Source organism: Ovis aries, chromosome 20, assembly GCF_016772045.2.
Source record: "Ovis aries strain OAR_USU_Benz2616 breed Rambouillet chromosome 20, ARS-UI_Ramb_v3.0, whole genome shotgun sequence".
NCBI classification, from domain to species: domain Eukaryota; kingdom Metazoa; phylum Chordata; class Mammalia; order Artiodactyla; family Bovidae; genus Ovis; species Ovis aries.
In genome coordinates this window covers 23,019,120-23,091,208 of record NC_056073.1, presented here as the reverse complement: position 1 = coordinate 23,091,208, position 72,089 = coordinate 23,019,120, and the positions used below count along the sequence as shown (strand labels likewise).

The 72,089-nt window shown below is 42.5% G+C and overlaps 1 protein-coding gene across 12 annotated transcripts; it reads right to left on the bottom strand.

The window, feature by feature from the left end:
- Nucleotides 1–19,645: 19,645 nt before the first annotated feature.
- On the bottom strand, nucleotides 19,646–48,499 carry TFAP2B (transcription factor AP-2 beta). 12 transcript variants are annotated; one of them, XM_060403699.1, is made up of 9 exons: nucleotides 48,370–48,456; nucleotides 45,301–45,327; nucleotides 43,649–44,364; nucleotides 38,812–38,872; nucleotides 30,923–31,142; nucleotides 29,256–29,374; nucleotides 27,049–27,190; nucleotides 23,917–24,176; nucleotides 19,646–22,869 (listed from the first exon to the last, which is right to left on the bottom strand). In XM_060403699.1, the coding sequence occupies exons 3-9, from the start codon at nucleotides 44,267–44,269 to the stop codon at nucleotides 22,808–22,810; spliced, it is 1,485 nt and encodes a 494-aa protein (XP_060259682.1). In that variant the 5' UTR covers nucleotides 44,270–44,364; nucleotides 45,301–45,327; nucleotides 48,370–48,456; the 3' UTR covers nucleotides 19,646–22,807. The 12 variants fall into 12 exon arrangements, 11 of the variants coding, with proteins under 11 accessions (XP_060259682.1, XP_042092762.1, XP_060259686.1 ...); XM_042236828.2 differs by having other exon boundaries at nucleotides 43,649–44,107; XM_060403703.1 differs by lacking the exon at nucleotides 45,301–45,327 and having other exon boundaries at nucleotides 19,646–21,595; nucleotides 43,649–44,107; nucleotides 48,370–48,499.
- Between the last annotated feature and the right edge of the window lie 23,590 nt (nucleotides 48,500–72,089).

Sequence of the window (72,089 nt, the reverse complement as noted above, 5' to 3'; positions counted from 1 at the left end):
ACCACATCAAACCCCTACCCAGAGGACCGTGTTTAAAAAGAGGAAACAAGAAACATAAAATTTAAAAAGAAATGGTACCAATATAATTCTATAGATATTATAGTTTGTATATTGTTTTATGTATTTATAGTTATGAATATAAAAGTTAAAGACTAATAAAATCTTTAATTAAACAAGTTAGACAACAGAGTGAAGTTTAAATGCAGAAAAAGTACAAAAAAGGTTATAGTTTAGTGGGTAGTGGGTTCTATGTTAACCCTCCAAACCATTCATTGGAGGCCACTTGGAAAGAGTAACCTTGCTGTATAACCAACAAGAGTTGAGTTAGTTTACACTCAGAACAGAGATCTGTGGCCTGAGTAGGCAAAGTAGAAGAGGCAGGTGCTAATAAGAAACAGAAAAGGTGGGAGACATTAGGGGCCCTGCCCATGAAGTTGGGAGTACCACACTTCAGAGCCAAATACAGCTGCATTGCTTACACACTACTAGAGTCAAGTATTGTAGAGGGAATACAATTCTGTTCATGTGAGTACAGTTCTTACTCAGGGGGAAGGAGGGATTGGAGTAGGGGGAACTTGCTAAACTACCAATGATTTGAATTCTGTAATCTGCCAGGCATTGTGCCGAGTGATTTATGCTGCCTACTCACTAAACTGTTCAGAATGTTTCTATTAAGTAAATACTATAAACCCATTTTGCAGATGAGAAAGCTGAAGCATGCGTTTTATGTACTTTTCTCCAAGATCTAACAATTAGTAAGTGGTGGAGCCAGACACGCCTCTCTGACTCCAGGGTCACTGTTCTTTTACACTACCCAATGCTGCTCATCTTTCTTTTTGTGTGAGTCAGAACAAATTATTGCCAAACTTTTAATCTACAGTTTTCATTTCCGGAGAAGGACAGCTTTTTCATACTTCATGGGCCTGTCCATTTAGGGCTCCAACCAACCAACAGGCCAAGAAAGATGCCTTAAGTGTTATATGTAACATCTAGCTAGCTTAGGAACAGAAGAACAATTCTTGTCGGTTCCAGTACTGACACCTACGTTAAGAAATGTAGGCTGTCTTTCAGAATTGAATTACACAGAAATTGTCTATAATAGGCCTGACTTCTTGACTTTTGAATATAAAAAAATTTGAAATTAAAGAATTACAATTTTTAATTTTATAAATTAAAGAAACTCTTTGAAGAGAAATTAATAGCCAGGGCTGAAATCTTTCCTTGAAAAGAGAAAAAGCAAACACAGAAAAAAGAAAGGCCACTTCCAGAGAGAAACTAAGCAGCGAAGGATGTATAAGTGCCAAGTCTTCAACACTTCTGACTCTGAGACCACTCTCCAGAGGATAATATGGAGAACTCTGGCCACATCTCTTCTGAGACCACTCTGCATCTTACTGCTCAGCTGCTTCCCTTTATAAAAATGTCTCAGCTTGTCTTTCAAATACATGACATTAAGATGCTATTCTGCCTTTTCTCTGAACAGCAGTCCATAATTACTCCCTCTACCACCACCCATAAACCCCTAGAATGTCTGCATGTATAATATATCCTGCATGTGTTCAACAGAACATGGTTTTTCTACAGAGAGAAAGTCTTGGAAATCTGACAAAGTCTTCAAGTTTCTATAACAGAATTTTAAGCACAGTATCTTTTTTTCTACATTTAACATTGACCCCAGGCATCCTTCTGTGGCTTTAAAGTCTACAAAATTATTATTCAATTTACATTCTTCGAGTTACATGAACACAGTTCCTTGCAGGCATTGTGGTTGGCTTGTCCTGAGATACTCGAATTGCTTTATCCCATTTCTCTTGCAAACTTCGTCAAGATTTTAAAAGTCATTTTGATTAGAATTGGGGATGTCATATTTCATGGAGTGCTTCATCCATGGTCTGGAGTTTTAAAGAATATGCACCATCACCTGCATCACTGACAGAAGCTACTCTGCTTAGGGTATTGACCACTTGGGAAAGCTCTAGGTAGAGAAGAATTTGTCACAATAGTAATACAGTATGAAACGCAAAAAGTAAAGGTCTTAGTCTCTCAGTGATGTCTGATTCTTTGTGACCCCATGGATGGTGACCCACCAGGCTCCTCTGTCCATGAAATTTTCCAGGCAAGAATACTGGAATGGGTAGCCATTCTCTTCCTCAGGGTCTTCCTGACCCAGGGATCAAACCTGGGTCTCCTGCATTGCAGGTAGATTCTTTACCACCTGAACCATCAGGGAATATAGCATGAAGTTATTTGCAAAACAACATATTACCAGATAAATAACCACCGTGGCTTTCAGGGTGGATTAGCACTATATGTCATTTAAAGAAAGAAAACCACTTTGTAATAGGAAAATTATTTTTATATCTCCAATCTCACCTGCTGCATTTCCCTTCCATTCTGCTGATAATTTCATACACTTTTATGAAGAGCAATTCCAGACTCCATTATTGTTTCAAGCTCTGACAGTCTTGTAGAAAATGAAAAACTGCCATAACCTTCCCGCCTGCTCATAAAGACCTCGAAGAGGTGGATCAGACCAGAGAATCTTCTGACTTAGGGTAAATTTTTTATTCTTTTACATAAATCCCCCAGGCAGGAATAAGGAAGAAGTATTTCAAACCCAATTCCAAATATTTCACTTGGAATCACTCCCTGAGAAGAATGGAGCAGCTGCCAATTAGCATATCTGTAGATCTTCTGAACAAACTCAGTAATATTTTCATTAATAAGCTGACAGAACAGAGCCCCCAGCTGTCACCTGGGTACATACCCCAACAGGGGAACTAAAAAGTTAAATAAAATAAAGAAGGTCAGATGATTATTATTTCTTAAAATGCCTTTGTAAGGTATAGAGAGGCAGGGTGCACAGTCCAACTGGTCAAACCCAGCTCTCTCATTTTATAGGTGAAGAAACTAAGGCCTGAGGAAGTTAGTAGAGCTTTACCAGGTCAAGTAGCTACTTAGTGACAGAGCCAGCACTGATGCCCAAGTATCCTGACCACTAGTCTAGTGTTCTTCTCATACTGACAAAAATCTCTAATGTGCTGTTTACCTATTTTCATAGCTTAGAGAGATAACACAGCAATTTGTTCTGGCTTTTTCGAAAGCTTAATTATATCTAGTAATCACATATCATGGTTCTTTCTGATGTTCACTGAAACAACTGTTATGTTGTGCTCAGTGTGTGTACCCAGTTGTGTCTGACTCTTTGCAACCCTGTGGACTCTAGCCCACCACATTCCTCTGTTCATGGAATTTTCCAGACAAGAATACTGGAGTAGGTTGCCATTTCCAACTCCAGGGGATCTTTCCAACCCAGAGATCGAACCTCGGTCTGCTGTGTCTCCTGCATTGGCAGGCAGATTCTATATCACTGTGCCACTAAGCCCCCATAAAATAAACATGTTTTGGTTCCATTTCCTTTTTCATTTTTGTCCAAAATATGTTATTAGGATGGTTTTCTACTGATGTGATTCAGGGTACTTTCCGTGTTTTTTACCTTAACTAGTCATAAAATGGTCCTCTCTGGAGCTGCCCAGGGCACAGTGAGTGGCCACAGCTCCCTTACTTCCAGAATACCCATGACAACAGGGAGAAACCAACAAACCAGAGTATTCACCTGGCTCTTCCAGGTACCCTCAAAAATAGTACCAGCTTTAAACTCTGGTATTCCTAGGACATCTGAAACTTGGGTTGAGATCAAAACAAGCCAGTAGCCAGGGGTAGGCTTTCTGAGCCCCTTACATGAGCCAGGGAGTTAGGCACAAGCTGGTGAGATACAATGTCTGAGGTATAATTTACCCATATTAGAAGGAAACATTGATTCAGGCCCAGGTTAAAAAGTAAAGGGATTTCTCAGAGAGTGTCTTAGCTCAGTCAGCTACAGCCAAAAATATCATAGACTGTATGGCTTTATAAACAACAGAAATTTAGTCCTGGAGGCTAGAAATCCAAATTGGATGCCAGCATGGTCAGGTTCTGGTGAGATTCTTTTTTATGTTTCAGACTCCCGGCTTCTCCTTATATTCTCAGAGAGTAGAGAGGGGAAGCATGTTCTCTCTCATCACACATATAAAGGCACTAATTCCATTCATAAGGTCTCTACCCTCACAATCCCATGTAATCCCAATACCTGTCAAAGACTTCACTTCCTAATAATATCATTGGGGGTGTGGATAGATTTCCAATATATGAATCTGGGAAGCGGAGATACACAAATGCTCAGTCCATAGAGGGAATGTTCACTCAGTTATGCATAATACAATATGAAAGTTAAAATGCTTCTCATGAACTTCACCTTATTAGTTACTTAAGTTCTTTCGGGGAAAAGGAAAATCTCAGGAATTAAATTATCCATTTCAGGAAAAGAATGTAGTATTCCTTTGGGTTTCAGTAGATTTCTGTTTGCCCTCTGCACTTCAGTTTTAAAACATGGCCAGATATCATTCTTAGCAACTTCAATCATATGAAATTGTCCATCATCTGCTCCAATTTTAAATGCTCTTACATGTCAGCATAGACCGAACTTTTTATCAATAGAAGTTTTCCTTTCTTTTTTAAAATGCATTTGCACCTCTAGGACAGAATCTCTAACATATTCTATGAATCCCATAGAAATTAAAATATGATGTGGCCATTACCAAAATCTAGAGAAAGGAAATAACATTCCACAAAATTTCAACCATTTGACCATGATATATATTTTCAGATTAAAAAAAAATTGTATCTGTGAATTCTAATAGTTTCCAAATTACCCTTTGATGACAGGCTTCAGAGACTGAATCAATTGGGTTTTAGTAGGAGTAGGTACTGAGAAGCTGTGTTAACAGGAACAGTAAAGTGGTCCCTTCTTTTAACAACATCCTCTCCTTTTAACTTAGTGCCAAATAAACACAACTCCTGGAATGAAGATTTATTAGGGGAAAAAAAGGGAAAATTTCTCAACAAATAATAGCAGCAGCACTTAAAGCACATGAGGAATTAAGATACATCTCTGCCACCAGATTAGTAATGAATAAATAGGGCCCACTAATTTTTACTGTGCTTGCAGTAAAACAGACCACACAGGCCTTCTCTTCTGGAATCTGTAAGTAGTGCTTTAAAATCCTTATATGACTTCAGCACCTGTAATGACTTAGGATGTTCAGGGATGTCTAAAGGAAAAGGTACTCAGCATTTTCTTACACACACACACACACACACACACACACATACACACAGTTAAAAAAATAATTTCCTGACTGTTAGCTACTGTGACTCAGAGGACAACTTTAGGCCCAAACATCAGGGGCATTATTTTCTACTCACCTATTATCTATATCGGCCCCCCTATTTTTTTTAATGTGACTCATCAATTACCCAAGTATAAACTCATCCTCCAGCCCTAATGATTGATATAAATGCTCCCCATCCATGAAAACATAATTGACAGTACTAGCTCCTTTCATCTATGATTCTACATAGGTTTTTGACTGGTACTAAGATCCCACATCACTTTAATTTTTCATATTGAATTCATTTCAAGAGCCGCACCCCGGGAACCCCTCACATGACATCTCATTTTCAGGATAATATATAAACACTTTGACAATCTGTAAGCCAACCTGATAGCAGGCTATGTTTATAGAGACCCCAAGGACCTGCTGCTGCTGAAGGAAGAATCGCTCTCACTGTGTTGCTGCCCCCACATTTGTGACAGTTCCTGCTAATGGTGACTGATGCTGGCACAGAGCTAACTCAGAGATAGCAGAAACTGCTCAGGTGGAAGCTTCAATAGTTGTACCCCCATTAGTTGTCTGAGAGCAAGGCAGGGCTCAGAATATTTATGGAGAGGCAGAAACATTCCACATTCCTCCTTTCTAATCCCCAAATTCCCATGTCATTGTACTACCTGGATGCACCCTTAGTTATGGCGGAAATTTGACAGTAAAAAAATTTCAGGAAAGCCCCATGGATTCTGTGCGTTTGCCACGTTTTATTTCTTATAGCTCAATTCTAAACCTGCTAGTTTTAAAAACAGGCCTGTCTTTAAAGATTAAGACTTCAATCTAGAACCTATGCTGTCGGAAACCTCATTGAGAGCACTTGGAAGTGTGGGTATATGACATTTTCAAGTGGGCATGAAACAGTTAAATAGTAAAAGCCTGTCAAGGGAGCCAGTGAACAGCTTTTAACCAAAGGCTGCTGATGTCATGGGGGGTCGTTGATAGCAAAACACAGGAAGTAACAATAAAGTAAATGACTTCTGAGTAGTGGGGGAGACTTTTTTTTAAATAGTGCTCAGCCTGAAGTTTGTTCCGTTTCCCACTCTTACATCCAAGAGAATTTTTAAAACTTTTCCATTACTATTGCAAAGAAAACACATTTATTTCCAGTCAGCTATAGAATAACTAAATAAATACCAAATGAGAGGCTAATCATATGTCCAGGATTTACATGAATCCGTACAGTAGGAGATGGGCTTCCCTTGTGGCTCAGCTGGTAACGAATCCTCCTGCAATGCGGAAAACATGGGTTTAATCCCTGGGTTGGGAAGAGCCTCCGGAGAAGGGAAAGGCTACCCACGCCAGTATTCTGGCCTGGAGAACTCCATGGACTGTATAGTCCATGGGGTTGCAAAGAGTCGGATACGACTGAATGACTTTCACTTTCACTATATAGTAGGAGATAGGAAGCAAACAGCTAAAGCCATGAAATCAGTAGATGAGGAGTTTGCACTTCAAACGCTCAAGTTTGTTGTGGAGGAGCTAAGAATTCTCCATAATTCATGTATCATTTCTGACACAAATAAGTGGCTATGTCTATATGGGCCACTGTAATATGGAATGCATTAAGATGGGGCATGGATCAATGTGACACCAGGTGATAACAGAAAAAACAACTAGTGACCAGACTTGAACCAGGGCAGTTTGGTGTTTTTCAGGAGTACAGACCACTTCTCATGCATATTATCCTTAGATTTGGGTTTATCTGATGTTTCCTCGTGATCAAAATCAGATTATGCATTTTTTGCAAGATATCACAGTCCACAGTAACAATATGTCATTTTCTTCTTTTCAGGGTATCACAATAGGAGACTCATGCCCCCTGATTAAGACAGTTAAGGCTAGGTTTCTCCGCTGATGTATTAAGAGGCTCCCTGATTTCCTCCACTCATTTTCAGTTCAATAGCAACTCCATTCCATTGTCAAAGGCAGAAAGGATATTTATAAATATTGGGTTAGCCAAAAAGTTTGTTCACATTTTTCCATAAGACATTACAGAAGATCCCAGAGAACTTTTTGGCCAAACCAATGCTCCTGTTATATCCAAACAGGAAATAAGTTGAAATCATCCTTTATACTTTGACTGAAAATCATCCATACTATATACTCTTTTACCTGTACATTGTCATTTAAATTTTTAAATTTGTAGTAGAGAATTGAAAAACTGTCTGATGGGAAGGAAATTTCTGGCATCCAAAACCAAGTAAAAGAGATCTTAAAAGGGGAGGAGTCTTTTCTTTTCTCAAAGTCTTATTAAATGTCTGGCCAACTCTAATTTAAACATAATATTTTAGTAATCTAAATATCAGGCTTTCCATGAGAAAGAACAGTGGTATTATTACCATCTCACTAGCCCATTCCTGAATCCAGTCTTTCCTTTTTTTCTTTTTTCTGTCCTGACATCTTGCTTTTCTTTTTTATCCTTATATTCCCTTAAATTCTTCTCTCTGTGGATAATCATTTAATCTACCTTTTGTCCTCCTGTGCACAAAGCCCTGATAATTAGAGGCCAGAAAGCACAGATACTTCTCAAAAATCAGAGCCCTCTCTTTCTCTTTGTAGCACTGCCCTTGACCTGGACATCTCTCTCCTTAGGAACTAGACGATTGGAAACACAGACATACACACTGAAAATTCACCTAATTCATTCTTTCATTATTCACTTATATTACTGTAGTTGAACTGATAAGTGATTTTCTGTTGTAATTTAAAGGACTCTGGTGTAGCAGTCTCAAAGAAGACTACCAGAGAATCAGCTGAAAATCTCTTCATTTCTTGTCACTGGACGAAGCCTATTCACTCTCACCGACTTCCCTTTACTCAGCCAACTCTGTGCAGTTTGTAATATTCCAGACAACTTGCTGTGGAAAGTTAAATGAAACACAACATAAACTGTAAAAACCTAAATAAATAAAAACTACCACTTTCATTATACTTTTCCACAAAAAGCTTTCCTTTGAATTTAAGTCACCAGTCTAACACATGTGTTATGCAATGGTTTTAAGGATACCAGTTAGAAGAAAAAGACATAGTCTCTCAACTGGAATGGTAAAACCTCAAGACAGAAAAGAACATGAGATTTCCCCTACATATATCCTGAGAGTCCTATATCTGAAAATGAAGACTTGGTTGTGAAGACTCAGTGATCTAGTCAAGGGAGAAGAGGAAGAAGGAAAAGAAGATCATTTGGTACTTCTATATTTATGTCTATTTGAGATGAGGAAATAAAGAGCAAGAGAGGAAAAGAGAAAGAGGGAGATTGAAAGAGAGAAAGAGTGAAGATCTAGCCTTCACTTATCAAAAGAAAGAAAAGAAAAGAAGAAGGAAAAGGAAGAACACCATGAAACAGAATATCCCTGAATCTGGCAGGTCTGACTAAACACTCTGAGGATTTCTCACTGGGGGACCTGATTCTAATGCTACTTCTACAGGATGCCTGATGACCAGTGTCTACTGATGAAGGTTAATTGTTGAATTGCTTTTTCTTCCCTAAACAAAGAGGCAAATGCATTGCCTGTGCTGTGCTCTCCTTAATACCACTCTTGTGCGGGTATTTTCTCAGCAAGCAAGAGAAATGGCTTGTGGATATTGAATACAAAGAGACAGTAGGTTCCAAACACAGCCTCCAAAAGACAAGACCGTCCTTGCACCCTGCATGGGATGGAATGAAACTGTGTTTCGTCCAAAATTAAAAAGCCTGACCTGCGGGTCCTCAAAAGAGAAAAAGATTTCCTATGAAGGTGACATCTGGACTCCCTCCTTGCTTCTACTACTACCACTGTTTTTACCACCATTTTCTATATTCCCATTTCTTTGCTGCAACTGTCAAAAGTTAAGTTTGAAAGTATTTTATGCAGCCCTCTTATACTAAATTCAGGTGAGGAGGGAAGTTTATGATTTCTCCAGTGGATATATTTTAAAAGGGTTTAAAGGCTCCACCATTTCTTCCAGAAATTTTAATAAGCATATAGAAATAGCCAGCTGGCTAATCCTGGGAATATCCCTTCTCCCTGTTCATTTTATAGAAAGATCCTGTGGTCAGGAAATATAAAGCTTTCAACACATTGACCACAGCTAGGATTATAGCCTCATATGGTAGACCTTTTTCCTACTGTCTTTTTCTGGGTGTTGGCAATATCCAGCCATTCTTTCATGGGTGTCGAAGCCACCTTCACCCTTCACTCACCAGGGAGAACTTCAAGATTGACTGCACTAATGAGGGAGTCTGGAATTGAGACATTGCATGTAAATCCATCAGTGTGATTAAACTTAGCATGCACACTGTGTATGCTCGGTATTTTCAAAGAGCCTGGCTATTAAATGGCTTCATATTTTTATACCTTTTGGCACCCTCATAAAAGGACTTAAGGAAACAGAATTTTTCCTCCACTGCCACAGATGGACTAAGGCAAATCTATGCTAAGAAGCTATAAAATAATTTGAAACGTCTCAGGTTCATTGGTAAATCAAGTTGGTAGCTCTGCAGAATATTTTTACATGTATAAAAATACATATATTAATAAAGTTATAAGTGTATATAAAAGCAGATATATGGTGCAAAACTTGTTAAGTTGCAAGTAAAGTAAAACCTCATTAATTCATATTCACTTAAATCAGAATTTCTGGCCTGACAAAGGTCTGGCTGAGCAGAAGTTTTCTTTACCATATCAATAGAGAAAAGACGTGCTGAACAAATGGCCAGTGTAAACTACAGATTACAGGGAGACTACATAAAGTGTGTAAGCGAATACACTCTCTTCAGTGCTCTTGAGCACTTGAGGATACCCATTTGTATACAAATAATTGATAGTACAGTTATAAAGCTATCTTATGCATTAATCAGTACTCTAAGAATTTCTAAAATGATTCTTTAATTATTGCAGGTCCACTTTTTCTGTATACTTGAAAGAGGTAAAGCTGCATCCTTTTAAAATATTCTATAGTTCAAACCTCTTACAAATAAATGCAGCTCTTTGTTCAGTCGATATAAACTAGCCTGTGTTGAAATATATATCATGCTATTATACATTAATATGCTAGCCTTGTTGTTTTTGCATTTCAAGAACTGTAACAAAACAGTATTTGCATATTTCTGTGGTTCCTGCAGATACATCATCACATTAAGCATGGCAGTATGGAATAATAGAAAGAGCATGGATCTTATCTATTCTCTGATTACCTGTAAGGAGAGCTTCAGTCTCAATCTGAGCCTAGGTTTCTCACCTGGTAGAATCAAAAGAAGTGCCTCTGCATCCATTTTACATCTCAGATTTGTTGCAAGAATCAAATTAAATGATGTTACTTCAGTCAATGAAAATACTTCAGAAGGTAAAATGCAAATGTTACAACTATTTAAGCTATATAAACGATACTTTGATTTAGAAGGAAATGTTGATGAGGCGTACCATATTAAGATATCCAGATATAAACTTCAAATTCATTATTACCTGAAAAATAGACTATGTCCTAGCTTCAGGTGAAGCCAGAGTAAAGGAAACTGGAACAATCTATAAATACATGGGCTTTGCTGGTGGCTCAGCTGGTAAAGAGTCTGCCTGCCAAAGCGGGAGATGCAAGAGACTCTGGTTTGATCCCTGGGTCAGGAAGATCCCCTAGAGAAGGAAATGACAACCCACTCCAGTATTCTTGCCTGGAAAATCTCATGCACAGGGGTGTCTGGTAGGCTACAGGCCATGGGGTCGCAGAGCTGGACAGAATCGAGCATGTGCATGCAGGCATAAACACTCGTTCTATTTACCATCTTGCTTGCTGGCTCACCATCTAGAGCGCATCAACAGGGATTGAAACCACAAGCTATTTTAGCAAGGCATCATCTTTCTCTGTCATGAGCTTCAATCACATTCACACTGAGTTATGTTAACTTATTGGCTCACAGGTAAAGAATCCTCCAGACAATGCGGGAGATGTAGGTTCAGTCCCTGGGTCAGGAAGATCCCCTGGAGAAGGAAATGACTACCCAATCCAGTATTCTTGCTTGGAGAATCCTATGGATAGAGAAGCCTGGCAGGCTACAGTCCATGGGGTCACAAAAGAGTCGGACACAGCCTAACAACTAAATAACAACAGAAACACTCACTCTTATTTAAAATAAGTGAGCATCCTGGTCTACCATGTTAGGAGGGGAAAACTATGGAGTTCTTTATCTGATGATCCTGACCCTCCAATCCCAACTACTAGGTTGGAGAAACAAATTTCACCCTCTTTTTGAAACTAATACAAAAAATTGTAATGCCAGAAGAGTATCTATTCTAAGGGATCTACTTTTAAAATACTGTACTTCAGTCGTATGGGATCAGAATTTGTTAAGGCCTCTTCTTCAAAACTACTGAAAGATATGTAGAAAAACAATTTGATGCTGTTATCTAAACTAAAAACCAAAGTCCTAAGAACTTCTATAGAGGAAAGGGCACTTTGGAACTAAAGTTCTAATGGCAGTTCTGCCAGGAGCTACATGCATGAAACAGAACAAGCCGTTCTCTAAGCATCTATAAAATGAAGTGGTCAGGCTGATGACGTTAAAAGAAATGTTAACATGTTAACATTCTGTCTTTCTTTAAATTCAACATATTAGCAATAGTTTCCAAATGCATCCAAGTCAGGCAAGAGAATATCCTGAGGTAAGAAAAGGTCAAGTCTCCCCTAGTGCTTTCAACATTTGTTTACAGATTTTGACATTAAAAATCATTTAAGGTTTGATCTCACCACCCCATTTGCACAGGTTTTTTATGTGGACAGGTTTATACTTAAGTGGACAGGTTTGTCACTTAAGTATCTTAATACCAAGGCAGTTCTACCCTGACCAAGTTCTGAAAAATCCTGGAGATGATATCTATATTACTTTCATGAGTATAAGCAGCCCATATGGACTTCATTGGTCCTTAGAAACTGCTTCCTACACAGCAATTGTTCATCTAAATGAAAGAGTCACAGCTCATGTGCTTTATTTCCCTATGGAAAGTAGGCTATTCGGGCAGAAGAAGGCAACATACAAGAAGTACTGTTAACATTACTGTTTTCTGTCTCATCATACTTACTCAGGGACTATAATGCAGTGAATAAAAAAGATGCATGAACAGAGTGACAGGATGGGTCAGTTCTGAAGACAGTCATATGCTCCAATAAAAATTTAAAAAAAATTTTAAAAAGACAGTCATACTTTCAGACCCACCACCAACGAATCCAACAAGTATATTCAATACAACTGTTCATTTAAAAGTCTCACAGAGCTAGAAAAAATTCATGACCTCCCTTGCCTGTGTAAACTCAAAAAAGGTGTTTCTGGGGAACATAAACTTTCCCTTCACATCCGTATATTTCATAGACCTTTCTCTCATATTAATGAGGTTTTAGATATTACCTACAGGATCTCTAAAACCCTTGCTATATGTACTTTTGTGGCCAGATGCTTATAGAGCCAAAATCTTGTGAAGAAACCAACTGGACAGAAAGGAAACTCAACATGCATTTGATCAGCATCATGAATTATCTTATTAAACCAACCCAGGGTATGAATGATGGCAGGTCCAAAGAAGAATTAAAATCACCCACCTCTTCCCTATAGCTGAGAAGGGCCACAAAGGACCTAACTGATTATGAGGTTAGAAATTATGTTTTCAAGTTCCCATCTGGAGGCATGTTTGTTTCTTGCTGTGTGAGTTTGCTCCTCAGTTCTTCAATGGTCTGTTTTAAAAGGGTGAGACTGACTGAAACAAATGCCTCTGTCTTCAGGACTTTAAAAAAAAAAAAAAATCATTGAAAACAATGTAGGGATATAAATGTCTGTGCCCACAGCCAAGATAAAAAATGCAAAGTCTGGGCCACCTTGCCTTTAATTTTCTAACTGCTGTTTTGTAAGGCTGTGTCATGCTTCTCAGTTCAAACACGCTTTGGCTCTTTATTATTCATGGACCTTTTTCCCAGTCAGTGGTGTTGAATAATAAAACAGCCCAGGATCAAATGGGCCAATTCTCCACGCCTGACACCAACTGCTACTGTTCGCTGGGCTCTGCCAAGCGTTGCCTCTGATAATGAGTGGGATTTGGTTAAACAGTAAATTAATGAATAATGAAATATCCAGGTTGATCAGTTAGAGAGCACGCTTGCTTTGCCCTGGGCTAAACGCTTGGGGCAGAAATTACTCTCAAACGGCATTTGCCTGGCTGCTGGTCTGGATAACTATTTTACAGCCTATTGCTTGACAGAATGCTGGGGAGGGGGAACCAGTGGGGGAGAGGAAAGGAAGAAGGACAGAGTTATTAAGAGCAAAAAAAGGGGGAGAGAGAGAGGAAGAATAACCTAGTTATCACCTTGTAGGTTTCTAAACTGCATGTGTGAGAACAAAGTCACAAATATGATCTGGAGAAGTCTGAGCTCCAAAATTCCCAACACATGTTTAACATCAAGGAGAAATGATGAATGAAAACAGTCTTCTGTGTGTGCCTGTGCACATATGAGATTAAATGCAGAATGATTCCACTGAAGATGCACGTTCCTGTGTACATGTTAGAGTGAGGACATGCAGAGAAGGCGTTCAGTGTCTACTTGACAAAAAAAAACTCTACCCTTATTTTAAGGTTTCATGCTCTGATTCTTAGACGTACCCCCTTGTACGAATTTTAGAATATTAAAAATAGGGCTTTTCCAAAGAACTCCCTTAGGAAAAAAGTTTCACTTCAACTGAGCTTTCATATCCGTGTGTGTGTGTGTGTGTGTGTGTGTGTGTAGTTTATCACTTTTCAACTTTAACTTCACCCAAGAGTCTTAAATTGTTATGTAGTTTTATGCATGCATGAGTAATAGGTTTTTCTCATTCAAGATCAGCTATTTGTCCTTTATAAGGAACAAACTTTGGATCACAAAAAACCCACAGCAGAGTGCCACGAGGATACCATGGACTAAGAAAATGTGTGATTTCACTAGACATTTGTTCTGGAGATAACTTCCTCTAATTGATCATCTCTGGAATATCTTCTTCTTTCAGAACTTGAGCCCCTTTCAAATGGCCTCAAGATGGGTGGACTTTGAAGTTTTACACAGTAGAAGCTGAAATACTTTTCAACAAACTGATTAACATGTGGTGGGTGTTGGTGTTTTGTCAAGTCGTTTGGGTTGGGCTTTGATTTAGTTTGTTCTTAGGCATAAGAGAGAGAGGGGCCTTCACAAGAGTAGGGGGGAGGTGAGGATGTGTTCAGGAACCTCATTAACCGTTGTCAGTGCTGGAAGCAAACTCAGAGCAAGGCTAGGGAGAGAGAGGTGGACATTGTCTTCTTCTGGTGCATAGGTGACAAATGATGGGACTGTAAGGAAAGACTGCGTCATCAAGAAAGGAGCAGTATGAAGTACCTATAGCTTCAGTGTACATCATTACTACACTCAACTCCTCAGGGCCTACAAAGCAGCAAGGCCAAGTGACTGCTGCTTCCCTAGTTTCATCCCTAGAGCAGTATCATGAGCAAAGTTTTTACCTCTCTATGCCAACACCCAAACCCCTCTCCCTCAAGGAAAAATAAAATGCTCTAATTGTCTTTATTACTTTCAGACACTGGCCACCAAACACAGATGTTCACTATTGAGAATTAAAGGAAGGGCAAAGGTCACAGGGACTCAGATCAACTTGATCCCTCTTTGGATTATTTGACCCCATTGTCTGAAATGGCCCTTATCTTTGAAGAAGAAAAGAATATTTAGATTGCACATAAAAGCAAATGAAATCATTCAGTGGGTCTATTTTGTTGATATGGCTCCGGCCTGTGCTCTCCTCTCTTCCTAAAAACAGCAAAAGGGAAAATGTGTGAAAACAACCCAAGCCAGAGTCAACTGTGCTTCTGCCTCAAATCTTGGTAGTTTCCTATCTTTAGGAATCTCTAGCCACAAGAAGTCTCTTAAAAGTCCCTAAAACCTAAAAAAACAAAAGCTAACAAAAACCGCTAAAAAAAACCCCACAAATCTTTTCTGGGTTCCCTTAACTCATGGGACTCCAGTGCAAGAGAAAATTCACATTGGTAAATGCTCTTTCGTTGTGACTGTTTTTGTAGTCCTACTATTAGGGGAATTTCCATATTGTGATATTGTGTGTATGCAGCAGTAGGGTATGGGTGTGTGTGTGTGTGTGTGTATGTGTGTGTAACTACAACTCTCCCCCTACCCAGGTCTCACATGTTGTTTCTAGTAGAATTATTTATCAATGAAGATAATGTATACAGAAAATTCAAACTGGTCCAAGATTGATTCTTCGTTCTCAAAATTAGCACTACCACCTTTTGACACAGGGGTGGTAAGGAGGAGTTGGCTAGTGGAGCACAAGATTTGGTTTTACACTTGTTTTCTTCACATTGACTGGCATTTTCTCAGTCATTCTGTTCAACCTCTCTCCTCTTCCGCCCAACCCTACATGGGTGGTCAGTCTAGCAGTAAAATCCACTGCTGTGCAGAAGCTATCTAGAATCCCATTTTCTTTCGATTCTCAGATTATAGTCGCACTCACTTTGCCCACCTGAACAGCCGGCTCACCAGGTTTTTCCAAGTTGCCTGGCCTCAACTGGCACTTCTAGACGCCAGGTTCTGGCATTCAGGACCTGGTGGTTCACACAGGGAGTGCTAGAACTCATTGGGTTGACTCGATCAGGTCCTCCACCTCATTCTATGTAGTGTCTGATTTGGGTCCGAGTTTTTCCCCCAAAGTCTTGCAGGCACTCCTTCCACACCCCCGTACCCCACTGCTCATGTGCCAGCTTCTTTTCTCCAGTCATTTGATAAAAGTCTGCACAGGAAGGGACATGTGACTGTTACAGAGGGTAGACTCTGCCCTCCCCAGAATATTCTACGCATACACGCCATGGTCGTACCCTCCTTCCAGTAAAACGTGTGGGCTAATGACATTTGACAGCCACATCCTTTAAACGTTTGCAAATACGTCCGCGAACAGGCACGTTTCCGACGTTAACTGGTGGTCCAGTCACAGATGACTGCCAAGCCTGCCCTCCGTGTGGCCCGAGCAAGTCACTCTGTGCCAAGTCCATTGGCTATTATGCGGCTTTTTAAATTTTTTAAAGAAGCATCTTTATGCAGAGGCCTCTCCTGGCAGCAAGTGTGACCCCCTATTTGGGTCTGGACGCCTCTCTCTCGAGTCAGCTCCAGAAGGCAGCAGCCCTTCTGAGAGAAGAGAAAAGGCGAAAAGCAGCACGGTGGGCAGGAACAAATAGGTTCCGTACAAGGCCAGAAATCGCGACCTGATCTTGCTAGTTTGGAAACAGCCTAAAATGTGTTGAACTTGTGTGACAAAACGGCCCCCTCAATCTCAACATAAATAGTCTGAAAAAAGAAAGAAGGGTTGCCAACACTGCGGCTGTTCGCGAACTTGACCCCAAGGACGCGCAGCAGAAAGCCTGACGGTCAGACTGTGCCCTGGGCAGTAGTTGGGCCACGAGATACGCGCGCTGGGGGGAGGGCCGCAGCGCGTGCGTGCGCGCGCGTGCGTAGGCGTCCGCGCGTGCGTGCTCGTTGACGCTCGGCCCTGGCACTGGTAGAGCGTGCCTAGACGCGGGCCGCGGCGCCGCGTGCTTGCGCTCAACTTGGGCAGCGGCGGCGCACGCGCGGTACGTGCACACGCTGACTGGGCCCCGGGTGTGAATATCGGAGCACGGGCGCCCAGTTTCCGCATTGGTGTCTGCGGCTGTGTCCTGGGAATGTGGGATAAAGGCGGTGGGAGAGCGCCGGCGTGTGACCTGGGGGAGGGGCACGGAGGGACCCGAGCCAAGAAAGTGGACCCGGGGAGGCGATTGACTGACCTCCTCTTCTGGAAGCACTGAGATTATTTACGAGGCCTGATTTAAAAGTAGTGGCTGCCAGAGAAGTGAAAAAGGAGCTCACCCCAAGCTATAAGAGAAGTTATAGTCGCGAGAATGCTGTTTATGACAGTATAAATCAATGTGGAGCTTGTGATGGGAAATATGGAGAACGTGAGTTTGGGATAGACTCAATGAAACAAAGTCAAGAAGGAAAAATGAGTTTTCTCCCTCCGTGTTCTGCTCCCGCGCAATTCCTTTCCAAGGAGCCCAGGATTCCTGCCGGGAAGCTGGGGCGGGGAGATCCCACTCCATGGCCAAGTGGCTTCCCCAGCTGAAACGAGGCTCGTTGGAGGACGAGAGAATACATGTAAATAAACAACGTAGAAGATTTATGGGAAGGCGTTCAATTTTATAGGACTGTATTTATAGAGCCAGCGCTGGCTCACTTATAAATAGATTAATGGGAAGCTAAAATTAATGGACTTCTGAGCCGCACGTTTAATTTCTGAGGCTTCGTCGTGACAGGTAACCGCCTTCGAAGTCCAGGCGTGGAAGGCAGCCTTCGTTGGGAGTCATGAGCGCCCCCAAGAAGATTACACGTCCCATCCGTGATGGCTTTAAGCGCTGGTGCCTGCGGTCCCTGGGGAAGGACCCCCATGGGACTTTTTTGCAAATGAAGAGAAAGAACGTGGCCGCATTAAAAAAAAATAATCGGTTCTTCTTCCTCCTAGCATTATTTTTAATAGGCCCATAAGCCTTTAATGCGGGCGGGCGAGCAGGCTGACTTCGGGGGCACTGGAAGCCTCGCACCCGGGATGGCTGCCTCCAGGCAGGCTGGGGGCGGCAGAGACACCTCCTTCAAGGTCACCCAGGACCCCCGCAGGGCCCGTGATCAGGGTCCACGGCCTAGCGATTCCAGTTTCCCTTCTTTCCTTACTACTTCCGCGGCCTGGTTAAGGCAGTAACAAAAGCACGGGAGGAGGAGCTGTAACTAGCCGCCCAGGGCCATATTTGTTAGGCAAGGCTCTTTGGCTGCCTACCTCTTCCCTTTCTTCCAGTTCTTTCCACACATTCAGGCCCCTCAGGACTTTGAGTTTTGCCTAGTAAAGGTGATTGTCTTATGGTGGGGGGAAGAGAGGATGATTTGGAATTTACCTATGGAATAATAGATGGCCGATCTGTTTCTCCAGAGCTGGTGTTAACCCTTCAATAGGTAAGTTTGCCGTAGGATATGGAAATTACTCATCACTGCCTTTGTGAATTCCCAGTAGTAACCAACCCTTCGCTGGCCAAGAAAGCAAAAGAAAACGAAACTCAGTATACCTGAGGCAGAGACAAAGGCATATACCTATTTTCTTTCTAGATAAATGCATTGCAGGCCCTCTTAATCACGCTTTTTAAAAAAATTCCTTCTACTTTCCTTCTCTTTCTTGATTCAGTCATTTATAGTTCTAGCCATGATAATCCCCCTTTTTTAATTAGTAAGGAAGCCAAGAAGTGGAAAATCTCACAGAAAGCAGATTCCATTGTCCCTTCTGTCTTTCCCTATAGGGAAGTCCAAGTGGGAATGAGTCATCTGAAAAACAGAAAATTGATATAGAAGGCATATTATTAATTACCTGAGTACCAACTAAATGCGAAGCACTGTCCTAATCTGGGTTTACCAGTTACCTAGGTTTAACTTTGCTAGTTACCCTTAAATATATATACATGTTGTTGTTCCTGCTGTCTATAATTAAACCTAGACAATGTTGGAAAGGAACTTTACAGATAGAGACTTTGAGGTCGAGAGAGAAACAGTGACTGGTCCAAAGTGTGCAACAGCTTGGACAAATTTACTTTCCTAGCCTGAGGGAAGACACTAAGCCTTGGGATGAAATACAGATTGAGAAGATGTTTGATTACTGCAGCCCATTAACCCAAATGAGAAATGCTCTGGCTTCTCTGGTCATCCTCTGAGCCTAAGGTAGGAACCCTGTTTCCTCCTCTGGTCAAGGGAGCTTTTCCTCACTTATTTACGGAGCGCCTGGCACTGCTGGTGAGGTCAGGGTGGGGTTCAGTCCTGACATGAGCCAGTTAACCTCCCCAGATCCCAAGGTGTAAGGCACAGGAGCTCTGGTCTGGTGGGCTACTTTCTTACACCATCTCCTTCAAAGAACATCATGCCAGAATGCCATCTCACTAGCAACAAGAGGGGAACACCTTCTTTGACTTGGACCCAGAGATCCATAGTGCCTGGGACATAGAGTCTGTTATCTAGAAAGTAAATAATTTGACAACTTGATTTTTTTAAAGGGCAAAATAAGCCAAGAGATGCAACTAACAAGAGTTTTTATTGCAAATTCGGTGAAAAATAGAGAATAGTGTCAATTTGGAATTTTAAAAAGTCAAAAACACCTTCTAGTGAAAACAAAAGTGTCCATTTTTCTGAGAAGCAAAATTTATTGTATTTATTGTAAGAAAAACGCTGCCTGTGTTTATATGATAGAGTGGGGGACAAAAAGGAAACCTTGGCTATACTCTTTCTGTCTGTAGAATTAAACAGTATGTTCAAGAAACTGAAGATGAAAACACAACAAAAACACAACAATCTTTTATTTATGTAAATCAGATCAACACTGGACAATAAACCAATTTCTACCCATTACCATAACAGCTTGTCTATAAAGAACAGAAAAATTCAGAGAGGATTCTACCTAGGGTCAAGCGGTTTTTTTTTTTTTTTTTAACCACCCATTCACAGAGGTATAGATTCACAGATAAATAATCCCAAACTACTTGCTCGCCATATTTACACATTCCCGTTAAATTAAGCATAAATAAATATATACAAACTTAACATGGATACCCTCCAGAGCTCTTCTCCTGAAGAGTCAATAGATTGATATTTCTCGATTGTGTGTCAAAAACGTTAGTGAGTGAGAGACCAACTCAACAGAGGAGTCAATTTTGGCATTTCAAGAATGGTGTTCATTCTACTTTTTAAAAGGAAACAAAACGAATTTTGTTATTTTTTTTAACCCTATAATTTAACATACATCGGCACAGGAGGGGGGGAACACTGTTTGGGCTCTTGAGGCAACATCAGATGGTTTAAGTTTATTTCCTTTCCACATAATGTATTATGCATACAGAATATCAGATGTGATGACAAGTTGTCTATAAACACGCTAAGTAGGAATGAATTGCCCTTTTAGGTAAGGCTTTGTACCGGAGGAACAGCGTGTAGATAAGTTGGGGGTTTCAGGATTTCCATTCGAACAAAGTTTTCATAGGATCTAAAATAATTGCTTGAGAGAAAGTGGTTTCCTTGGCCAAAGAAAATAAAACAGCCATGTCTTTGAAACTTTGAAAGTGGAGAAAGCTAAGGATGCGGTGTCAGAGAGAAGGAAAAGAAAATGCAAGCTAACTTCGAGGGAGAAAATTACCTTCCCAGTTTGGGAGAGAAGTTAACGATCACTTGGATGATGAAATCCTCACTCAAAACAGCCCTTCTTTTCTCTCTCTCTCTCTCTCCCCTTCTCCCAGGAGAGCCACCATACATATAAGAGGAGGCAGGATTGGACAGACGTGGTCAGAAAACCTTTAGAACTTCCAAAGGAACTTACAGAGTGGAAAGTGTGAAGGCAGCGCTGCCATATCCTGACTCTTCCTTCCTACCTTTAGCTCTTACTTTGGGACAGGGCACTTAAGAGGTTTGGATACAGTGTCTTAAGAGGGCAGGGGTGCAGGGGAGAGCTGCGACTCACCTGTTTAGTTTGAAAACAAGGCTCAAAGGGGCTTGTTTTAAACGTTTCCCTTGACTTAAAAGACAAAGCCTTGCGTTAATCCCACTGTTTATTGATTTATGGGCCCAAGGAAACCAAATCTTTTAATAACTCAATTATCAGATAAACGTAGCAGGCCTAACGAAAGCAAGGAGGCGGGAGTCATACATGAAAGGAGAAATGAGGGAGGGAAAGGGGGCAGTGGGCTCTATCCACGTGTGTGTGGGGTGGGGTGGGGAGTTGCAGGGAAGGGATGCCAAGGGCTCTGTTCAGCCCGGGCGGGAGGAACGCGCACTGAGAGGGGCGAAGGGGCGACGAAGGAGGCTGCGCAGCCCAGTAAGACAATTCCTACCCATGACCCGCCTTTAGGAGCCTGAGGGTGGAGAGTTTTCATCCTGGCAAAGGCGGGGGAAGCTTCCAATCCCCTGGACATTTCTAGGCCACTTGCCCTCGGGGAGCAGGCGCCCCGGGCAGCCGCTGGCAGTTAGGGGCTCGAGCAGCACTGAGACCCCTCTAGCCTGCAGCCCTCGGGGCGCCGCCCCATTACCTACTGGAGCACCGGGCTTTCTCGGTCGCCTTAGCCCTTAGGGTGAGACCGAGAGCGGGAAGGGCCCGCGCGGCCCGCGGCCCCTCCAGCGGCTGATTCTATGTCCTCAACACGACTGGGCGCGAGTGGCCCCCACGCTCTCGGGACCTGCACAGTAAGAGCAAGGCGCATCCATCGCGTCTCTCGCACGTCACACGCGTGGGGCGCGTTGCCCTGCAAGGAAAGGAGACGATGGTTTTCAGTGCAGTTTCTCCTTTCTGCCTTTGGCAATCAGAATACGTCTTATGCAAGCGGCCAGGCCCTCGGACAAAGGCGCAGGCTTCTAAGCTAGGAAGAGATGGAGCATCTATCTACACGCTCCATGAAGTCTAGCTCCCGACCTTTGTACTCGTATCAACTCATCTATGTCTGGGCCCTGCACATCCAGAAGTCCTCAAAGGAGCTGACAGTGGATGGACTGCGGTCTGACATCAACCGTTGCTTGGGTCCTGATGACCTAAAACCAGGTCCCTAACTCCCTCCCCCATAAACATGTCAGCGCAAAACTTTCATCAGGTTCCTAAGTCCCACCCTTCAACCTTCCCCCTCCCCAGGCCAAGGCCCCAGGGGTGCCGGCCTAAGAGTCCCAGTGGGTCCTAACTGTAAATTCTGCAGAACAGACCTCTGGAGCTTTATCTTCAAGAGATGCTGCAAAGCTCCTAATGCCTACTTTGGTTAAAGAGATGCGTTCATTCACATTCTATTTTAGAGATCTCACCCACTTATACCCCTGGGGATTTCCCACTGCTTTGGGGATGGTGGGAACAATGGATTTCAGATTTTATTTCATGATAATGCTCAGGTAAAGCCCAAGAAAGGAGCTGGGCTGCCAGAAATGAGAGATATTAAGTGCATGAGACTTTATCCACCGGGAATAGCCCCAGTGTATCCAGACGGTAACATTCAAAGCTGAAGTACATCTCCTTTCACTTTATGTTATTTTACCATTATTGTCAAAACAAGTGCATGTCTTGGGGGGGGGGGGTGGCATTATAAAGCATCTTGTAAGAAAGTAATTGCTGCTGAAACACAGGAGCTTGCACCACCCTTCTTCCCAGGACCAACCACCCGCAAAGCTGCTGCTTTTCCCAAAATTGCCAAAGAGCCCAAGGAAATGGAATCCATTTTAAAGGCGAGTCAATAATATTAAAATATTGGGCTCCAAGAACCCTTACTTCTCTCCCCTAAAATTCACTTAGCTGTTCCCCACTCCTCCGGAATTCCATGTTGAAGTATCTGTTAACTACTAGACTCAAAGCTGCTTCAATCTCTTATTGGCCACTTTCTAAATTATTCCCTTTGAGCTTCTTTAAAGAAGTGCACCTGCAGAATTCTGACACACAGGCTTTGATTAAAAAGGGATCGGATTTTTTTTTTCTCTGTACCTTATAGATTGTGTAGGAAGCCCAAGTCCTCTTTGAAGAAGCTCATAAACCATGCGGGCAAAGCTTTGGAAAACAGAAGAGAATGAAATGGTACATACCCCTCCGAAGGAATTACATAAATCAACGTATTCATATTGTGTTTTGCTTTTACTATTGTTCTTAAAATTGGTAGATGACACAAATAGGATAACAAATGCAAGATGCTCTGTAGGCAGATGCCAGCAAGGCTGGGAACTAGTAAGGTTTCTGAAAGCAACTGATGATGAGTCTGAATCAACTTATTGGTCCGGATTTTCCTCGGCCGCGGGAGCCTCCGCTCGGCCGGACGGCCAGCCCCAGACCTGCAGCCACCGCCAGCGACCCCGAGGGCCTCCCGCCCCGCCCGCCCTCGCCCTCCCTAATTATGCAAACGGCCCGGGAGCTGGGGCACCGGTGAGTTAAGGACGCTGGGCGGGGCGGGGGCATCGAGGGGACCGCAATCACCGTGCCTGGGGGCTAACCACACGCCTTTTCATCCCAGAAGATTCCCGTGACAGCCAGAGGGAAGAAGGGCAACGTAGAAAAGGGTGGCTGGGAGAGGGGTGAGGTGAGGTGGAAAGGCGGGGACTGCCAGTTTCCTAAAAATATATTAAAATTTTAAAAAGTTCGTGCGTCTCAGTCAACCAGCTCTCAAAGCACTGACACCGACAAGGTTTCTCCGATTTTCTTCCAATAAGTTAGCGTTTTCTCATGTTTAGTCTTACGTTTATTTTCCAAAGGGAAAAAAAATCATGTTTTTATTATTATTATCAGTATTACTAAGCTCGAAAGAACCGAAGTGGAAAATCCGGACGGTGGTCTCCAAGTGTATCTTGAAATAGACACTGAGAACCGATACTGTTGCTCCGTGGTACGCCTCAGTTTTGTTTGTTTTTTAAGTTATTTAGTTTTGTTTTTTAAAATTTTGATTGTATGTGTATCTACCTAATATAATTCTTCCAAAGCCAATCCAATATTTTTAAAGCTAAAATTAAAATTTGTTTCTGTTTTCCTTTTGTATTTAAAACATTTTTCCTTTTTTTTTAATTTTTCATTTCCTGTGTTTCTCCTCCTTGTCGCCAGTTTTACTACCTGGGCCTTCCCCAGACGTGTGCCTGTTAGTGGTGGTGTTGTTCAAGAACATCTTGTCCATGCCTTTGAGCGCCTCGGTGAGATAGTTCTGCAGGGCCGTGAGCGCGGCGCAAATGGCCGGGGCGCCGAAGCCATGCGTGATGAGGCTGAAGTGCGTGAGGCAACTCTGGATCCCCGGCTCCAGGATGGGGCTGGGCCGGCTGTTCCCGATCGGAGTCCGGTCCTGAGCCAGCAGATCCGTAAATTCTTTACAAAGTTGCCTGTAAATGGGGCGGGAGAGGAACAACAACCACAATAACAAACAAACACACACCACCCTCAGTGTCGTTGTCATTGGCATTAGAAAGGAGACTGCTCACACAAGCACAGAGGCGCCCGGTCACCGGAGAGCCGGGGAGCGAGGCTAATGCGGGCGATTCCGCTCTGTTTCCTTTCCCAGCGCTCGGCCGGCCTTCTCGAGCAGCTGGGACTGGAAGGAAAGCGAGGGTGGGGAGGTGAGGCACCCCTTCCATCCCAAAGCCTGGCCTTTTCGGCAGCCCCCTCCCCTGCCCATTTCCCACCCACCCCGCCACCCCCACCCCTTCATTATGCAGGAAATTGCATAAACCCCGCTTTGGGAAAATCGCTAGGCTTTTAGCATTTGATTTGGAATATTCAGTCATTTTTAGCTCTTACCTGATAGTTCTTTTTAAAGCCCTTTCCCCCTCCTCTCTCCTGCCTCTCCAACCTCTTGGCGATCAGACTCAGAAAGCCCAGAAAGATTTAGAGCCCTAGGCCACAAGCCTGTCCCTCTCACAGAAGCAGATTGCTGGAGCTGTGCATGGCCCAGGGCAAGCAACTGTTTATTCCAGGAGAGAATGCTGATTCCATTCAAAGCAAAAAGCTGTTTACCTGCAGTATTTGTGAAGGGAGGTATTCCCACCACCACCACCTCCCCTTTTTCCCCTTTCTTTTAAAGTGTAGGCTACGGAAGATCTTTGTACAACATTGTTGTCCATATAAAAGGAGTCCCACATTGTTTAAATAAAACTAAAGCTAGATGGTTAAGACTCCAGGGAGGGGAGATTTTTATTTGTTGAAGGTTTTTAATTCCTTAAGGCACCCAAATCTCCCAGCCTTAGAAATCTTGCATGCCTAACTACGGACTGAACTTACTTGAGAAATTTTTAATATAGGAGATGGACAAAAGGATTTTAGCCCTGAAGGCCCAAAGGCTTGATTCGCCGTGGTCAGAGGCGTGGCATCCCAAAGGTCATAGCCTTTCACAGACTGGCAGGCTTCCGTCAGCCTTCCTCCACCTGGTCTCCAGGGTGGTGAGAAAAGAAAAACTAGAGAACTCCAACCCCAGGCCTCCCTGGGATGGTCTGACACTTGGTGACACCTGGCCTGGCCAACAGATGAATAGGGCCAGTGCCTGGAGGCTCATGTGAATGACTCTGGGGCACCTATTCCAAGGGGATTACTCCCAGGAGAAGTAACGGCCAAAGGAGTGGAAAACACCTCCTCCCCCGCCTGCAACAGCCAGAAAAGGCTTCTGGTTTTAAGACTGATGGGTAGAAGACACTACCAGGCATGCTCTCACTGGTTTCTCTGTTCAAAATGCAGGCATACATCATCCCAACCAGGAAGAAACAGGTAACAGTTCTGACCTAAATAGGGCAGTTTCTTAAGTCAGAAGTTCCTCAGAATCACCTGTGGGGTTCAAACAAACACATCCAGGCCTCCACTCCCACCCTCACCCTCCCTGAATGGGTTCCCATTCAGGGAGCCTGGGGCTAGGTCCACGAATAATTATCTTGGAAATGCTCCCCAGACAATTCTGATGCTCACCTCAGGTTAAGAAATGCTGGCCTAAGAGAAGCCACAAGCACTCCTCAGGGAAACCACAGAGTTGTTTGTGGAATCCTGTTATCTAATTTATCCAGTTTGGCTTTAGTTTTTCCCCAAAGTACCTTTACTCTTTTATAAAGCACCAAACAGTTCCCCTGCCGCTAGCCACCAAGGGCAAGGGGTGGGAGGGCAATTTACTGACAAAGATCTATTATATTGCTAGTTAGTACATCAAGGAAAACCTTCTAAAAAGAGGTGGGTGCCAGGTTTTGATCGTTGGAAGGGATGGTTAAAGGCTTTCCTGAAGTTTGTACTCATTACCAATGTGCCAAAAAGGAAATTCTGAACTGCGGAGAACAAATGCTTAGAGTCAAACATTTTAAATCTTCAAAGCCCAAACTGGGGTCTGTAAGCAATTAAAGTTCTGGGACATTAATATTTTTTGACCCTGCGGAAAGGGGCAATCAAATTCCAATCACGTCTCAAAAACATCTGGACAAATTTGAGCAAATGATTTTTCAGCCTTCCATATATTTCTTTAAATTACGCTGTCAACGGAACAAACCGCGTCCTGGAGCACTAAATAAATGAGCGCCGCTGCTTGGGCCGCGCCTGCGAGAGAAACGTGCGGGTGCACGCAGCGCCGCCCACTGAAGGCCTGAGCCGGCCATAAAACACCAGCAATATGACATCGAAGCCAAAGACAGGAGTAAATCAAATAAATAGAAAACCCACTGTAAAAGTTCAAATGAGCTCTAGACCTAAATTTAGCCAGAGATTTACTAGTTTCCCCTCTGGAGTTGTAGTAAATTCTACGTCTGTGGAAGATGCCAAACAGCAACGTTGGAAAGAGAGTAATTAGAGCTGAGGGTAGAGATGGGTACACGTGGGTGACATACAGACACCCTGAGCAAGCACACGTGGCTGTGTGAGGAGGACAGGAAGAGGTGCAACCTGGGCAGAAACAAGCATCCAAGGATGCAGGAAGAACTGGAATAAGGCCCTCACCCTGCAAAGGTCTGCCTGTCACCCCCAGGGCGGGAGATGTGAATTGTTAAAAAGCCTGGATTCCGATTAATAAAGCCATCCTTCCCAAAATCTCAGAAACAGAGAAGACTGACGCGCGCACACACACAGCCCCTAATCAACGCTGAGGGGTGGGCACGCGCAGCGGGGTGGAGCTGGGAGGGCTCCCTACCAGCAATCTGCAGGCTTTCGCCACTGAGCTGGGAGCTCCCACCGTCTCCTCCCAAACGAGGTGGCTACGCAGGATGGGAGTAGGGGCGAGTTTAGGACACTCACTTGGTGGCCAGCAGCATATTCTTCCGGGAGTGCAGGTCACTGGGGTCCGTGTGCTGCCGGTTCAAATATTCAGAAACAGCTTTGGCGGGAAACTCCGTTTCGCAAATATACCCAAAATCCCGAGCTAAATGAACAGCTTCTCCTGAAATGACAGCCGCAGAGGAAATAATCAGCACCCAAGACCTTCCCAAGATCAGGAGGTGTTTCCTGATCTATTGTTATTGTTCACAAAACAGGTCTTGGGGGCAGTAGCAAAGGTGGTACAGACGCCCAGATGAACATGGTTCTCAGGCCATGATTAAAGTTAATGGAACAAACTATTCCTGCTGCTCCTTCCAGCCTCTCCCTGATCACACTTCCAGTCAAATCCTAGCTAGGCATCCCCTGAATAGTTTCGGGTCTCCCATACCCCAGCCCTAAGGGAAAGGTGGGCCACTTTTGGAAGCCACCCTGCAATTGCACCTAGACAGACAGTGCTGAACATTCAAGCCAGATCTGCCCCCCACCCCTTTTTTAAGCATCTAACATGTTAACTCCTGCTTTAAATAAAATTTAAGTCTTCCTAACTTTTGTATCTTCCTATAATTAATACATACAAATATAGATCCCTGTGTGCCTATGTCCACATATATTAAAGAATATGTAAATCATATATGGATCAGTGTCTATCCAGCAATGAAATATTTATTCTCCTTGTCAATTTCCTGCTAGGTAGGTTTCAGGTTTCTCCTCTTCAGAGGTTCCTGCCATCATTCTCCTAGTTAAGGACTTTCTATGGCACAAAGATGACACAGCAGCTATAGAAAACCTGGACAGCTGAGAGACTCCTCAATTTAGTGGAAATCCCTTTCGAATTAAAAACACAGCCTTAGGGGTTCAAGGGAAGATCTTAACATAAAAAAAGAGATGTGCTGAATTATCCCATAGCCACATTATTTGTAAGCGGCATGACTACTTTTAATCATCATTAGCATAGTAACCAAACACTTCCAACTTACAACAACTCATAACACTGAAAACTGCCAATGGAATATTGGCATTTCAGTGGGTTTTCCAGTTCCTTTCCTTTTCCACCCAAATCCCTGTCTTGGGCTGAAATTACCTTGACTGCTTTTCAAAACGAAGATTGTGATTTTAGCAATATGCTAAAGGGCAAAAAGTAAAACCCCCAGGCTGAGAGGCAACCACTAATAAGTGTGGTCTGGAAATTCGGTCACCTCTGCCTCTAGAGGATAAGTTTGGGCCAGGCAACTTTGCCTGAAAGATGGCAAAGTGCAATGCCTGTCAATGTGATGACTTTATGGTTGCTGCCTAAATATTCTAAGATCCTCTGCTCCAAAAACTAACTCCCTGAAGGAATGTCATAATATCGTACCCATAAAAATAGAAGAAAAAACCAAACCTACATGTTAGACTCTAGAGAAGATTCTACAACTTCCTCTATTAGGCCCTTCTGGCTATATTTCCTGTGTCTTCCACAACCCACAAATTCAAATGCAGATCCACTTGTTCTAGATTCTGGAGAAGGTCCTGTTTATTACATACCATAAATATCATCTCTAATCCCAAAATGATGAGCGAGCTAGAATGTGCTTGTTATAAGTATGGGCCTTTAAATTTACAACTGAAGATCATACATGACTCCCCTCCATGTTTCCTAACTGGCCCCTCCCATTCCCCTCATCCCCAACCCATATTTCTCCTAGGTCACTGGTCTTATGAAGCTCTATTTCAATAAATCCCAGGTAATCAGCGGGAGATAGGGGCCCTGGAAGTGACATGAGTTTTAAAATAACCATTAGAGATCATGAATGCAACAATAATTTCACAAATTAACAGTGCGTTTACTACCACTGAGGATTCGGAGGTAAAATTTGGGAAGGAGAGCAATATAGAAGGGATTGCTGGTTACAGTTATTCTTGAGTTTGTTCGAGGTTGTTTCAGGTACCATGTCCTGCACCTGGAGGCACCTGCACTGGCTTGGAGGCCAGACCTGAGCACTCTCCAGAGTGCTTGGCCTCTGGACAATTGCCACTCCCTCTAAGTAAAAAGACCTTTCAACTTTTCAAGCAAACGCTTGACATCCAACTCATAAGGGCACAACAATTGCAATGATTTCCAGTTAATCATGAAACGTGTAAAATGTCAGCTTTCAGCCAACAGTTAAACTCTGCCACTTCGTGAAATGGCCACACGTCTTGCTTACCTTCCACCAGGGAGGTGAGTAACGTGACATTTGCTGCTTTGCGTCTGCCAGCGGGTAAATTCAAACCGATTTTTTCTAGCCTTTCTCGCAAAGATCTCCCTCCATTTTTCGATTTGGCTCTGAAATTGCAAGAATTAACATTCTGATTAACCTCAGAGTGTTCCTGAAACAAAGTTTAGATTTAGCAATCTAAAGCCCAGTGGAGCTTGAAGAGGTTTTAACTTGAGGTTAGCACTTTTTTTTTTTTCTTCCTTTTGGTTATTTGCTGATAGTTTGCTGAGGTTTGCTTAATTTCTGCAATACAGAGCATAAAAAAAAATTGAGTCATTCTTTTATCTCATGAGAATAAAAAAATGACACCAGATGGGAATAATTAGGGTGTAGGTTGTGGGTCCAGAGAAGGTAGAAGTTGCACGTGCACAGGCCCAGCTCTTTCCTGGTCATGGAGCCAGAGAGGTGAGCCAAAGCCGGCCAGTACAACCTTGCCGAAAGATGGGAAGAACTGGGTGGTTCAGAAAGGAGAAGGCTCAGCCTCAAACAGGTGGGCTTTGAGAGTAAGAGGTCAAGAGTCACAATAAAATGGAGTTGGGTTAAAAGGGGAAGGAAGACTGAAACATGAAACTAATGATGATGTTAGCAATCATAATAACAGTAAAACTAGCACCAGAGGGGTTTAGTTGCATGATAAGCACTTTATATTGATCATCTCACTTAATCTCAGAGTAAGTTTCATACACACACCCCCTCAATTCCTAGGGGTGATTGAAAGAAACTTCTACACTGTAGAGCTCAAAGGACTCATGCGAAATTGAACTACAAAGTAGAGCAGAGCAAAAGGACTCAAAGTGAAAAAAGTCTGTGGGTCACACCCTTACTTCTTCCCAGTTGATCCCCCTTTACGTGCTAAAAATACAAGAAAAAACCTACTCTGACTTCTTCTGCTGTGCTGTTCACCCAGCCACTTTTAGGGAAGAAGGGGAGTTTCAACTCCAAAGATAGGCTAACTTGCAAAGTTCATGTCATGCAATGTCACACCTTCTTATCAGAGGCACTAACAGAAGAGTTCAGGTGTTGGCAGGAACTTTTGGGGAGGCTTTGAATCTTTAAGATAAAAGCCAACTCCTCCCCCAGTTCCACAAGGAGTCTATGGACTGTCTTTCTCCATCACTGGGAAGCACATGAAAGGCCCCAAGGAATACCCGTCTATACTTCTAAAATGGTGTCATTGTTATTTTTGGTAGTGGTACTGAGGAAAGGAAGTCACACAAGTCTAGAACAAAGCTTTTCAAACCGCGGGGTACAATGCATTAGTGGGACAGGATCAACTTAGTCGGCGCCAAGTGCACTTTAAAACAAAATAAGATATCGGAGCACACTGCAGGTGAGGAGGGGGTTGCTCCATGATACTCCTATTTTAGGTAAGTGTGTGCAGACTTTGGGTCCCATTCAAGGTAGAGACTGCCCCGAAGTGTCCTGGGAGTGGGAAGAGGGGCGCCGGGTACAGGACGGGGGAAAAGTGGAAGGTCCCCAGGCCCGCAAGGCTGGCGGGAGGGCAAGGCAGCGCGAGCTGGGCGCGGAGCACGCGGCGGCGGCGGCGGCTTTAAGCTACAGAATTCGGTTGCTAGGCAACCGCGCGGCATTAAAACGTGGTTGGGGTGGTGGGTTACCTTCTGAGGACGCCGCCGAGGAGAGACGCATTGAGGCATTCGGGGGGCGACAGCCGTCTCTGAACTTCTCCCACAGTTACTTTGTATTTTGAAGTTGAACTAAGCAGAGACAAACGGCCTGGGACCGAGCAAAACACCTCGCCAGTGTTGACGGACATGCCTCCTAAGAAGCCATCTTTATTCATCATCAGAGAAGTCACAGATTTGGGAGGAACCGGAACTAGAGAGAGAGAAAAAAAATATGCCATAAAGGTGACCGGGTTTCGATCCTAGTGACCGCCGATAGAATGAATGTGTCGCTGCCTGCGCAGGGGGAGGCCACCGGCCAGGCGCCAAGAGGAAAGCTGCAGGAGGAAGTGTTTGTTCCCATGGTTCCGCGGTGCGTTCAGAGCTCTGTGTACAAACAAAATGCAAAAGCCATCACCTCTGGAAACTTACCCCAAGTGTGTGGACATGTGAGAGTGGCTTGCCACAGTCCCGCTCACTACACAAATCAGGAAAAGCACGCAACCCAGAGTTTGGATTGTGCTGTGAAGCCAGACAAATCCAATTCCATCACGTGTTGGCTGTGTGACCTTAGACATCTCACTAAACCTCTCTGAATCTTAATGTCCTCATCTGTCTCCTGATAATCACATTTGGTCCTGAAACCTGAAGGCGATGCTCCCTATCAGTGATATAAAATAGTAACACCAATGGTCTTTATGGGAACCCTTCCCTCCTCTCCTATTTGATACAAATCTATGGTCATCACTGGCAAAGATCAGTCACTCTGCCCAAGAACAGCCAAGTAATAATACCATTAAACTGGGACAGTTGGGCCCAGAAGAGCTGCTCATTTCTCTACAGTGGATCCCATTCTTTGCTATATCCTAACAACAGATTCATTTAGAAATGAACCCAAATGCTCCTCTCCAGTGAAAGCAATTCCGTGGTGACATGAATTTTGTTTACAAATTAACGTAAAGCACCCGACTGGTGATTGTTTGGAGCAGTTATGATTTACAACAGGTGCCCTGATCAATCAACCAATCACTCTAATTCATGTGAGCGGCGGTCTTGCCTTGCCCCAGTTGTTTCATTTCGGCAAGTAATTGATAACAAACCGCACTCAAGGTATGTTTTATGCAGAAGTTAATAAGAGCTGACAGCTGGTTGCCACTGCTACCCAGGCGCATTCAGGCTCTCCAGCCTGTATTTCTGTTTAATTGTGTTTCAGTGTCATCTGCACCTTAGGAAGAGGCGGGGCTTGGTAGAACAAGAGGCTGGGAGCCAGGAACAGTGAACCGTCAGCTTCCTAGTCCCCTGGCAGTCTCCCTCCCTTGGACTTCTACACGGCTGATGCCCATTTTCTTTCTGCAGGCCACTGGGCGGGTGACACTCCCTGCTGGCTTGCCTTAAACCTTAGCTTCTTCCATGGGGACCTCAAGCACCTCTCCAGTGATCACCAGGCCAGGGGACTTATTGAAACATACAATGTTTCTGGCATGAAAAAGAATGCTTCCATTCTTCCTTTTTAATAAAGACTCTGTCTCACTCTATAATCCTGGTAAGAGAAAGATATGCTTTTTCTACTCCCTGGAACCTAGAACCCCACATGTCAAGCAAGTTATATAACCTCCCTTTACTAGAACAAACTAACCACCCTGAGTGTTCTCGAAACAGCTGATTCTCTCTACCACAGATCCCAGCATTCAGACCTTCATGATATTTTAGGGACTCCTAAAAGGTAGGTCTCAAATCTTCTATTTCCTATGAATTGCATTTGGCTCTTTACAAACGCCTGGAGAAAGGGTTTCCTGAAGAAAGTGGACAGGGAGACAAGCATTCCCTTTTTCTACTTCTTAGTAGACATTTTAATTTCTGTTCTGTCTATATAGTCTCTCCCAGGGCTGAATGAATGATGTCAGGTAACCAAGTGAATATTCTGCACTGTCACGGTGGTGGGGCAGTTACAAAGTGGGCTTTCTTCTTTCTGATTCCCTTCATCACAGTGAAGTGCTTCCCATTTGAGGGAAATGTGAGTAAAATATGGATTTAAAGTCACTTAAAAAATAATGATTGGGGTGGGAACACCCTGTCATTTAATTATCTTACACAATATCCACATCTATTTCAATGTCTTTTTTTTCAATACTGTCCTGATTTCTATATTTCAGATTCATATGTAGGCACTATAAACAAATAATGTATGATCATGGTAACCTTGGAAAACTTTTCTGCAAAATACAGATGGCCCTTTGCAGTTTTAATATGGTATGAGCTATAGAAATAAGTTGTATAAAAAGCCTTGTCTTTGATATTCAGCAACATTTAAACATTTAGATTCTACTGTATTTAGAAAGAACATTTTAACAGAACCACCCCCCCCCACACACACACACAACCATCCCCCACGGCCAAGCAACTTGAAAATAGTAAGTTAATTCCTGTTTACCATACTGGATAACCGAATATCTGCTGAGAACTGGAATTCTGCCTGCTTTTCACAGTCCCAGGTGCCAAATCTCTTGAAAAGCCAGGCCTTTCGAGACATTTTATAGCCTGCCCTCAATTTCACTATTGTTAATTGCCTGATTTACCTGACAAGAGCAATTTCCTTTGGGGAATGTCCATAGCTCCCTCTCAAAGGCTGTACTTTTTGCATATACATTATCACCTAAATATCACCCACCCAGGCAGCACTCCTCAGCACTCTGCTGTCTAGGGGGAGAAGGAAGGGGAGAGTGGTGATGTTTTTTCACTCCCCTTCTCTCCCCCCCCCCCCACCTCCCCCCCCCAATCCCCGACAAGACTGTTTGAGCAGAGGCACTTCAGGTTATATTTCTATTTTTGAATGTAAGTATCAATCTTGTTCATACCCTCCACTTTCTCATCCTCAGGTGCTAAATGCTGGCCTTTGAATGGTCTCCTAAACTAGACTCTGCACATGTCTTGCCTCACACTCTTCTAAGTCCAGCCTACTGTTAAAATCTACCTTCCCCTCCACTCACACCTGCCTTCCTCAGCTGATTAACCCCATATTTTATTCTCTTTGTCTTTTCCCTTCTGCTTTCCTCCAGCTTATCAATAAACCCAGGGAGCAACAGGGCCCGGTTGATTTGTTAGTAATTATGAGCACACTGCTCCTGCTCACGGAACCCAGAGATGACTAAGATAGGTTTAAAGCGACAGCAGGAAATGGTAAGGAAATGGAGCATAGCAAAACTCAGCGTGAAGCTTTCAGTTCTTTACATGTTTACAATTTTCTGTGCATACATTAAAACTGGGTGGGATTTTTTTTTCCTCTTCAGTTCTCAGTTGGATAGCGTAGCCAACTTCTGGATGTAACACCCACAAAACTTGCCCCCCTCCCTTTGAACTTGCATTATATGGGGGCAGAAGAACAGAGGTTTAAAAATCGATCAATATTTCATTACAGGGACTGGAGTTTAATTTGAGAGAGTAGAAGGAAAACCGATTGGAGAAAATCTTATTCATTAGTGGACTCTATAGAGCTAAAGTGTTAATAAGGTAGCGTTTCATCTTTACTCTTTACACTTAAGTATGAAATCACAGCTCTGATACCTTTGTGTTTGACTGGAGGCAGGTCTTCTGTGGTTCTGATCTGTTGGTGGGAGAGAAGGAAGAAATGAACCCATCTAATGGACTGAAGCCTAAGTCCCTCTGAAAGGTGCTGGGACTTAAACATGGCAACCTCTCCTATTGGCGGTATCTTTTGGGGCTTCCCTGATGGCTCAGAGGTTAAAGCGTCTGCCTGCAATGCAGGAGACCTGGGTTCGATCCCTCGGTCAGAAAGATCCCCTGGAGAAGGAAATGGCAACCCACTCCAGTATTCTTGCCTGGAGAATCCCATGGATGGAGGAGTCTGTTGGGCTACAGTCCACAGGGTCGCAAAGAGTACGACTGAGTGACTTCACTTTCACTTTCACTTGGTGGAGCATTGCTTGAAATAATTACTTCTCACCAGCAGATCACCCTTTTCCTCATACTTACATTGCTTCTCATCTACCTGAGGGCTAAATGGTATTCTTATATGTATATAAGAGCATGTGTATAATCATGAGCACTGAAATCCTAAAGAAAAAACATAAAAGGATTCTCACAGAGAAAGCCAGAACATAAGAAAACTACAAACATCCATTGTTGGCATCCTTTAGGAGCAAAGCCTAAGAGGCTGGAAACTGGGTTGGATCCCATCATTTAACTCAGTATGTGGGACCTTGAGAAAGTCATTTGTCTTCTCTCCGTCTCAGTTTCCTCACTGGAGGGTGGGGGTGGGAGTTGAAGAGTGTCTAACCTTTCCAGCTTTGAAATTCTATGAACTCTGATTACTCCCTGGGTGGCTGGAATGTAGCTGAGAGTCTCTAGATGAATAAAGGCCGATGGGGACCCAAGTCAGCTCTGAAAACGTGAACCTCTCCCTTTGAGAGGAAACTCATGGCCTTCTCAAAGGTTCTGACAGACTCTGGGTGCTTTGACCTCCTAGGTCAGAAGGCGGAATCTCAACAGAGCCCCTTGTAATTGAAATTGGCAATTTCTCTATCTCCCCTCATACCCAGAGAAAATTCACACCAATCAAAGTTTATGTGGGGAAGGGGCCAGAACTAACGAGAAAAAAGTGGTAGAGAACCAAGAAGCTGAACTGAAACTAACCAAACAGGATATCCCTAAGACCAGTGAAAATGCCCCATAGTCACAACACTTGGACCTTGGACTCCAGCCATGCCAGTCATTCCAAGAAATCCCAGCATCTTTTTCTGCTGTCTAAGATGTCCAGTCGATTGCATATTGGCCTCTAATTGCACCAAAAACTTTTTCTGAAAGCCTAGGTGAGCCTTCTTTAGGCTGGTAGGAGAGTGGCAGTGATCATTTATAGGAGCTGGGCACCACCCCACCCCCTGCCCGGCCCAGATTCCTAATCTTAATGGAACTGAGAGTTAAGAATGATTTTTTAATGTCTCGTTGGATTTTTAGACTGTTAATGTACCGAATCCTTCTCATTATTACTTTATTGATTGCTCATTGACCAGCCCCCTTCAAATCGTATTAACCACCCTCTGCCGGTTTAGATTAGGAGAGTTTAAAAAGCACCTTTCATTACTCCCCCCGCCCCCAACTCCTGCCATGGAGTTGAGACTCGCTGGCTTAATGGGAGCTCTAATGGGGCAGCTAAGAGGAGAGGGGCCCCAGTCCCTGCCGATTGCATTAATAGCTCAAAGGGGGCCAATACAGAAAATTAGCCGTAAACGAGCTCTGGAGATCTTCAAATGAAAGAGCCATTTATCACGTTGGCTACCTTCACTCCACTCGTTTGCTCTCTCTACTGGGAACAACTCATTTCCTCTTAACTAAATTACTTCAGAAATGTCAGCTAAGCCCAGATAGAAAACATAACAAGAGAGCTAGCCTACAATCAATGGGGTGATATCAGCACGGGTGAAAAACTGGACAGGGTTAAATTTTAGGACGGAGACCTTGCATAATTAGAGAGACACGCGCGCGCACACGCACAGAGACATATATCCTTTATGTCTAAGTTTTCTCCCTTAAATACACACAGAGGCGGAGAAACCTAAACCTGGGCGGGTTGCTGACACTTTATTAATAAGGTAGACCTTTAGAAATCTCTCTAAAAGCCCATTAGAAAACAAATAAAGCAACCAGGTCCCTTGCCAGTTGTTGAAATTTAGAATATTTCGTCCAGGAAACGTTCTCACCTCCTCTTTTATGAAATTAATCTCTTCTTCATAAAGGTGGGGGAGGGGCAAAGACGGGAGACCAGAGGGCAGGGAAAGAGCTAATGAATCCATAACCTTATTTTAAGTGGTTCATAGTGATCTAGAAAAGTAAATCAACCATTTATTCCACTTTTGCCCATGGCTCTCTAAAGATAAAAATATATTAGGATCTTTCCGTCATGTAATAAAGCAAATACCTGAAATATTAAATAATGGACTTGACCTCACACTTCATATTCATACCACACTCCTTAAATCAATAGAACGACCGGGGTGCCACTTAGATGTGTTAGGCTGTGCATTTTTAAAACGGTTTGCGGGGGGCATGAAAAGTAGTCCATCTTTCCAAAACCAGAAACGGCCACGTTAGTCAATATTCTCCTTTTCTTATTCCTGGAGATCCTCATATATACATACATATTCACATTTCACTGACAAACATATCCAAGCCCTGAAACCAAAACATCCCACATCTAAGAATATTTTCAGCTCCATTTTGTTAGGCAAGTTAAGTTCCAAATATTTTTATTGGCCTATTAATAATATTTCTAATTGGTCATCAGTTGGGCCTGCCCCACCGCCAGCCCCGATGCTGTTTCAGACCCCATAGAGAACTCTGAGCTAAGGGATTCTAGCTTTCCATGAAAAGGGACAGAAACTAGAAAAGAAACCAAGAAAGCCAATGAAGAAGCGCCTCTCCTCCTCCCCTATATTAACCCCCACCCCCCCATCCCATCAACCAGCAATTAACCAGAAGAGAAGACCCAGGAGGGAATGGTGAAGTGAGCTGTCAGTGCAAAATCAAAACGCAAGCCCAAGTGTCCCAGCAAACCCAAACCCTGGCATTACAAATCCGAAACGATACTATCTAAGGAAGAGTCGGAGACATTTGGAGGAACACTTAAATACTTTTACCCCAAACCCTACTAGTCTTCTTCAGGATATTACATTCAAAAGCCAAATGGCAACATTTCAAGTACAGCCTCCCCTCACCACCTCCCACCTCTCAAAGTGACTTTTTCTGCTTTTCTAAGAACAGAAAATTGAACACACCTCATCTTGCTTGTAATCCTTACTTCACAACCCTCATACTCTACCGGCTTGACTCTGCATTACTTTTCAAACCATCCTTTCCCTTTTAATTGTTTTTGTGAATGTCATCTGGCTCAAATGAATCAGAAGTGACTGCAGCTAGGGACTGTTGACACCAAACAGAAGGACAGGCCTTCTCCAGCATCGATAAAAAAAGGGTTACAGTAGTTAAAATTGTAGCTCCAAATACCGGTTCTTGCGATAATTAAAGATTGCACTGTTTACACATTCAAGCTCCTAAATTTGTGGCATGTGAGTGACATTCGGGCCTTTTGGCAGCCACACTAATCGCCAGGCATTCTCTCAGTGACTGTCAGAGAAGAGGGGGAAAAATTAAGCAGCTGCAATACGCCCGAAATGAGTTATTGTAATTACATTTAATTAGTTTAATTAGTTAATTATTTTGCTTACAGCTGTACAAGAGACTGCAAACATTTGTTAATATCACATGCCCTTTACCAGTATGGGGTGATTCCACAGTCACACTAAATCATGAATGCATATGTAGGAAGATTGAGAAATGTTCAGAGGCCAGCTCAGTTTCTCAGGAAGAGCATATTTAGCGACACATTTGGCACAGTTAAAAAAAAAAATCTGAAGAAACAACTCGTAAAACACAGAGAACTGGGAACAAAATTACCACCCCAAAATACAAAAGCAAGGAGAGAAGGAGCTGCCCCAATGGCATAGGGTTTGGCTCAACAAACTCCAGTTATCAATGAAATAATTACCTCATATTTTTGAAAGCAGTGTTTCCCAACCATACATAATGGTAGTTCAATTATTTATGATGTATCTAGGACGGCTAGCAAATGTACTGTGAGAAAAATGGCAATGGTCTCTGTCTCTCTCATCAGGGTTTCTGCCTTCAGTCCCTACCCCCATCCCTTCCTCCCAACAGGCATTTTCATCCAGATAGCCACTGTCCTATGATTGTGAACAAACACTGGTGTCTTATAAAACAATGAAGTCCTTCAAAGTGAAAACGCATCATAAAGACATGAATGCACAGGAAAACTTTGCTTACTTTGGTGGGGGGCGGAGAAGAATCCATACCTTTTTTTATGACAGACTGGTCCAATAGATTCATGCCGCTGTTATTGGCATCTTCAACTGACTGTGAATATAAAAACATCACTATTCAAATCGACTGGATATTAAAGAATCGCACACATAAATCATGTCATTCCAAACTGGAGTTTCTGTTATTTCCATTTATATTAATTCACAAAGGGAGGTTTTATTATTATTATTATTACCTCCAAATGGACACAGAAATGAAATTCACCCAAATTATAAATTCTTCCAATGGAAGAAGAGGAAAGAAGAAACTGTAGAGGCATCTGGGATGCAGGATTGGTTTAGTGATTATATTAAACATAGATATTACATAGACACATAAACTTATATTATTCGCTCTTATGAATTGTGAAAATTTGGCAGCCGCTGAAAGATTTTCACCAATATTAGTCAGAGCGATGTCTGTTTTCTATGCTATCCCAGTGCATCTTAACCCCAGAGTCATTTTACAAATACATAATAGTTTACATTATAGGATTTTAATTAAAGTCTGAGCAATTTGGAATGGAATGCAAACAGCAACACATAGGAACACGTTTGCAGGCCGTCAGGACCGCACACCCACTGCAGTTCACACACATCTCAGTGCTGTGTGAGCTTCCTGCTGCAGGACAGTCCCTCCGAGGAACCTGACAATCTGCTCGCCCTGCCACTGCTGCTGCCCAGCAAGAAGCACACCTGTTAGGAAGGCAGTAACTACAGACACACACACACACACACACACACACACACACACAGAGGATCTCCCGGTGTGCAGCACCTGGGTCATGGCAAAGAACAGTCACCTTCCTTGCCAGTTGCATTCCAGAGAAGGAAAATTTCAACCCTAGATGTTGGCTGCACTTCAGAGGGGAAATGGCTGTTAGAATGATATTCTTGCTGTCAGGATGCACTAGGCTTCTAGCTGTGCACCCCAGGGCATCCAAAAGTAGTGGATTCCCACCCTCTACTCCCTGGTGAAAATCAGTCTTAGCCTTTCCTGCAATGTCCAGCCGCTTTCCTTGATCCTTACAAACCTAAGCTTGGACCAATCTGTCACCCTCTCTACAGAGCAGTAAAAAGCAAAGGGCTTGAGAGGGAGGTTGTGTTTAGACAGCACCTCCCACCCACTCAAGCTGCATCCCCAGACAGGGTGTGTGTTCATCACAAGGAAGAGATTGTCTACCCCAAACAAGCAGCACATTAGAAACGAGATGATCTAATCACGGAGGGGCATGTTAATTTGTTTCTTTTCGTTTTTAATAGCCACTCCTCTGTTCTCAGAAAGATGAGGAAAATTGTTATTCCCCATAAGAACCATTTTCCATGTTGCAACATGCCATCTCCATCTTAAAGAAATAGTAAAAAGAAAAAGCTTAAAAAAAAAATGCTTCATGTAACTTGTTCGGAACTCCCAGGAGACCCCACCATGCACACCGGGCGCGCACACACAAGATTCACGCCTTCCTGTGCTCACGTGTCTGCAGTGGCGACGTGTCCACGCAGGACAGAAATATTCGCCTGTGTCTGTGGACGGGCAGACCCGCGATCTTACGGGCCGGGACCGTGCGCCCCCACACCTCACCCTCACGTCGGTACGTAAATATGTATATACGCCTCATCAGCGACGTGGGGTAGTTGTGGTAGTTAATGAGAAGGCTCTTGTCTGATTTTCTATCTAATTACGGCCGCCTGCTGGGTTTTTGTACAGGATATTCACGCAGCATGCTGGCGCTTAATCGTCACAGGGAGGATCGTAAAGATTTAATTAGGACTGCATGCGGAAGCTCGGAAAAACAACTCAGACTCGTAATTACTAGACTTCTTTAGTTAAAAGTGATACCAGGGGTTGCTTTAAGACAGTAGGGTGTGTTTGAGTGTGTGTGTGTGTGTCTGTGTGTGTGTGTGTGTGTGTAGGGGCTTTGACTTAACATCCTCATATGTTTACACTCAGGTAGGAGAGGTGATGAGAGGTTAGAGAGTAAAGACCAGAAGAAGGAAAGAGGTGTTCACAGCAACTGAACAAACTCCAAACTAAGTATCATCTCCAGCTCTCTTTCTTTCTGATGCTGTTTTTCTGAGTTTTTAACACTGTCCCCACTCTCTGCGTGCCTGCCCGTGCGCGGGCGCATGCACACACACACACACACACACACACACACACAATGGGTGAAATGTAGCATACCAGAACCCAAACAGTGATTTGCTGGTTTAATAGCCCCTGTGAATAAATTGAAATAGAAATTGACAGGGTTTTATAGTTTCATTTAAAAAATATTAGAAGCATTTGGTTAATTAGCTCCTCTCCTTTGCTTCTCTCACGATCGGGGCGATGGCCCCGCGTGTGTGTCTGGGTCACACAACATCTTGCCCCGACCCTGGGCCAGGTGAGGACCCTTGGCTGTGAGGCCACTCCCCCCTCCTTGGCCTGGCAGCTCCCTGGTATCTGCCGGATCGCAGCTGGGTTGACATAGGTCCCGGACACACACTAGGCCCCTGAGATGGGACAAGTGACTGGGGTTCAGGCTGAGGCACCTCTGGTCCCTTTTTACAGATGGGGGGCGGGGCGCAGCCCACCCATACCGCAGAGGCAGGAAATGGGAAACGCGGAAACTGCCAGCCGCTCCTGCCACATAGTCCCCTGAACTCCTGATCCCTAACTCAGAAGCAGAGCCTCTGGGATGGAACAGAGGAGGCGCAGCCTCTGGATTCAGGGGTCTCATCTTTGGTCCATCTCCTCCCGTGTCTTTCTTTGTCACCTGCCCCGTGTCTTGTCAAGCACACCCGGCGTCAGGAGGCCTGTCATCGCGTGGGAGACAGAGATCCTCCCTTTCTCCTGGGAAGGCTCGGGGTGAATTCCTCCTGACCTCTGACACCGAGGGTCGACCCTGAGAAAGTCTCCCGGGCCTCCCCACCTCACCAGGGGACCTGCTGAGATGCTTCCGGGGGAGGGACGGGGAGAGATGGGGTGGGCGGGGAGCAGCCAGGGTCCTAGGCCTGCGCTTTCTCTGCTCTGGGCTCTCTCCACCTCCCGGGTCTCAGCTCCAGCCGCAACTTCGACAAGGGTATTCTCCCAAACACACACCAACCTGACCTGTTTTTTTCTTGCCTCTTGCATCTGACCAAACCCTCCAAAGTTCTCACAATTCTATCTTTAAAATACAACAAAATGACTAAAAGCAAAGAAATCTGTTCCCTCTTTGGGTGCAGTCTCTGGGTTTAGTAGCCTGACCACCCCGCCTGCAGAGTGGTAGTGACACAGCCAATGTAGCGTTGCCAACAGCAATGCTGATGAGTTGATCCACTTTCATTATCTAGCACTTTGAACCATACCCACAAAGGTTAATTTAAAAACTTTCCCCCCAGACAAGTATTACCCCAATGCATTAAAACACATACACACACACACACACACACACACACACACACACTATTGAATATTTCCTTTCTCATATGATATTCTGAAATGAGCAATACCTCCAAGACAGAAACAGTTAAACTTGGTTAAATCAACAAAACTACCACTTATGACTATGGGTAATCCAGCCACAACTCAGGTGATTCCATTATTTCTGGAAATACTAAATAACTAAATTTCCCTTAAATCAGTAAACCATCACAGACGAGACACAGACAGCATTTAATGCTATCACCACATTTTAACTATTCAAAATACATTTTCTTCAGCAAGGTAAAGAGAAGGGACTGATGCACCCTTTCTCTTTCCCATTTCATGTCCCTTAGCTTTAGAGGTATGTCTATAATGGTGTGTAATACAGACAGCCATGCCAATGAGATTGAAGAATCACTTGAAAACCTTTCAACCATATTTATCTTTTCTAGAGACTATTTAAAGAGCAAAAGGAGATCTGCTCGGAATCACCTAGTTTTCAGAAATCATTTCTTTGATGTTTCTTTGTTTAATTTAACAAAGTATTCTCCACCAAATCAGGCTCCATTGTGTAGGTTGCAGATGGGATAGTGATGGGATGGGGGTGTGTTTGGAGCCTTTTGTTTTAAGAAACAAACATGTGATGCCTCTTCAACTGGTGACACTGGGGAAAGGAGGGTACTAGCAGAAAGAAGGACTGTGGAAGGACGTGGAGAATGTTGTTCCACTGCCGTTTCATGGTCCAAAAGGGGGCAAAAAACCTCCAAAATTGTATGTGTCCTCATGAACCCCCAAACAGAATTATGACTTTCTGGGTCTCTCCCCATAAATCTTCCATTGCTCAGATGCTGCCTCTGGAGCTCAATTCTCTTGGAAAAGGGTTCTACAGCTTATGGGACTTTCAAAGTAAGACCTGGCTTGGACAAAATAACACGTTTTTCTTCCAGTGTGCATTGTCATGCCTAACAGAGTCTTTGCAAATTGAGCAAGAACCTCTGTAGAGGTCCCTGCACCTCCCTGCTGCAGCTCCAGCCTCCAGGCAGCCAGGATTCCACCTGCCACGTCAGGGGGCCAGACCCAGGGGTATAGGTTGCGAGGGCACCCGGCCTGGTTACACAAAGCCAAGAGAACAGGAAGGAGTCCCCTAGCTAAGGCAAGACAAAAACACCTAGCTTTGACTCTGATGATCCCAAACTAGCAAAACACATGCACACTTTTCTCCTTCATTCTTTCATTTCTCACACGTCTAGCTTTCATCACTGAAACCCCAGAAAATGCCACTAGAGTCACACAGGTAATACACAGTTACACACATCGAGTCCAGCTGCCCCTATACAAACTACCTTCCCCTCCACCCCTCCAAAAGACAGAGCTGTCCCTCCCCACCCGTCCCCCATCCCTGGGCATTTGTTACTTGTTTATTGTTTGCTTGTGTGCCATTACCTGGACGTCCTCCATGCCGGGATGGCCGAGGCCGTGCAGCGAGAGGCTGTCCCCCATGCCCGCGTCAAGGCCGTGGTGTGCCGAGTGCAGGAGCACGTCGGGCCGGCGGACCGAGTGGTAGTCCCTCCGGGGGTCGAGGCCCGAGAGCTGGGGCAAGGCGGCCCGAGGCTGGGGCAGGAGAGAACCGGCTTCTGAACCCACTTCTTGCCGCTGCCGTTGCCCCCAGGGATGCTGCTGGGGCTGGTGGAGGGGGTTCAGGGAGTAGGGGTCGTTGACGTGGGAGTAGGGGTCCTGGCTCTGGTGATAGGGAAGCGGCTGGTAGGGGGGCGGGAAGTAGGGCGGCTGGAAATCTGACGACGGGGTGTGCGACAGCGGCGGGGCGCTGGAGTAAGGTCCTTGGGACACCGAGCCCAGCTGGGAGAGCCGCGAGCTGTGGCTCGGGACGCCATCGTGCCGGTCCTGGGAGCGGAGAGGAGAGAGAGAGAGAGAAGGGGAAGGAAAAAACAAAAAACAAAAAAACACAAGCGACAGATGGAGAAACCCGGCTTGGGCATCTTCTTCCCAGGACAGGGGAAACGAGAGTCTGAAACTTAGCCTCCCAAGCTGACTCAGAGGGTACATGATTTCAGCAATTCCAAACGCGAGGCTTTAGGGGAACATGGGGGCGACTCACCCACTGAACCAACATCTAAGCCTTCTGTTGTTGGGGTGCAAAGCTGGCAAAAGGGATGAGAGTAAAGTAACAATGTGTATGGGGGAGGGGGGGAATGATCAATTCCCTAATGAAAAATACAGGAGTCTAACACACAGTATTTGTTCTTCTGGGTGTTTTACACTGTTTTTCTAACTCGTCCAGAGGTCCAGAGCATAACAAATAAAACTTCCTACTATTTTCTGTGCTGCTCCTCTCGTTCAAAAGCAAATCCTGCCTTTCTGGCAACCCAGCCCGCTGGCCAGGAGTTCCCCAACACCACCTGGTCATTCCAGGACACCCAGGAATCTGCCTGATCTGAGTTTCCAGTCACCCCTTCCTCCCCAAGAGGAATTAAATAATTTATGTAGTGTTGGGTTGAAATGGATCTCATTCAAAAGTCATATCCTGAGTCCGTCTTAAATTAAGTTGAACTGTGGTTCAAAGGAGTTCTTTCTAAGATTGCTTTTCAATATCTAATATTGTCCCTACTTCAGGGTGTGAAGATGAAAGACCTGGGGTTGGGAGGGGCGGGGGAAACCAAAAAATAAAAACAAAAGGCCTAGACAACTTAGTGTTGGTCCTAAGTGGACTGCTGAACTCAGTGAAAGGGGTAGGTGTGTGTGAGTGTGTGTTTCTCCCTCTCCTCTCTGAAAATGCCATGGTAAAGTCCCCATGGTTCTTTCTGGAGAAATAGTCACCTAAATTTCCCAACTGCAATGGCAAATAAAAAGTTTTTCTGTTCGGCCTCCCCCTACTCCCCAGCTGACTCATGGAGCTCAGACGAACACACAATGCAGAGAAGCAGCTGCAGCCTCGTCCAATTATGGTGCTAAATTACCAAGCCAAAGGCGCTCGAAGGAAGACAGAGACAAGAGAGAGTGAGACGCACACACAAGAGACAGAGAGACAGTGAGAGGAGAGAGCATGCAATTCTGGTACAACGTGAATCCAGACTCACCATGGATGAATAGGTGTGGACTAACATCTGGAAAAAAAAGCCTGGTTACTGCTCAAAATCAAACAATGATTAAAAAAAAAAAATCAAGGAGTCCAGCAGAGAAACGAGCTGGACACAGGAGCCGAGCTTGAGGTGTTTCCAGGACAAGCCATCAAAAAAAAAAAAAAAATCCCCCCCCCACCCCCAAACGAGATTGGCGACGCCTGTCACACACAGACAGAGCTGTTCATCGGCCTCTTGCTTGTCTTTTTGGCCTTTTTTCTTCTGCGCTTCTTCGGGGCTCCAGGAGCAGTCCTCTTCCGCCCGAAGCTGGGCTCAGACTGCTCGGGCGCCCCTTCCTCCCTCCGCTTGCCTACACCGCCTCATAATAATTGATATTCATGACTATTAATATTACACGAGTACTTTAAAGGGAGAATGGAGGACAAATGGAGCGTGAAGCAGCAGCGGGCGCAGAGCTCCCCTACTATTGTAAATGACGTTCATTCAGTGGAGAATTACTAGATGTAATCAGACGAGGGGGCTGGCAAAGGCAGACCGGGGGTAAAAGTTTAGCAGGAAAGAGGCAGAACTTCAATTAACTGAGCCGGGGACGCGCGTAAAGCAGCCCCTGCTCCCCTGGACCAGACGGTGAAGAGGAGAGCATCCTTGGGGTCTTGTGCTGAACCGTAGGTGTCTAGGTTCCTGGAGAGGGACTTTCCTAATGGGAAGAACTGATCGCCCTAGGTGCTTGGCGTGCAGATTAGAAAACAAAATAAAAAGGCGTTGCCTCCCCCTTTGGAGGGGAGAGCAAAGGAACCGGTGGGCCCGGCTGTTTACAGTGACGTTTACAGACTTTCACAGTATACTGGAGATGATGCTTATTTATTAAAGGACAGAGGCGAGAATGGGGGGCTTTCCATCCCTTGTGTAGCCTTTCCCTCGTTAGTGCTCCTGCAGTCTGATTTTTTAAACTTCAATTTAAAATATATGCAATCAATCTTCAAGTACACTAAAGTTATCCTTTCCAGGCAAAGCCAGGGGCAACAGAAAACCTTTTTGGATGTTTCAGGAACCCGTTCAACTGGCCTGACTGCCATTTCTGTTAAAGTTCAACCCTCCTCCCGACTTAAATAGCCTCCTTCCACCGGCTTCGCGTTCTCTTATATTTTTTTGAGCAGAAAAATTAGGCAGATAGGAGTACCTGCAGTATCTCTTGTCTCTCTCCGTCGGTCTCTTCTCTCTCCCACCCTCTTTATTCTCCCCTCTTTCCCCCTTCCACTCCACCCCTCCCTCTTCCTCCCTCCTCCCTCCCATTTAGCTAGTCTACTTTTGGACTCTTAGAACGAGTTTTATCCTGCTTACTTTTCGGAACCCAGTGAAGCCCCTCTGTATACCCGGAGCTATTTACACCGTAGTCCCGTCCCAGCCAGCGCCAAGCCCACTTTAGGCGCTCACATTCTTTAGGACTGTTCTAGCGCCTTCGACTGACCATTATCCCGGCTGTTAAAGAAAGAAAAGGAGGCCGAACCGAAACAAACCCCACCAGGCGGAGGCGCGGCTCTCTCGTTACAGTCAATACACAACCACAAAGAGGAAAGGAAAGCCCCAAGTCATCACTGCGCAGAAAGACGAATCTCCTCTCTCCCTCTCTCACACGCACACAGACACACACACACACACCCCAAAATCAAGATTCGGGGCTGGGCAGAGCTGGGAGATTCCTGGCGCGGCCGCCGGGCGCTGCCTCTGAAACTCCACCCGTGGCAGTAAGGCTCGCGCCGGCTCCTCGGAGCCGCGGTCTGGGTCGCGGCGCTGGGCCGGCGGAGTCGGGAGGAGCCCACTCCCAGGGTCCGCAGGGCGGCTCCCCGTCCGGCTTTCTGGGATCGCCCCGGAGCGGGCGGGGTGGCGTGTCCCTCGCGGGGAGGGGATCCTCTGCGTTCCACCGCGACCGCTTCGTCCGACCCAGCGCTTCCCGCGCTGATCGCCCGAGCCTTGGCTTCTCAACCTCCCCTCTCCGACTCCCTCCCGATCTCCAGCCACCGCCCGCTCGCCGGCTTCCACCTCCCCCTTCCCCAATTCCTCTGCCCCTTTCCTTTCACCTTCCTCCAAGCTTTTCTTTCTCGCTTCCCTCTCTCGACGTCTCCTCGGAATCTTCGCTTTCCCTTTCCCCCCCAGCCCCCTAATTCGGGGGCTCCCCGGCTGGTGCGCTCGGAGCGAAGTTCCGCGGGCCTGGGCCGCTGCCCCCGCTCCTTCCGGCCGCCCGTCCCGCGCGCAGCCCCACCGCCCCGCCGCTCCGTCGGCGCCCGAGACCCGAGCGCACGGCCCGCGCGCCCGGCCCCAAGGAGGCAGACGCCCGCCGGGCTGCAGACAGCATCTCCATCCGAGGGGGAGTCCCCTTGGCCTCAGCGCTAACGAACCGTGCGCACTCAACCCGGGGAGAAAATTTCGTTAAAAATGCGAAGACATGGGGCCGTTTGTACGCCCCGAGTCTCAAAGAAGAGAAACATGAAAGAAAAAAAGAAAATTAAAAAAATTGTCTGCTACGGCTCCTTGGCTTGCGCTCTCTCTACATCCATCTATCCGTCTGTCCGTTGACCACCCTCTTTCTAATTTTTCGTGCGCTACTTGGATCCGTTTGTTATCGATCTCAAAATTTTTATTAAAAATAAAAATTCAAAGCCCGAGTCTGTTGCGAAGGAGGCTTGAAAGTCTACTTCTCTCCCACACTCAAAACGAGGAGCCTCTGCCTTTATTGGTCTCTATTTTCTCTGCCCACATTCACTAGCACCCGTTCCTCATCAGATCCTGAAGGAAGTGGGGGGGGGGGCGAGGAAAAGGGAAAGAAAAATAAAATACCAAAAATCAGAGAAATCTCCTAGGTTAAAGTAGTCAGATTTCCACCTTAAAGTCCCTTTTCAGAATGTCGAAGTCTCCCCAAGCCAGCTTTTCGAAAAGTTAGAGAAAGCTGAGAAAACCGGCCGGAAATCTACAAGCAAATAGCTTAAAAATATAGATGAGTTGCAGTGTCAAGAAGCTCAAATTCTCTATCTGCAAAGCTCTAAGATGCATCTGGGGGTGTCGGCTCACCTCATAGATATCTTCGTACTTGACATTCTCCACGAGCTTCCAGAGCATGATGGCAGCCTGGTCTCTAGGAGGTGAGTGCATTCATGTGAGGAGCAGATGTCTGGCTTCTCAGGACTCCGCTGTCTGTAATGATCCATCTATAATTGGAAATGGGGGATACACACCAAATCCGACGCTCCTCTCCCATCGCAACTTATATCTGTTGTCTCAAACAATAGGCTGGAGAAGTAAGCCACAGCTGAGAGAAAAACATGATCACACACACTGGAGTTAGATGCAACCCACAGACATATATATTCTAAAAAATCATAAACACGTATTTACACCCAGACACCCACATTTAGTTATATAAGCACCCCTGGGTCACGAAGAGTCTACAGACTCTAAACATGCATTTAAAGGAAAGAGCGAGTTGGTCAGCATGATTAATATAAATATACACATTTTAAAACCTCTATATTGAAAATGATGAATCATTGTACCCACTGATTTAAAATCTTTACAATTCATTTGGGGAAACCAGGGTGCCCACAGTTCCCCCATTTTCTTATGTAGATTTTAAAAGGGGACCATTACTGAGATTTTCAAATACAAAAGCTCCTGTTCTTGTTTGTTCAGCAGGAGGCTTTTGAAAGCTGGATTTGGGGATTTTAAGGGTGATCTCTCTGTGTTGATGGCTACACAACTTTTTTTTTTCTTTTCTTCACTGTACCTTAGTCACTGTAGAACAAAAAAGCCGGCTCACCACAATGACCATTTCTTATATTTTCCTAGTCATTCTGCCCAACACATTTAAAAACTTAAATACTGTATAACCACCTAAGTCTGTCCTACTCATCCTTTACGGGTTGTTTGTATTTTCAACGGATTCCATGTGCCATTCTTTCTTTGGCTGAAGTCTCCATTTTATGAAGTTTGTTTGTTTTTTTTTTTTCAGATGTCGGAAGCAACATAGGTGTACAATCACGCAATGTTATTTTCAAGCCTTCTTTGCAGAGGGATGGGATATTTTATATCTGCATTTGTTGTCTATAACTTTTAAGTGGTTTTAATCACGGAGAATCAAGAAATGGTCACCTGAACCTTTGGAAGGTTTAAGCAGAATGTTTTTCAAGAAGATACTGAAAAATACTTTAAGAAATGTGGGGGTTTGTTCGTTTGAGTGTATTTTTTCTTGGTAAGGTGATTTGTATACTTTTTTTTTTTTTAAGAAAAACATAAACATCAACAGGAACAAAGTTAACCGAACCTCGAAAATGGGCGCCCTTTAAGACACAGGGTTTCCGAATTTCACCGAAGCGAAAGCTCACCTCCTTGCCCCCTTCCCCACCCCCTCTATTTTTCTACTACCGTCCAGGGTGCGGAAGGATTCCCACTGCCAGAAGGGAAGTCCAGTGGAGGCTCTCTGCCCCTGGGGCAGAAAATAAATGACAGGAGGGAATGAGGAGGGACCAGGGCAATTTGGGGTGGAAGTTATTAAACCTGATAAGAGTGAATCTGCAAAGGGCGATTGTCTCTAAACCTCTGGACTGCCAAGCGCTGCCTTGCGCTCGGAGGAGAGGGCTCCGGACAATCGCGGTGGATATCGATTCGATCAAAACCGGGGAGACGCTTCATATCGTGCAGAATGAACAAGTCTGCAGATTTTTAATTTATTTTTTAAAAAGAGAAGTCGCACGAAAGAAACTCGAAGAAGATGCATCAGAAGGAACTTCAGAAATGAACCCTTTCCTCATTTCCAGTTTAATTTTTATGTTGTCTTTCCCTCCCTGCCTCATCTCTCCTTCCTTTTCCCTCCATCCTGTCTTCCTTCCTTCCTTCCTGACTCCTTCCCCGCCACTTCCTTTCTCCCTCCTCTTCTCTACTTTAAACATTAACACCTTAAATTATACAAAATCTGTACAAATCTTCGGCTAGGAGCCTGAGCGAAGATTTCCTTCTTTGCTCCCTGACCTAGTCTGGATATGGGCAGGCATTCCTCCTAATTTTGTTGTGTGGTGGGACTTGAAATGGGCTTTTACCTTCTCTTTCCAGACTTTCCAGAACTAAAACCAATCTCGGATCAATATTGTCCGAGACAAATATTATAGACTTGGAAATTCAAATTCTCTAGACAAAATTTATTAATGGGAATGGCTGTCTTTTCCCTTTCAAGTCAATAATTCCTCTATCTTTTTTTACTTAAAGATCATTCCAACCCAAATAAAAAGCACTTGGAAAAAAATCTTAACTTTTCTTCTCTAAATGCTTTTAACACCTTTTAATCTCTTTTTGGTATATCATGACTTAGTCTAAAATAAATAAACTCTAAAGCTTGAAACAAACAATAAAGCCTGAGAAGGATACTTTTATATAAACAACTACTTAAAAATACATAATACGTTGTTAGGGTAACTATTTTACATAGCCGTATATAGAGAATTTCAATTTTTACATGTGTAATTTTATTTTGTGGTACAATTGTGTATTTTAAAAATTAGAAATGTCTTGAAATATTTGGTTGAAATTTATGTAAATTCTTCAGAAAAACGGAAATCTGGTTTATTAGGAATGAAGCATAAAATTTAAAATATATACATATATATAAGAGATACCCAAAGAAATACATAATTTATCATTAAAGTCCGAGTTAATTTTTCAACGTGGGCATTATTCAAAATATCCTTGAAATTGCAAGGGAAATTTTTTTAGGAAGCCTTGCCTAAGTCATTGAACGGGCAACAGCGCCCTCTGTCGGGGTTTTGTATAAGCAGATTCTGCACGAAAGCATGATTTTTTCTTTTTTTCCCGAGAGATTTCTTTCGGTTCTTCAAAACCTGTTATTACTAAGGACATTTAAAAGTTCAAGTCTTATCATATCTACTAATTTTAGAAATGATTTTTCCGCATCTAAAAATTCCAAATGCCTCAAGTATGTACAAATAAAAGCTTATTCTCTTCTAAGAAAAATTTCCTAACTTGAGCCAGCTTCTCTCTAACTTTCCATTGCATTTCGCTTTAACCTCCAATCACGTGATGCAGGAAAAGCTTCCCACAAGGACTCAATAAATGCAAAACAAAATAAAGGCAAAGGCAAAACAAACTCTGATTTCGAAGGAAAGATAAACGACCCAATATATGTATTTTCATCATCATTTCATTTTCCATTTCATCATGCCTTACACACACACACACACATAAATATATATATTTGGTTTTGTTACTTTTTCAAGGCTGGCACATGCTAGTCTAAGTAGAAGCGCTCTGGAGACATCCCAGATTCATATTTTCCACTCTCACTTAAACTTATTTCCGTGTTTAACAGCAGAAAGGACGGTTGATATTACTCCCCTTTCCTCAATCTCAGAGAGAGGGACTATTTTCCGATAAATGTAGGAGCCACACATGAAAGTGAATGCTCTTAGCATGGAGCCCTCTGCTGGCGGTTTTCTAGTAGATTTCTAACCTTTTTTTTTTTTTAATGTCACCGAAAAATATTTTGTTAAATCAACTATTCCCCCTCTCATGTCTCACTTCTTTCTTCTAAAAATCTAATTAAGAATTGTCCAAGTTTCTCCGACTTCCTTCCTTCCCCTATTACTCACCTTGGCACCTGTGATTTAAGGTTTCATAAACTCTCTCTCCCTGTAGCTCCCTGTGACTGCCTTTTCTTTTACACAATACGCTGTCGGCCACAAAGATAGTAAAATGGAGGAACACCAAGATGTAGGATTATCGTGTCACTTTAGGGCCCGGATCCCTTTCATCCTGGGTGTTGGAGTAAGCTATTTAAGAGCGAGCGTACTGAGCTGTGTAATGGGAATGCATGTGAGAATTCGTTAGGATCACACATGGGAAGGAATCCATTCCATACTGTCACTTTGCAAAACAATTTAATTTCCCATCCTCAACTCAAGACTGGGTGTAAAGAAAATGAAGGCTTTCATCAGTTGGGGATGTGCATATTTTCCTGCTTAGAAAGTAAGGGTGAGATCCCCAGCCTAGATCTCCCGCCTATGCACATACTCTGCACTTTCTCCGCTGCTCTGACAGTCTTTCTTCCTCCTACCCTTCTTTCCTCCCTTCCTCCCAAAATGAAGGAGACAATATTTTTGGACTATCACTTTTCTCCAGAGTTATATTTGTCCTGGATTCATAAACAGGCAAAAGAAAGCAAGAAAAAGGAGCACTGACTTATTTTCACATACCCAAATACTACTTCAACCTCTTACCCATCAAAAAGCATAATCGCTCACCAAGTCAGGCATTACAGGTGCACGTTTTATGGTGATAGCCTGACTTTAATTTTTTTATTTACCACATTTCTATCTGGAAGCTTTCTTGTACCCATATTTTGGAGGAATCTTGATTATATATTTTTAACATCAGTTTGGAAAAATTACTGTCGAATGTGTGAAACTACAGTTCAAGCTCCTGCCCTTAGATTTATAAGACTTCGCTACCACGTAAGTGTCAGTGATCTGGATATGAGAGAGCAAAATAAGAGGGGCTAATGTTTGCATAAAGGTTTTCTTTTTTAAAAAATTAAACGGGGGTGGAATGACCTCTAGAATGATTCTTCATGATTATACAGATGGAGGCAAACACGAAAGGAAACAGCTTTTCTTGCTTTAACCATAATGTTTAATCAATGTCAATATTGTGAATTTCTAAAGTGATGTTTAAACTGAAATCACTTGTAAGGATGAAAATCACTGTGACGACAGAAACTTGGACTTTGAGGAGCAGCAGTAATTTTATTGCCTATTTCGGATGTTGGGACGTCCTCAGGCTTTTCTGTTTAATTGTGGGAGTGTGAGGTTGCAGAAAGGAACACTTTTCAAATTTCTATCTCCTGGAGATAAAGAGGTTAAGGAATGGAAGATGGGGTAGGGCTTGGAGTAAATGGTGCAAACAGCCAGAGAACAATTGTTTCCAACACCAGTGGATATTTCACATACAAAATGTGCGAGGTGCTCATTTTCCCTGGCGTGACAAATGCAGGGAGACAGGTATTTCCATCATTGTGAATATTTTCCATATTATTGCTTAAAGAAGGGGCAATCTCAAAGGGTGAGAACACTAAACAATTTGGTTTCAAAATGCAACCAATAGACCAATACACATCTGTGAGGAAAAATTTGCAAATAAAGACATGGAAAGATGTAGAGCAGAAATCTAACCTTTAAAGCATGAGTAAACACATATGATGTATAACATTAGAGCTGAAATGTCTCTTAAGTCCAAGGAACATTCAGGAGAAATTAGCATTACACGGGAACTATTTCCTAAAACTCCCATTCATGAACTTTGAGAAAAATGGAGAGAAAAATGGAGAATTACATGTATTCTATGACTTTTTATTTCTTTAATGTAAGCAGATTCCTTCACTTACCAGCTATGTCATCTTGGGCAAGTCCTTAGATCTTTCCATGCCTCAATTTTCTCATCTACAAAATTAGGTGAATTTAATGAATGATATCGAAGTTCTTTTTCCTTAGAAATGGACTTAATGAGATTTATAAAAGCAACTAATGGTAATTAATGAAAATTTTAAAATGAAAGTATTTCTTTCTGAACACGTTACAACAAAATCTGAACTCTCTGAGACCATCTAGGGGAGAGTTTAAGAGAACTGACCCTGATTTTTTGATAAATACTAGTCTCACACACGGAGAAGGCAATGGCACCCCACTCCAGTGCTCTTGCCTGGGAAATCCCATGGACGGGGGAGCCTGGTAGGCTGCAGTCCATGGGGTTGTGAACAGTTGGACATGACTGAGAGACGTCACTTTCACTTTTCACTTTTATGCACTGGAGAAGGAAATGGCAACCCACTCCAGTGTTCTTGCCTGGAGAATCCCAGGGACGGGGGAGCCTGTGGGCTGCCGTCTATGGGGTTGTACAGAGTTGGACACGACTGAAGCGACTTAGCGGCAGCAGCTGCAGTCTCACACATGGGCTTCCCAGGTGGTGATAGTGGTAAAGAACCCACCTGTTCATCAATGCAGGGGACATAAAAGACACGAGTTTGATCCCTGGGTTGGGAAGATCCCCCAGAAGAGGGTATGGCAACTCCAGTATTCTTGCCTGAAGAATTCCCTGGACAGTCTACAGTCCATAGGGTCGCAAAGAGTCAGACATGACTGAAGCTCACACGCACAAAAGTTTTTAGGAAAATCATATTAGAAGAAAACGAAGAAAGGATAAGAATAAAACTTGAAGGAAGAGGCAATCATTTTGATAGCACCTAATAGGCGCGAATAGAGATAAAGTGTCAAGTCTAGAAGAATGACATCCTAATCTGGTCAAGAGTTTGCAGTTTTGATCTTGAAATTCTGGTCAGTTACCTTTGAAAATGTATGCAAAATGGGAAGAATGTGTATAGCAGAAGCTGGAAAAAAAACTTATTTTTCAGAAAGAGGGAGAAAGAGGGGCTCTAGAAACTACAGTTGGGGCACCATGCTGTTGTTTCCACAGAAAAATGACAGTTTAAGTTGTCAGCATGGTTAGTCGTGCACTCTAGAAGGGCAAGAGGGCACCCCTAGGGGCCAGCATGGATTCTGGAAGAACGGATCCTTCCATGTGTTTGCACATCTTTTGCTATAGATTTACTAGACTGAGTATCAGGGCCATAATGTATCTGGAGCTCATAGAGATATTTCAAAACTTTCTCACTGGCTCTCCAGTCTGAGTTGAGTGATGCTATGCTGTGTGAAGGCAGTGTGCCTTTAGACTAAGGATATGAGCTTTGGAGTGGGACAGACATTTGTGACTTTCAGATCCATCCCTTGCTCTCTTGGATATTAGAAAATTACATAACCTCTCTCAGCCACAATTTTCTTGTATGAAACCCTTGAAACATACCTCTATATATGAGAGACATTCATTATACGAAACGTGCATAGCAATCATCTTTGCATGGGCATGGTTGTGATGATTAAATAAGATAATACTTATGAAATGCTTATCATGGCCTCCAGCATAAGGAAATCAATTGGTATGTTGTATCCACCATTTTCACCCCAGATTTCAGCTATTTGAATAATTCTCTCCCAAAGAGGTTGATTGACTAATAGAAACCAATTTGAGACAGTTGCTTCAATGATTTGCTATAAGACTCTTGTCCTTAGCCTTATCCTTTCTAATATTAAAAATTAGTGACTCAGAAGAAGTTGAAGATGTGTTCATTAGAGTCAGTACCTTGCATTACAGAATGAGGATTCAAAAATATTTTGACAGGCTAATACTCTGAAAAAAAATCCTCAAGGCTATAATTTAACAAAGATAAAGATAAAAACATAAGCGTAAAGGGGAGGATGAGAAATTGACAGAGGAAGACATGAAAATATGTACAGTATGGGGATTCTCTGGCAATCCAGTGGTGAAGACGCCACACTTTCACTGATATGGGCGTGGGTTCAATCCCTGGTTGGGGAACTTAGATCTTGCAGGCCGCAAAGCACAGCAAAAAACACATAAGCATCTCGCCCAGCAACATACTGAGACTGACAAACACGGAGAGTGAGTGAAATCCCAGATTGCATTAGTAAAGATCAGGGGTGATGTGCTTAAGACCTCATTTGTAAGCCCAAATGTCCCTAAAAGAGAGCAACCAGATTAAAGAAAGTCCTGGACATCATGTTGAGGGAGAAAGAGTTGAGGAGACTGGGATCATCATCCTAGAACACAGAAAACTTAAAAATTATAAACCCTATCCTCCAGTATTTGGGGCTGGTTTTGGGGAAGATGTAGACTGAGGATGAAGTTGATATTTGTCTCTTTCATTCTTACATTGCCAGCATACAGCACAGTGGTTCACCCAGACGTGCTCAAAGCATTTTAGGTGAAATCATGCCCTTTTCCTGTAAAGATATAGGATAAAGGTCAGTCGAGAGATGTTACCAGGAGGCTGATTAAACTCAATGTGAGAAAATTTTTTTTCTAAAAATTTAAAGGACTGGAAAAGACAGCTTTGACTGTGGTGAACTGCCTGTCCCTTCAGGATGTAAGCTTAGCCTGAGCGACCTCTGTCAGGGATGGGGTAACACCAACTGTATAGAACTGGGTGGGAGGTCCTTAATGAAGCCAAAGTATTGTGATTCTGCTCCATGTGCTCAGCTTGACATTCTATTGCAAGTGTAACAGATTAATCACTGAAAAGGACTGGCATTGAGAGGTATATGCAGAAGATCCTGTCATTTCTGCATCTGTATGACTATTATCTGATTGAAGGATTGCACGCGTTCACTCAGCCCGGGCTTCCAGATACTGTGTATGTTACCCAATGTCGACTGGTAAAACTAATATCCTAATAATTATACTCAATAATATTGTTGGTCTGTCAGTCTCTGACTCTTTTGCTTCTGTCATTATCACTTTTTCTCTTTATTTAATTGGATTTCTGGGGGGTAGTTTTATAGAATTATAAAAGGAAATTTATTTAGGATATGGATGAAGGACACTTAAGCTTTCATTTGTAATCATTTTTGAGGGACATTTGTTTGACCCGTAAAAGTAATAAATCCTTTGCCAAGGATTTATCCAGTGACCACACTCCAAACCAAATTCTCTTGGAACCAGTTTCAAAACTCTTTTATTAGTGCTTTGTTATTCTAAGCAATGAACAGTAACTTTTATTTCTGGATTCTTTTGGGTAGGCAAATCTTTTTGCTCCCCATACTACAGTAATACTGTCAACTCACAAAAAGGTATATTAACTAAATAAATAATTTTAAACAATGACAGCACCACAACAAAATCTTTAGACAGTTTAACAAACACACAATAATGGAAAGTCTTTTTTTTTTTTTTTTTTTACTATTTTTATTTTCTATTTTATCCAACTTGTGTTGTTCAGTTGCTAAGTTGTGTCTGACTCTTTGCAACCCTATGGACTGTAGCCTGCCAGGCGCCTCTGTCCATGGAATTTCCCAGGCAAAAATACTGGAGTGGGTTGCCATTTCCTTCTCTGGGGAAATCTTCCTGACCCAGGGATTGAACCAGTTGTGTCCGACTCTCTGCAACCTCATGGACTATACAGTCCATGGACATCTCCAGGCCAGAATACTGGAGTGGGCAGCCTATTCCTTCTCCAGGGGATCTACCAACCCAGGAATTGAACTGGGGTATCCTGCATTGCAGATGGATTCTTTACCAACGGAACTATCAGGGAAGCCTCCTGCATTGGCAGGCAGGTTCTTTACTGCTGAGCCACCAGGGAAGCCCAGAAAAGTCATTCTTTTAAAATCTTTCTTTAATTGCTTTCACCATTATTTCTCAAGAAATTATGGAGTATATTCTTTTCCTGTTGTATGTAAAATGTTTTTATTAATGCCACGATCACAACCTAAACAAAGAGTGAAAAAATATTTTAAAGCCCAACTAAGTGTGGACAGCATGTTTTTACTCATTTCTTTCTTACCAATTTCCTTCAAAATTTTGGTCAATACATGAAATATGGAGTTTTCAGCTTAAAAACTATCTGAAAGCTTCCAAGGAATCAAAATGGAAACTTCCATTAGTTCATATTTTCAACTTTTGAAGCCATGGGAGACCTGGGTTTGATCCCTGGGTTGGGAAGATCCCCTGGAGAAGGAAATGGCAACCCACTCCAGTACTCTTGCCTAGAAAATTCCATGGATGGAGGAGCCTGGTGGGCTAGAGCCCATGTGGTCACGAAGAGTCGGACACGACTGAGCGACTTCACGATGCTTTTATGGGGCCTATCCTTTCAGTAAATGCTTTTCAAGGGTCTATTGTTTGCAGTGCTTTATACAGTTATAAAGGTAAATCAGAGAAGGAAGTTAGTTGGAAAGATTTTACTGTCTGGCAAAAGAAGTGAAATAGGATGAGAAGAGTTTGTGATTTTTGCGATGAAACTACATTGTTATTTTATTTTCTAATGTAAAGCCTTAAATAACTTATCACATCCTATCTAGAGTTTAGAAGCCCTAGTTCTGACAAATTTTGCTTTTCTTTCTAAGAGTTTTGATTTATTAATATTTATTAATTATATATTTATAATATTTGTATAAATATTTGTATAAATATTTGTATATTTATTAATATACAAAAACTGTGATTAGTGTTAGTAAATGAAATGCATTTGTGTGTGTATGTATGGGGGTTCAGTTCAGTTCAGTTCAGTTGCTCAGTCGTGTCCAACTCTTTGCAACCTCATGAACTGCAGCACACCAGGCTTTCCTGTCCGTCACCAACTCCCAGAGCTTGCTCAAACTCACGTCCATTGAGTCAGTGATGCCATCCAACCATCTCATCCTCTGTCATCCCCTTCTCCTCCTGCCTTCTATCTTTCCCAGCATTAGGGTCTTTTCCAATGAGTCAGTTCTTCACAGCAGGTGGACAAAAAGTATTGGAGTTTCAACTTCAGCATCTATCCTTCCAGTGAATATTCAGGACTGATTTCCTTTGGGATTGATTGGTTTGATCTTGCAGTCCAAGGGACTCTCAAGAGTCTTCTTCAACACCACAGTTCAAAAGCATCAATTCTTTGGTGCTCAGCTTTATAGTCCAACTCTCGCATCCATACACAATTACTGGAAAAACCATAGCTTTGACTAGACAGACCTTTGTTGGCAAGGTAATGTCTCTACTTTTTAATATTCTGTCTATGTTGGTCATAATTTTTCTTCCAAGGAGCAAGCGTCTCTTAATTTCATGGCTGCAGTCACCATCTGCAGTTATTGTGGAGCCCAAGAAAATAAAGTCTGTCACTGTTTTCATTGTTTCCCTATCTATTTGCCATGAAGTGTGTGTGTGGGTGGGATCTATTTGTTTCCTATCAGGCTCTATGATCCCTGAACTTTCATTTATTAATAGGAAGAACTGTTCCATATTTTGCCAGTGGTGACTGTGTCCCATGAAGTCTCAGCCTGAGCACCCCAGGTCTTGTTTACACGCTCAGTAGCAGAAGCCTGGGCTTCCCTGGTGACTCAGACAGTAAGGAAGCTGCTTGCAATGCAGGAAACCCAGGTTTGATCCCTAGGTCAGGAAGATCCTCTGGAGAAGGAAATGACTACCCACTCCAGTATTCTTGCCTGGAGAATCCCATGGACAGAGGAGCGTGGTGGGCTACTGTCCATGGGGTTATAAAGAGGCACAACTGAACTACTAACTCTAGCGGAAGTCTGTCTTCAAGGTCACATCTCTTATCATCATGGTAACTTTTGACACTTGGCCCAAGGAAAGCAAAGAGCTGTGGACTGTGAACTGAAGAGGAGGCTAGTCCTGGCCTGGACACCGGTGTACTCACTGCCTGGTCTTTTCACCTCCCTGGGCCTCACAATCCAGGCTAAGTATTCTGTGACTCAGTGTTGAATGACAGCTCATGGAGAGAGCTAGGTCAGGCAGCAACTAGGCAGTTACTTGGTGATGCTAAAGAGGATATGTTCCAGGACTTAACATCTTTACCAGCTTTTCTGATTTTCACAAATCTGGAGTTCAAGTCTGACTTTGGTTTAGTCTTAACCTTGTTTCATGGGACAATAGCTCCTTTTTTAAAAAAAATTATTTATTTTAATTAGAGGCTAATTACAATATTGTGGTGGTTTTTGCCATACATCAACATGAATCAGTCAGGGGTGTACATGTGTCCCCCGATCTTGAACCTGCCTCCCCACTGCATCCCTCTGGGTTATCCCAGAGCACCAGCTTTGAGTGCCCTGCTACATGCATCAAGCTTGCACTGGTCATCTATTTTATATGTGGTAATATACATGTTTCAATACTATTCTCTCAAATCATCCCACCCTCTCCTTCTCCTGCATAGTACAAAAGTCTGTTCTTTACATCTGTGTCTCTTTTGCTCCGTGGCATATAGAGTCATTGTTTCCGTCTTTCTAAATTCCATGTATCTGTGTTAATATACTGTATTGGTGTTTCTCTTTCTGACTTACTTCACTCTGTATAATAGGCTCCAGTTTCATCCACCTCACTAGAACTGACTCAAATGCATTCTTTTTATAGTCGAGTAATATTCCATTGTGTGTATAGACCACAACTTCCTTATCCATTCATCCGCCAATGGACAGTCTAAGTTGCTTCCATGTACTATTTGGTAAAACAAGTCTTTTTTAATCATTGCCCTTGATGTTATTTTTGAAAATACTTTTCATCTCAGCTCCAGTCACGAGGACAGTAGTAGAAAATGAGGAATGCAATTTTAGATGTGATGATGTTGGCTGCAAAGCCACCTATTACCCAAAGGAGTCCAAGAACAACAAAAATGAATCTGACTACAAAGAGAGGCCTCCCAAGTCATATTTGATATGAAGGGAACCGACATATCAGCTCTAGCCTTTTGAAATTAGGGTGTTTCAGAAATATTCTTCAGACATTACGTCTTGTTATTATTGTTATTATTGTTTCCAGGCATCATTTTTTTCTTCAGTAGAAGAAGGGAGTCATTACTTTTGGAATGACTATTATACCAATATATTTCTAGCTCCTCCATCCATGGAATTTTCTAGGCAATAATACTGGAGTGTGTTGCCATTTCCTTCTCCAGGGGATCTTCCCGACCCAGGGATAGAACTCCGGTCTCCTGCATTGCAGGCAGATGCTTTACCATCTGAGCCACCAGGGAATCCCATATTTCTAGTAGCACACACTTACGTTTAAGAATAAACTCAGCTGTTCTTGTGAAACGGTCCCATGACAGACACTTGGAAGGAATTAGCAATTTTTTGGTGTAACTTGGCAGAAAGACTCAAAGACTGATTGACCGTCAATAAATTTGCCCTTTACTCTGCATTTATTTTCTTTGGGCTAATTAGATTGTTAGTTTTGACAACTAACAATAATAATGCTTTAACTGCTATTGTGAGCTCTTCTACTCTTAAAATCTCTCCACGGTGACTGAGGTATGGCTTCCTTTTGCCTAGTAACCTCCTATTAGTAAGTAATAGTTGCCACCTGTTGAGACCTTCTCATGTCCCATGCCCTAAGCTAAGTACGGTCATTAGTTGAGCTCACTTAAATTTAAGATTCTGCAACTCCAATGCAGAATTTGATTCTTGTTCAGGGAACTGAGATCCCATGTGCCACATGGCGTGGCCATTAAAAACAAAAAACCAAGAAAACCCTAAATGTCCGTGAGACACCTACTACTGGTCATCAGCGCTTTAGTTCAGTTTAGTTCTGTCCAGACTCATCAGCACTTAGGTGATGATAAGGATGGCTAACGTTTACTAAAGTTCCAAATAGGAAAAGGAGTACGTCAAGGCTGTATATTGTCACCATGCTTATTTAACTTATATGCAGAGTACATCATGAGAAATGCTGGACTGGAAGAAATACAAGCTGGAATCAAGATGGCCGGGAGAAATATCAGTAACCTCAGATATGCAGATGACACCACCCTTATGGGAGAAAGTGAAGAGGAACTAAAAGCCTCTTGATGAAAGTGAAAGAGGAGAGCGAAAAAGTTGGCCTAAAGCTCAGCATTCAGAAAACGAAGATCATGGCATCTGTTCCCATCACTTCATGGCAAATAGATGGGGAAACAGTGGAAACAGTGTCAGACTTTATTTTTTTGGGCTCCAGAATCACTGTAGATGGTGACTGCAGCCATGAAATTAAAAGACGCTTACTCCTTGGAAGAAAAGTTATGACCAACCTAGATAGCATATTCAAAAGCAGAGACATTACTTTGCTGACTAAGGTCCGTCTAGTCAAGGCTATGGTTTTTCCAGCAGTTATGTATGGATGTGAGAGTTGGACTGTGAAGAAAGCTGAGCGCCGAAGAATTGATGCTTTTGAACTGTGGTGTTGGAGAAGACTCTTGAGAGTCCCTTGGACTGCAAGCAGATCGAACCAGTCCATTCTGAAGGAGATCAGCCCTGGGATTTCTTTGGAAGGAATGATGCTAAAGCTGAAACTCCAGTACTTTGGCCACCTCATGTGAAGAGTTGACTTATTGGAAAAGACCCTGATGCTGGGAGGGATTGAGGGCAGGAGGAGAAGGGGACGAAAGAGGATGAGATGGCTGGATGGCATCACAGACTCGATGGACATGAGTCTGAGTGAACTCCGGGAGTTGGTGATGAACAGGGAGGCCTGGCGTGCTGCGATTCATGGGGTCGCAAAGAGTCGGACACGACTGAGCGACTGAACTGAACTGAACTGAACTGAACGTTTACTAGGTGCCTTTCTGTGCCGGGCAAAGTTCTAAGTGTATGTGTTATAGGTGTTATCCCATGTACTGTATAGCAGCCACTGGACGATCTGGAGATGAGCAGAAATCAAAGCAGGATTCCTTCATCCTTTGGGAATATGTATTTAATTGAGAAGCAGTGCATATGAGGCTGAAAATCACTTAAATATAGAAGTGTCTGACTCAGTCTAAAAGAGAAAAAGGATAGAAGCGAAAGCTAGTACTAGTCAGAACATGATTTTAATCAGAAAGGATTTCTAGGGGAAGGTGACTATGCAGCGAAAACTTAGGGGAAGCAGAGGAGAAGGAAAAACACGAAGAGGAGGAATGGGTGCCCAGGAATTTTGAAAATATAAAGATAGCCCCTCCCAACAGCAACTGAGAAATCCTGTGAAAGATCCTGGAATATGCCCTTGGTTGACGGATTGTTTCCCATGGTTATACTGAAGGTGGAGTTCTAAAGCTAACAAACTGACTCAAGATGAATCTAATTCAATTTGATCCTCATGACCTTGGGACCTGAAGTCTTTCTGTGTAAGCCAGACAGAAGGCAGTCTGAGCTGCGAGGGGCTCCAGCAGAGGGACTGTGCCCTTCTCAGATAGAAATGGATGTCCATACCTCTACAGTGCATTAACAGTTTATTTTTTCATCTAGCTAGCAATCTCATTCAGTGAGATGAAAAAAAGGGGAAAAAATTATCTATTTTCCCAGGTGACCAGAATTGTGCATAGGATGCTGGCTAATAGGCTCACTGATGTAGTCAGATATTTTTGTTCAAAGGTGTATCTCAGTCAAATACTGATTTTTAAAAAGGAGTAATAATGTCACCCTTGTTTTAATAATGCTGCTTCATTACATTAAAATAATATTGACTATTTTAGAGACACTATAACAAAATCCTAAAGCCTAGGTATGAAATTTCATTATGCGGTTTATTAAAAATATGTTTTAAAAAACATTTTGGTTAAAAAATATAGTCTACGAATTTACCGTAATATTCTGGTGGAGGGCTACCTCTAGTTGAACTATCACAAGAAAGGCCCAGTTTTCATCTCTGTTACTTAAGGAAATCAGGAGGATTGGCCAGACTCAAGGATGCTCCTGGGTCTATGCAGGGACTATTGTCATTAGGGAGTAGATTTTTGCAAAGCAAGTCTGGCTTTATTTTTACTTACTGGTTTATGTTTGTTTTCACCTCTTTGATTTTTTTTTCCAGTGGTTCTCATTTGCCTCTTCCCTGGATCATTGCTTTTGTAATCTTCAAAAGCAAGTTGTTATGTCCTTGACATTTCCTATCTACAAGATTTGAAGTTAGGAATAAATTATACTAAAGTCATATTTTAAAAGTTTTTGTATAAAGAGGATTTGTAATTAAAATCAAACATTTCAGATTAATCCCCGATACAAAATGGGAAAAAGTAAAATGAGTGAAATATGGCGAAGGAAGATAAGTAGCAAAAACTGATAAAGGAAATGTTTCTTTTTGTTAACATGTGCCTTAGGGTTCATGAGGAATGAAACTTCATATGGCTCTGCAAATTTGAATTTTGGCATAATTTGTTGTTAGACAATGGGAAAAATATAGCTTGCCTTTTCTATGTAAATAATAGCAATGTTATACTTTAAGCATTCATGGGAAAAGATAAATTCATTCAAACAAATATTAGAAAAAATTCTTTTAATCTTTTAATACAAGTGCAGGCCTTCCCCAATGGCTCAGAGGGTAAAGAATGCACCTGCAATGTGGGAGACACAGGAGCTGCAGTCTGGTTCCCTGGATCAGGAAGATCCCCTGGAGGAGGAAGTGGCAACCCACTCTTAGTATTCTTGCCTGGAAGATCCCATGGACAGAGGAGCGTGGCAGGCTGCAGTCCAAAGGGTTGCAAAAAGTCAGACATGACTGAGTGACTAAGCACAAGATACAAGTGAAAATGTCTATACCAACTTCGAGGAACTGGACAAAAAAATAACACAATAAGCAATATTCTTTTTTTTCAAATTCTGAAACATAGGATGGGAACTAAATATTCCCTTCAACTTTCAAGGTTATGGGTCTGCACATGTACATACAAAGAAATAGTGAGAACATAATTGGTTAGATACAAAGGATGAAGAGATGGTGGGAGCCTTGAAACCTATATGTGATTACAAGTGGGAAAAAAAAAAAAAGTTGTCTTTGAAGCACTCATCCTTTTCTTGCAAACTCTCCAGATTTTGAAGTTAATAAGATGGTGAAACTCAGTCCTTGTGATTTAATGTCCCCTGATTCATCCTGCAATTGTGACAGATAGGCAAGGGTAGAATGCAAGTGAAGACATCTTGCTTGAATGTTTTGCCTCAGACAGTGAAGAATCTGTCTGCAATGCAGGAGACCCAGGTTTGATCCCTGGGTCGGGAAGATCCAGGAGTAGGGAATCGTAACCTGCTCCAGTATTTTTGTCTGGAAAATCCCATGGACAGAGCAGCCTGGAGGGCTACAGTCCATGGGGTCGAAAAGAGTCAGATACGACTGAGTGACTAAGCACAGAAATTACATGTTCTCACTGCATCCTATTGGAAGGTGATTGAGGTCAGCCTGTGCCATGATTGGTGCTATAAACATTGATCGATTCGGTCAAATGGTGTCTGCCACAAGTCTCCACTGTAAAGTTATTTTTACTTTATCAGGAAGGAACACTGGACACATGCAATTTGAGAGATATATGACAAAATAACTTGCTCATGTAATAAAAGAGGGAGAAACTGTTCCATAGTAAAGGAGATTGAAGAGATAAGACAGCTGAATGTGGTGCCTAATCTGATATTTTCTTTCACCTTAAAAGATGTTATTGGTATAATTGGTGAAATCTAAATAAGATTATAGATTATCAATAGTATCTTAGCAATATTAAGTTCCTGACTTTGAAAGTTGTGTTATGGCTTTGTAAGCAAATACCGTTACCTACTAATATATAAAATGGATAACTAATAAAATCTTACTGTATAGCACAGGTAACACTACTCAATACTCTGTAATGACCTATACGGGAAAAGAATTTTAAGAAAGAATGGATATATGTCTGTGTATAACTGATTCATTTTGCTATACAGCAGAAACAAACACAATCTACTGTACTCCATTAAAAATTTAAATGATCTTAACAATTAAGAAAATTAAAAAATGTTTTAAAGAGGAAAAAAAAGGAAAACTTAATGAAAAAAGAGAATACCATCACACTTAGGAAACACACGGAAGTTTTCCAGGATAAAGCAGCATTGTGTCTGTTGTTTGTTCTCAAATGGATATACGAAAAGCAAATGAACTAGATGGTTAGTATTTCATTTAACTAGATGGTTATTCTAACTAGATGGTTAGAATATGGCGAAGTGCATATTAACATACCCATCAGCAATCAGTAAGGCAGAGGAAAAAGCCCAGTTTTGGCAGCTGGTCCTTGTTTTGATTTCTTGTCTAACCCTGGGAAAAATACTTGGGCATCTAACTTTTTAACTACTGTAACCATCATTCTCACTATTTTTCACCTTGGTCTGTTCTCATTTGTTAAGACTTTGTATTTGCTTTCTAATGCATTTCTAGACTTTCTATTCACTTTCTTACTTTACAACCTTAATGAGTTCAGGTTTGCTAGGAGTAAACTTTGCTGAGAGGCTGTCTTTTCCAGCCTCTGAAGGTCATATATGTATATGACCAGTGAACTAAACATGTAGTGAAACTTCAGGATGGATGCTCAAAGAAAGATTAGGCTGGAAGAGTACATTTAGTCTTTTCTGTCTTCCTCATTTCTCTTGCCTGCTATGTGGGTATGGTGGCAGTCATCTTGGACCATGAATTGAATCTTAAAAATGGAAACCAGGGCTTGAATGGTGGATTTGAAGGATAGAAGGAGCTTGGGCCATTGATGTCTGGCGTCACCACACCAACCCTGGGCTGCTTACCCCTGGATTCCTTTTATCTAAGAGAGAAGTACTTTTTATCTTACTTAAGGCATTGATATTTCAGATTTTCTGTTAAACCTTTTCCTGATTGACCATGTTACTGTGAGATTCTCAATAAGACAGTTTCTCCAGGCACTTACTTTTTAAAGATATCAAACTTGAGTTAATCTTAATTCTTTCAAGTTTGGCAGGCCTTATGGAATGAGTACATGGCCAAAGACCAAGCTATTCTTTAGGTTTATTTGTTGAGGGAGGTTGAGTCAAGACTTATGCTATACCTTTGGTTCTTCCCAAAGAGCTGCAGGTGGAGGACCCAGAAGTACAGTGATTTTAGTCTCCTTCTTGTGCACAAGGGATGCATATATTTCTCCTCTCCTCCCAAGACTTCAGAAGTTCACTAGGTCTGAAAAGGGAAGGCTTCTGATCCCTGGGAGAGGCTGACAATGTCAGGACATGCCTATTCTTGAGGGAAACTTACAGTAGGCTCAGGATGTAGCTCAGACCTTTCTAAGACAGCACTATTGACATCTCCCCTCCATGCTTGAGACTTCCACTGTATTATATCAAACCCTCTGTCTGGACTTTAAGACTCCCAAAATATTTCTCCATGTTCTTTATCGGGTTGTTTCTCTCAGTCCTTATCAACCAGTTTCCATAACTGTACATCAATTACATCATTCCAGTTCCCACATCTGACTTTTGTTACTCTCTGCCGAATTTCAACATTATTTAAGAATCAATCCAAGTTTTACCTTCTCCTTGAATCGTCCCTCAATAGTTAGTCTCCTTGATATCTCCAAGCGCAGTTAAAGTCAGCAGCACACAGGTTAGTAATTGATTATTATATGTCTCATGGCATAGCTTTCTCCTTGCACAAGACTAACACCTGCCTGAGGGTAAACAATACAGCTTATCCCTCAGTGAGTCCCATAATTGCCTCTTCTCTTCTTTTGTGTACATGGCTTTCTGTATCCTTGCTGGTTTTTTTTTTTTAATTTTTTAAGTGTCTTTTTTTATTTTTTTAAATTTGGCTGCACCACACAGTTTATGAGATCTTAGCTCCCCAATCAAGGACTTAACTCATGTGCCCTGAGATGGAAGTGCAGAGTTCTAGCCACTGGACCGAAAAGGAATTCCCTCCCTGCTGTTTTCAATTTCAAAACACTCAAAGGAGGTGGATAAAAGATATTTTAAAAACAATTATTTAATAGGAAGAAAAGCCGTAAGGCTAAGAAAAGTGAAATGGTTAATGGAAAATAAATTGGACAATAAACATTAGAACCAAAATCTTGTTTCCTAGATCTTCCTCATCCATTAGGTAAAACAAGTTAGAATATATGCTCCAGGAAGTCAGGGACATAAGTTTGTTTTATTTGCTGATATATCCCCAGTGCCTAGAAAAGTGTCTGGAACACAGTAGGTCCTCAGTAAACATTTACTGATTAACTGATGGGAGCTTTTGAGCCTAGATAATCATTTGCTCTTTATTTAAAGACCACAGACAAATAAGTGTTGGTCAGAATGTGGAGGAAAGGGAACTCTCCTGCACTAATGGTAGGAATAAAAATTGGGGCAGCCACTATGGAAAACAGTATGGAGTTTCCTTCAAAAATTAAAAATAGAACTACCACATGATCTGGCAATGCCACTTCTGGGTATTACCTGAAGAAAATAAAAACACTAGTTTGAAAATATATATGCACTCTTGTGTTTATTACAGCATTGTTTATAATTGACAAGATATGAAAGCAATCAATAGGTGCTTATCAATAGATGAATGGATAAAGAAGATGTAATATACATATACATATATATATATATATATACACACAATAGAATGTTATTCGGCCTAAAAAATAATGAAATCTTGCCATTTGTGACAACACGGATGGAGCTGAGGGTGTTATGAAACAAGTCAGATGGACAGAGACAAATACTGTATGATTTCACTTTAATGTGGAATCTAAACAAATAAAGAAACTAAACAGAAACAGACTTATAGACACAGAGAAGGAAAATGGGTAACTGCCAGAGAGCAGGGGATGCGGGGGAGAGAAACAAAGGTGAAGGGGATTAAGAGGCACAAACTTTCAGGTACATAAGTCATGGGGATATAATGTACATGATAGGGAATACAGTCAATAATATTGTAAGAGCTTTAAACAGTGACAGATGGTAACTAGACTTATGGTGGTACACATCTCTCTCGTAACATATATAAATATCAAATCACTATGTTGTACACCTGAAACTAATATAACATTTGTACTTGAATTTTAAAAAAAGACCATAGACATATAAGCTATTTTCCCATATCTTCAACAAAGTGTCAGAAGTTTCGTGTATTTTATGGCAGGAAGGAAATAAAAATACAAGGTATATTTCCATCAAATAAATATAAATATATGAAACACCTATTTTTCTTATGTTCTTAATTAGCTGATAAAATGAGTCTTCAAAATCCAGGTTAGTAAAATTGCTGCTTTTTTGGAGTTGTAAAACAAAGAATATTTTTAAGACATTAAAGAAGATCATTTGTTTAAAATAAAAAAGGAGACATGATTTATTTTGAGAAGTGAAGAATTCTTAAATGTGACTTTATTGCCATTTAAATTGTATTATATTTATAAGGGTAGTGATTTAGAGTATTGTTTTAAAAATAGAGATAACCACATGCAGCTGGAATGTACTGATTAGTACCATGGAAACTAACCTGAAGTTAAGTGGAAATTCCCTCAAATTTTCCAGCTTAGAGTCATAAAAGCCTGTTTCACCAGGGGGTTTATGAATGAAGCATATAATTTCATGGTTCACAAGTAAGGTGTATTCATGATACCTTCCCATCTGTTACTCACTTATGCAGGTTGGAGTTGCAGACACACGAGGAAAGACTTGAAGGATAACACTTTGATCCCTGGGAGGAAATGCTTCACCTGGTTAAAGCAACCAAGAAGGGCAAACATTCTTACAGGGAAGGACATTATAAAATCTTTAATGGAATAATCTGGGCTGAAGACATGCCTGCTGAAAGGAAACGAAAGGTATCTATCCTGAAACCATTGGACCAGCAGGGAGGTTACCTCACTGCCCAAGAGGCTCTGAGAATCAAGAATGACAGCCCAATACATCTCTACTGTGGTCCTGGATCTTATGTTCTTTCTAAATAATGACTTAACAGAATGAATTTATTTTCACTTGTTCTTTGCATTTTGGACACATGGATTCTTATAATAAATAACAAGGAGGCTGGTCCAGATCTGTGTAAGTCATGGGATTGCTCTAATAGTTTAAAGGTAAATAGTTTAGAGGTTAGCGCTGGAGGTTAAAAAAAAAAAAAAAAACAAAAAAAAAACCCTCACCTTCATAGCTGCTCTGGTTGTAAACATCAGTTCAGTTAGGTCAGAGAAGGGGAATCTATCCTATGGCTCTAACCAACCTGGTTATGGATAAAAGAGGGGAAAGGAGCTGGAGAAGCAAGGGTACATGTGAAGAGAAGGGTATTTCTCTCTCCCCTCAGTGCTTTACAGGGACTCCAGTTTCTTTCAGCTGGTCACCTGTTTATGGGTCTCCACCCTCAAAATGGAGGGTCTAAGAAAGGTGATTTTTCAGTTTTATTTCTTTCTTCCTTCCTTTTTTTTTAGTATCAAGCTGCTTTATACACTTCAGTTAAAACAAGTTTAAAAAAAGTTAAAACAAGAAGCAAGATCTCTGTCCTAACACAAATTTGCAGCAGTTCTATTTTCTCTGAGCTGGAACTACAGTTCCACCAGTGGTTTTGGATTTTTTTGTTTTTAATTTCTTTATTTTAATTGGAGGCTGATTACTTTACATTGGTTTCCTTCTAATGCTGCGTTCTGCAGGAAGACTCTGCAGTGAGCTCAATGAGTGACCCATTGCTTTTAGAAACTGGAATACTGTCAGGTAGTCCATAAGGACCAAGTCATTAAAGGACGAAATACCAGCAACAGTTTATCTCAGCACCTGCTGGGTGCCAGGACTTGTGCTTCACACTCTGGATGCGCTGCCCCATGCTCTCCCCTAAATTCGGCAAGTTGAATTTCTTTACTTTCATTTTATACATAAGAAAAATGCAATGCAGGGAAGAGATTTCATGACTCCCTAACTCCATGACTGAAGTCAGTGAAAGTTACTTAATACTTTCTGTGCCTTAGTTGCTTCATGGGTAAAATTGGCACCTCTCTCCCGGGTCTCTTAAACATGGTATATACTATGCAAGTATTTGCTCTAACAGATATTCAGTGCTTTGTTAGAACTGAGATAAAATTCCAAGTTTGTCTGAGTCTGAAACCTATGCCTGTTCCCAGCATGATGATGAGAATACCATCCTTGAGTCAATATTTCTGTCCAAACACGATTCCAGTGAGTCACGGAGGCATCATTCAGACGTGAGTGTCAGCAGTACCTGGCAAGAGAGGATACCAGCATGTTAAGCAAGAACTGCTTAAATTTTAAAGCCATTATATTTCCAAGTTTCTGGAAACTTTGAGTTAAATCTACGGTTCTAATAAAACTATGACATTAAACATGACATGTTTTTAAGAAAATTCAAGCACACACAGTTTGTCACCCTCAGGGTACTTGGAGTATTGGAGAAAAAACTTAGATGCATAAGCTAAGGCACAAAGCAATGCAACTGTTTATCAAATATGTTAAGGTCTCTCACGGAATACATATAGAATAGAGAAATGAAATAAAGTATAATGCTGTGACAAAACCTTCCTTATCTATCCAGTTATGCTTTTCTTACTTGACAACAATTTCCCAGTTTCTAGCCTAAATCTTTTCCCTCTGCGGAACATCTTCAATGTATCAATTACCTGTATGTGGGTTAGGACATCTCCTTTCACATTCCCTCCTTGTCAAATGCCTGCCATCTAAAAAGTGTTATCCTAGTTTTATTTTTCAAGTTCGTAGAAGTTTGACTTCGAACTGAAAATAGATCTAATGCAGTTGCAGAATATAATCAATCTTATCTCTGAATAATTATCTATACATCTACGAATTGTCTATCATCTCTATCATCCATCCATCTATTTATCTATGTATCCATCTATCATCTGTCTATGTCTATATCCATCACGTGTTTTAGATGACACGTTGGCTGACAGATGATAACTAACCTGGATTAGTTAACCGAAAAGTGAAAGTGAAAGTGAAGTCGCTCAGTCGTGTCCGAGAGAGCAGCCATTTCCTTTCTAGTTGATGGGTGATAACTCTATCTTCCAGCAGAGGGCAGTAGAATACGGTCTCTTGCTTATCACCGCCTTCAGAGCTACGGCTAATATTTGGAAAAGGTAGTATTCATTTGGAGAGAGGGTAATGTGAAAGATTTAGGTGAAAAAATTTAGAGGAAAAGTAGGGGTTACATTAATTCTTGTCACAAGAATGAGAAATTATGTTTATTATAACTTCTTTCTTCTTCAGGGAATTGGTAACTGCTGCATGACTCAAAAGGCTTCATTATCACATAACCCTGTACTTTTCCTGTATCTTTGTGAGTTATCTTCTATATTTGAATAATATTTCATCCATTTTGTATTTCCTTGTGAAATGGGTTGTAGGGCATATAAATATAACGCCTATGTGTGTGTGTGTGTGTGTGTTCGG

Excerpts from the sequence above, each read along its gene's own strand:
- TFAP2B (XM_060403698.1), bottom strand. The coding sequence starts at position 44,269 with ATGTACCCTCTGAGTCAGCTTGGGAGGCTAAGTTTCAGACTCTCGTTT. Across the intron at positions 38,873-43,648 it reads CCGGCATGGAGGACGTCCAG|TCAGTTGAAGATGCCAATAA; the intron begins GTAATGGCACAC and ends TTATATTCACAG. Across the intron at positions 22,870-23,916 it reads CACGTCTGGGGAAGGCCCAG|CTTTGCCCGCATGGTTTATG; the intron begins GTAGTAAAACTG and ends TGTTTTCCAAAG.